Source organism: Gossypium hirsutum, chromosome A03 (genome assembly GCF_007990345.1).
Source record: "Gossypium hirsutum isolate 1008001.06 chromosome A03, Gossypium_hirsutum_v2.1, whole genome shotgun sequence".
Taxonomy (NCBI): Eukaryota; Viridiplantae; Streptophyta; class Magnoliopsida; order Malvales; family Malvaceae; genus Gossypium; species Gossypium hirsutum.
In genome coordinates, this window is record NC_053426.1 from 6,522,573 (window position 1) to 6,594,661 (window position 72,089).

At 31.7% G+C, this 72,089-nt stretch overlaps 6 protein-coding genes, 1 long non-coding RNA gene and 1 pseudogene across 13 annotated transcripts; 5 read left to right on the plus strand and 3 right to left on the minus strand.

Moving 5' to 3' along the window:
- Positions 1–15,097: 15,097 nt before the first annotated feature.
- Positions 15,098–18,079, minus strand: LOC107887978 (uncharacterized). The gene is made up of 2 exons (XR_001681227.2): positions 17,993–18,079; positions 15,098–15,328 (listed from the first exon to the last, which is right to left on the minus strand). It is a non-coding gene; the product is annotated as an uncharacterized lncRNA (long non-coding RNA).
- A 1,694-nt stretch (positions 18,080–19,773) lies between these two features.
- On the plus strand, positions 19,774–20,564 carry LOC107963874 (60S ribosomal protein L12-3). Its single transcript, XM_016900382.2, has one exon. The coding sequence runs from the start codon at positions 19,895–19,897 to the stop codon at positions 20,393–20,395; it is 501 nt and encodes a 166-aa protein (XP_016755871.2). The 5' UTR covers positions 19,774–19,894; the 3' UTR covers positions 20,396–20,564.
- A 4,823-nt stretch (positions 20,565–25,387) lies between these two features.
- LOC121202815 (probable aquaporin PIP2-2) lies at positions 25,388–27,008 on the plus strand (annotated as a pseudogene).
- A 5,614-nt stretch (positions 27,009–32,622) lies between these two features.
- On the plus strand, positions 32,623–33,335 carry LOC107963872 (uncharacterized). Its single transcript, XM_016900380.2, has one exon. The coding sequence runs from the start codon at positions 32,755–32,757 to the stop codon at positions 33,133–33,135; it is 381 nt and encodes a 126-aa protein (XP_016755869.2). The 5' UTR covers positions 32,623–32,754; the 3' UTR covers positions 33,136–33,335.
- Positions 33,336–35,619: 2,284 nt separating this feature from the next.
- LOC107963871 (signal peptidase complex subunit 3B) lies at positions 35,620–38,238 on the minus strand. 3 transcript variants are annotated; one of them, XM_016900379.2, is made up of 7 exons: positions 38,103–38,223; positions 37,535–37,760; positions 37,363–37,410; positions 37,100–37,162; positions 36,749–36,802; positions 36,503–36,589; positions 35,620–35,884 (listed from the first exon to the last, which is right to left on the minus strand). In XM_016900379.2, exons 2-7 carry the CDS (start codon positions 37,658–37,660, stop codon positions 35,861–35,863), a joined length of 402 nt encoding a protein of 133 aa, XP_016755868.2. In that variant the 5' UTR covers positions 37,661–37,760; positions 38,103–38,223; the 3' UTR covers positions 35,620–35,860. The 3 variants fall into 3 exon arrangements, with proteins under 3 accessions (XP_016755868.2, XP_016755866.2, XP_016755867.2); XM_016900377.2 differs by lacking the exon at positions 35,620–35,884 and adding an exon at positions 36,192–36,393 and having other exon boundaries at positions 38,103–38,238; XM_016900378.2 differs by lacking the exon at positions 35,620–35,884 and adding an exon at positions 36,192–36,333.
- A 7,484-nt stretch (positions 38,239–45,722) lies between these two features.
- LOC121224193 (protein disulfide isomerase-like 1-4) lies at positions 45,723–49,517 on the plus strand. Its single transcript, XM_041107003.1, has 12 exons — positions 45,723–46,377; positions 46,515–46,644; positions 46,836–47,001; positions 47,089–47,207; positions 47,304–47,384; positions 47,549–47,635; positions 47,779–47,853; positions 47,995–48,063; positions 48,159–48,239; positions 48,318–48,452; positions 48,560–48,616; positions 49,147–49,517. Exons 1-12 carry the CDS (start codon positions 45,797–45,799, stop codon positions 49,336–49,338), a joined length of 1,773 nt encoding a protein of 590 aa, XP_040962937.1. The 5' UTR covers positions 45,723–45,796; the 3' UTR covers positions 49,339–49,517.
- Positions 49,518–53,305: 3,788 nt separating this feature from the next.
- LOC121217769 (classical arabinogalactan protein 6) lies at positions 53,306–53,791 on the plus strand. The gene has a single exon (XM_041093991.1). The coding sequence runs from the start codon at positions 53,306–53,308 to the stop codon at positions 53,789–53,791; it is 486 nt and encodes a 161-aa protein (XP_040949925.1).
- Positions 53,792–55,087: 1,296 nt separating this feature from the next.
- LOC107963868 (probable E3 ubiquitin-protein ligase MARCHF10) lies at positions 55,088–59,267 on the minus strand. 5 transcript variants are annotated; one of them, XM_016900371.2, is made up of 8 exons: positions 58,894–59,267; positions 57,697–58,185; positions 57,443–57,605; positions 57,007–57,286; positions 56,602–56,674; positions 56,430–56,520; positions 55,970–56,049; positions 55,088–55,727 (listed from the first exon to the last, which is right to left on the minus strand). In XM_016900371.2, exons 1-8 carry the CDS (start codon positions 58,948–58,950, stop codon positions 55,467–55,469), a joined length of 1,494 nt encoding a protein of 497 aa, XP_016755860.1. In that variant the 5' UTR covers positions 58,951–59,267; the 3' UTR covers positions 55,088–55,466. The 5 variants fall into 5 exon arrangements, with proteins under 5 accessions (XP_016755860.1, XP_016755859.1, XP_040962957.1 ...); XM_016900370.2 differs by having other exon boundaries at positions 57,007–57,301; positions 58,894–59,241; XM_041107023.1 differs by lacking the exon at positions 55,970–56,049 and having other exon boundaries at positions 58,894–59,249.
- Positions 59,268–72,089: the final 12,822 nt, after the last annotated feature.

Below are 72,089 nucleotides of genomic sequence, written 5' to 3' on the forward strand. Positions count from 1 at the left end.
CCACGTGAAGTGTTGCCACTCGGTCTCGGATTCTAAATATTATCTTTTTCAGCTAAATCTGAGCAATCTTTCATAAAATGATTTCGTGAGCCACAACTGTAACAAACTTGGTTATTACTCTTTCCCCAACACTCTCTAAAATGTCATCTTCTACATTGATCACACTCAGGTTTTTCATTCTTTGCATTATCAACACTGGCAATAGACGTAGCTGGAGCTTTAAAGCTCGATTCTGATCTAACACGATCTCTGTTCGAATGTCCAACACTAGCCTTTGAACGGCTATTATCATCTTGAAATTTCTTTGTTACAGGTTGAAATGACTTGCCCTATGATCTCTTTCGCACTTCTCTAGTTTCATAATCAGCTATTCTTTTCTTTTTCTCAAGATCTTCAGCTTTACATGCTCGTTCAACAAGCACAACAAATTCTTTAATCTCAAGAATCCCAACTAGCAAACGAATATCTTCGTTTAAGCCATCCTCGAATCTTTTGAACATTATTGCCTCGGAAGATACACATTCACAAACATACTAACTTAATCTTACGAATTCTCGTTCGTATTCTGTGACAGACATACGGCCTTGTTTAAGCTCAAGAAACTCTTTACGTTTCTGATCAATAAATCTCTGATTGATGTATTTCTTTTAAAATTCAGCTTGGAAGAAATACCAGGTGACTCGCTCACTCGGAACTACCGATATCAAAGTCTTCCACCAACGGTACGCCGTATCTCTTAGAAGGGAAATAACATATTTTATGCATTCTTCAGAATTTAATGATAATTTGTCAAACACTCTTCTTGTGTTCTCTAGCCAAAACTCAGCTTTTTCAGCATCATCGCTTATTGTAGTTCGGAACTCTTCAGCCCCATACTTTCTAATCTTATCTACTGGAGGCTTACTTATCTGTACCGGATTCACTGATGGCATAACAAGAGCTTGTGGCGAATTAATCGGGGGTGGAGGTTGTTGAACAGTCAAATTAGTTCTAAAATATTGGCTAAACCAATCGTTTATCATCTAATAGAAGGCTTGTCTAGCCTCACCATCATGGCTACTTGTAGCCGGTCTAAAATCAGATGGCGCCGTCCCTTGTGCGGGAACAGGTGCATTACTTTCGACATCGTCCGCTACGGCTCTATCGGGATCCATTTGCTATATAAGAGCACATTTCAATGTCAGGATTCATCACACTATCGCAATTCATAAATATGGCATGTATAGCTAGACTCACATACGCTATGGTAATCCAAAAATATACTAAACTATAGCTCTGATACCAATAAAATGTAACATCCCTAACCTGTATCCATCACCGGACTAGGGTTAAAGGCATTACTAGACAAATAAGAACATTAACATTCATTTCATAAGCATCGAAATATCAAAGATCAAATATCAATATGGAGTCCCTTATGTAGGTCATCGAAACCTTAAACATACATTAGGAATGAGTCGGGACTAAAACGAACACATACAAAATTTTTCCAGAACTTTAACATTTTTCAAACAAGTTCAGGTCACATGCCCGTGTGAACAAGCCATGTGCCTCACACGGCTTCAAACACGCCCGTGTGTCTAGACCGTGTTAAAACAGGGCATACATACTGACTTGTTCTCACAGCCATAAGACAAGCCCATATGTTTTGGCTGTGGTCGAATCTGACTTGGGCCACACGACTAGCCACACGCCCGTGTGCCTTGGCCGTGCTCAAGCCTAACTTACAATTGTAGGGTACCCCAGGGGACACACGGACGTGCAACATAGCCGTGTGTCCCACACGGCTGAGACACACGCTCGTGTCTCTGCCCGTGTGGACAAAATAGGTCATTTGAATAGCCAACTTGCCACCCCAATTGGGTCAAACCTACAAGCACCAAACCAAGCATATATATACAACAACTTCAGCCAATTTCTATACCAAACCATACATCATTCATGCTATAACAATATCAACCATTTACATGCTCATAAACTCAACTTAATTGTGCCAAAACATAAGATCAAATCATATCAAACATATGGTTTCATAATCTCTAAACCCATGACCAAATCTCATACCAAATCTTGCCAAACTTACCATTTCTCTTAGCCCTTCATGAACACATCAAATAGATCATTTTACATCACATTTCATATACCAAACTCAAAAACATAAACACAACCATATCAAGCCATATCACATAGCTAAATATAAACATTACAAAACCTATCCAAAGTACTTCTAGCGTATACATGTCATATTTTACTACATACAATTTCAAAAGGTGCCAAAATGAGATTCGATAGTGTGGTGACGATCCTCGACGATCTCTGAGCTCACAGCAGCTTCGATATCTATAAAAAAATGCAAACACACACAAAGTAAGCTTTCAAAAGCTTAGTAAGCCCGTACTAAATATCATCAACAACTTATAAAATATATAACATCAACACATAAACACTCATTAGTTCTCATTTCATCTATCAATTCTATGTAAACACAATTCATATGTTTATAACAATCCACGAACTTTATTTACATAATATCATCTACCACATAGGTATCGTACATACTTGAACCTTACCGTATTTATTCATTTTCATTCTCATCTCTCGTCCAGATATTTTGAAACTTTCCGAAGATTATTCATGCTTTAAGCATCCGCACACTTAGTGCTTTAAGATTTAGCCGAAGCTAGAATGATTCTGCATACTTAGTGCCATCTCAATGAACAAAAGCTATCTTGGTATCGCACACTTAGTGCCTCAAACAGTCGAAGCTATACCATTTCGCACACTTAGTGCTATTTATAGCCGAAGCTATTTTGAAACGCACACTTATTGCCAAATGCAGTTGATTTATCATCGTATTCAACCATAATAAAATATATACACAATTTATGTATAATCAAAGCATAAAACATATACTTGTAACATCATGTATCACGTACGAACTTACCTCGTACTCGGAATTGTCGATTTGAATCGTCTACTCGATTATCATCGACTTTCCACGGTCTAAATCCGAATTCCTCTTTTCTTGGTCTATATGTATTCAAAATTAACCCTTTTATTCACCAAGTCATTCAATTCAATCCATAAACATACATTTAGGGAATTTTGCAAACTAGCCCTCACATTTTCACATTTTGACACTTTAGTCCCTAATTCACAAAACCACAAAATACACATAATTTGCATATACTCATGCTTGGCCGAATTCTCCTAGTACTCATACTAGTCCACACATTTCATTTATTTGCCATATCCCAGATATAGTCTCATACGGAAGCACATAATCACATCTCACCGATGCCATAGCCCAGCTATGGTCTTATACAGAAGCACATATCACATCACACCGATTCCATAGTCTAGCTATGGTCTTATACGGAAACACATGTCACATATTGCCAAGGTCTAACCATGGTCTTTTTGCACTTTACTCAAATATTATTTCACAACTATCACGGTTTAATGACATTCATATACCATAATATACTATGACATGTATGAAATTTACCTAGCAAAATATTGAATTTAGCCACATGAACTTACCTGGGCTAATTTGCAAAAAGTCGTAGAAATTCAGAGAATATTCTTACAATTTCTCATTTCCACGATTCACTTCAATTTCTTGATCTATAATTATAAATCATTCCCTCATTAGCATCTATTTCAATTCTATTCTACTTCACAATTTATGCCTTTTAATTTTTGAAATTACACTTTTACCCTAAACTTTTTAATTTTTTACAATTTGGTCCTTACTCAATTTATTCATCAATTGAACTAATTCCTCTCAAATAACACTTTATCTAGACATTATAAACTTCACGACCTTTTAAATTCAAAGTTTCAACACAAAACTCTAATTATCACAACTTTCACAATTAGGTCCTAAAAATCAATTCCTATTAAAATCTCTTAATAAAATCATCATATAACAAAATTAAAACCCCGATTCCATGCTAAATCATCATCAACATTCAGCACTTATTCATAGAAATTTTCAAAATTACCTATGAAATCAAAAACTAATAAATTAAACAAGTGGACCTAGTTGTAAAAGTCTCAAAAGCACAATAATTACAAGAAATAATCAAGAATTGAGCTTACATATAGTAAAGTATGAAAAAGCAGCTTAAAAAACCCTTCAATGGTGTTTTGGGTGAAGAGGATGAAGAAAAATGAAGAGAATTCTAGATATTCAAATTTTAATCTAATTTTTAACTATTTAATTTCAACTTAATTACCATTTTGCCCTTAGTTCACACCATTTTTCAGCCAATCACTTACCTAACCATCCAGCCCATTTTATTTTGGGTCAATTTGCTTTTTAAGTCCCTCTTATATTTAAGCTATTTAATCACTTCCCACAGTTTTACATCTTATTCAATTTAGTCTTTTTCATTCAATTGACTACCGAAATGTTAAAATTTGCTAACGAAAATTTAATACAAACTTACTAACACCCTATAAATATTTCTAAAAATATTTATGGCTCGGTTTATACTTTCAAGGTCTTAATACCTCGTTTTTATCTCAATTTACATAATAATTTCCTTTAATTCACAAAATTCACTAATTTAAAATATTTCTAAAACCACACCTAACTTTTATTTATTAATTTCGAAACTCACATGTCGGATTTAATGATCTCGAACCACTATTCCAATACCACTGAAATTTGGGCCGTTACAATGTCCTACATGTTCATCACTCTGATTCTATCTATACATGTCATGACATATTGCATGGGATTGAGATGATGTGAAAGAAGGAAGTTTTGGGCAGTTTAATGATCTGCATTATTTGGTGGTTTATCCACAATTCTGTCTGTCAGCTTGTCTACAATTCTGGTGGCACTGTCCACAATTATCTGTTGGTGTGATTTGGTTGTATGAGTTCTGGAGACTCTATTTTTTTGTGTAGCGGTGTTGGCTAGGATGTTTTCTAAATAAAAATCTGCAATCTGGTTATTTGAAAAACACCGCATTGGCATAATTATACATTCTCCATTCAGTTTATACGATCGATAGGAAAATCTCTGTGATACTCTGATTTGTTCTGCTCTGGTTTTATAATTTTTATGAAATTCTCGGCGTTACTCTGACTTGTATATTGTGGTTAATTTAATCTCTGTTGAGTTTTGTTATACATTGAGCTTTATAGCTCGCCTATCTGTTATATTTTTTTTCTGTTCAGGTAAAATCTCTAACTTAGAACTGGAGGACGTATGGGAGCTCAGATTATTTTTTCACTTGATGCATATATGTGAATTTCGTAATATGTTTCTGAACTCGTTTTGGGTTTTGTTTAATTTGTGAGTAATTGATATTTTCTATCGTGAAATGGAAATATCACTTAAGTCAAAAAAATGGATTTCGATTTTCAAAACTAAAACTCTAAAAAAGGTTTTTCGCTGATAATTAAGTAATTTCTTAAGTGTTTTCTGAAAGCAAACAAATGGTTTTCTAACGACTGTTTGCGAAAGTCGTATTTGCTAAATACTTACTGGAACAACATTTTCAAACGAGTCAATGTAATTTCTTCATATTCAGTCGTAACTTCTAGGTAGTGTTTGGGGTGTTACAGAAGATTTGGTGACCATAAAAAATATTTGGAAGTATTGCCTAGAAGAAAGGAGTTCAAATGGTTTCAAGCTAGATGATGTTAGGCGAGGCATAAATATAGATGGGCAAAAAAATCCTAGCATTGTGGAGCAAAAGATGACTTGGGGTTGATTATATTGAGAGTTGCTGAGCCAAAAAACAATTCCTTACAATTACTATAAATTAGGCATAAGTGAAAGCCAACACAAAAAATATTCATGTAAAGATAATTTGATGAGCACTAATGATTCTAGTAAATGTGTTAACATTGTTGTTGTTGCTGGTGTAGGCATTGTTGAAGCTCGTAGTGAAGTAGAGGAAGTTGGTGAAGGTCATATTCCCTTTTTATCATTATGACAAGCTACACAAACAACCCTATGATAGATTTAATTGGCTTGGATGACTATGATGTACTGGATATAGCTCATTTAAATGTTTTATTATGGCGAGACTATGGGATACCATTGACTCTGAACTTATAATTCTAGTGTGTGCCAGGATTTAATGGCTCACAAACCTTATTTCACAAAACTAATGTTGTTTATATTCTTCTTCTTCTTCTTCTTCTTCTTTTGCAAGAAGTTCAAGTTTATCCTTAAATTTTTCCTTATGATCTTCATCTATTAGAGACCCACTAGAAGACCCAATGGTCATTCTTTCTTTGGCCAAGTACATCGATGGGGATAAAAATAGCAATGAACCTAGAAGGGATACTAATCCTCATGCTAAAAAACAAAAAAAATGCTACTAATTAGGCTCATGGCCACGAGGAGACATGTTCTAAACTTTAGGGTCCTCTTGGAAAATAAGCGAGTCTCAACAAAGTAAAGAAAAAACTCATATGGCACGGAAAAAGTCTCGCTAAAAGAAAATGAAGGACCCTTATTCATCAATAAAGAGAAGAATTTCGTGGGGACAAGGTGTGTAACACCCCTAACCCTTATCCGTCGTCGGAACAGGGTTACGAGGTATTACTAGACAGTTCAGAACAAAAACAAGCAATCACATATATGCTTAACATATACATCATAATTTAATCACAATGTTCCTTTAATGAGCTCTCGAAGCCCAAAACACGTGTTCGAAACTAATCGAGATTTAATCAAAACCTTAGAGAATTTTTCACGTAATTTAAAAAAAATTTCTAGGTGCATTGCTCACATGCCCGTGTGGTTCAGGGACACGACCATGTGACCCTAAACACGTCCGTGCTTCAGACCGTGTCCTACCCCGTGTAACTCTTTGACTTAGGCCACATGGCCAGCCACACGCCCGTGTGCAGAGCCCGTGTGCCTAACATGGCCGAGACACATGCCTGTGTCTCTGCCCGTGTGTAATTTCCTGAGCATTCTGTTTTGCATTTTTAAGGTGCAGGGGACACACGGCCTATCCACACGTCCATATGTAAGCCGTGTGCTAGGCCATGTGGACTCAAAATGAGCTTTTTGTGTCAAGTATACCAGCCCTGCAAATTTTACACGACAAGCAATTCAATACCTAATTTTTCAACCAATTCAAACTACATTCAAATACCTCCATAACATGTCCAAAATGATAGAGCTAATGACTTAAACAATGTATTCACATAGTTATTCTCAAATTTAAATCAAAACAATCCAATATAACATCATTTAAGCCATTTCAATCTTTATACCAAAATATACCATTTATAATTTCAACAAAACTCATAAACTTATACATATAACCAACTAATATCATTTGTATCATTATATACAACTATTTCTCAACATGACTTACATATGACAACCTAGGTACATGCCATTTACCAAAAAGATAATGTACTTCACCACTTGAGTTCGGGATCGGTTCTGGATGCTGATTCAATGTTAGAGCTTTAACCTAACTTGCGACGGAAACAAACTGTACATTGAGTTTAACACTCAGTGGTATTTCTATAATCCGAATAAATTTATAATATTTAAACATATAATTACACATAACAAAAACTATTCAACAACAATCAAATTCCATAATTATATTGTTCAATACACTTCCAATTATCATTTCTTTTATTTCAATCATTTAATTGCTATTTAATAGCAATTCATAATAAGATATTCAATGCAATTTCAATATCAATATCCATTTCATGAACCCATGGTTCATACAATTCCATGCATTTCAATTACATATTCCATTTCAATGCTCATTCCAATTCATAATCAATATCTTTCAATATCAATCAATTGATCAATTTATTCACAAACCCCTATTAACGTAACTCGGACTCGGATGGATACACGAATCCAACCAGAACACACCAGTACGGCACTCAGTGCCTCATCGGCTATGCCGAAGTATAAATAATACGGTTCTCAGTACCTCATCAGAATTATCCAAAGTAATAATACGACACACACAGTGCCTCACTGATTTGAGGTCGAAGAATCCCTTACCCAATCAATCCTATGGCACGCCAATTATGTCCGACTTATCCCGACATAGTTAATAGTGTTTTCAATTCACATTTCAATTACCAAATAATATCAATTTCAATCAATTCCATTTCAATAAACATTTCAATCATTCTCATGTTTCAGAAGACAATTCAATTCAATATCAATATAATAGCAAATAATATACAATCAATTCAATTTCACTTAACTTACCTATGAAATGACAAATACAATAAATAATTATTAAAATTTAGATTATAGAAATACAAACCGTATTTTTTTGAGTCACTCCTTGTTAACTTTCTCTTTCCCCTTCTTAGCCGATGTCTCTGGCTCAACGTTAGCTACGGAAATTAAAAAAATTAAATTTTTTCAATACATTATAATTTCATATTAAATATTTCAATTTATACAAACTTTTACCTAAATTTCAATTTAGTCCTAAAATTTAACTAACTTCTTTTCTTACAAAACCAATTTCATATCTCAATTTAATTTCTACTTTAATCAAATTTCGACACCCTAATTTCACCATAAAACTCAAAATTTGAATTTCTTTCAATTTAATCCCTACTACTTAAAACTTATGATTTGTTTTACAATTCAACCCTTTTCTCAATTCTAACATGAAATTCTATCAATTCAAACCCTAATTCATCAATTAATTCAACATAAACCACATCTAAAAATCAACTAACTTTCAAATTTTCCACTTATATCAAGTAGTATTTTATTCTAGAATTCCAAAAACATCAAAATTACAAGAAAACGGACTAAATTGACTTACCATTTAAGCTTGAAACCTCAAAACCCTAATTTCTCATTCTTTTTCTTTCCCTTTTTCTTTCTTTCCTTCCTTCCTCTGTTTCGTTTTTGCTATTCTGTTTCTTTTGTTTCTTTTTATGTTTTATTTTATTTTATGTTTTATTATATTAATATTAACTTAATAAATATTATTTCTTAATTAATAAGTAAATACATATATGTATTACAAATGCATGTATAATATTTATTACACATGTATTTTATTTTTACCACACAATTGTTATGATTTGGTTTATTTATTTATTCAGTCCTTTAATTTTTCTTGATTCTATAATTAAGCTTTCACACTTAATTCAATTTAATCCTTATACCTACTTAACCTTAATTCAAACTAATTCACCTAATTAAAATCTAATTAACTACACAACTAACTTCGTAAATATTTTTAATAAATATTTACGAATTCGTTTTACGAAAACGGAGACTCGAAAATGCACTTTTTTGATAACCGTAAATTTTGGGTCGTTACAAGGTGACTGAAAAGTCCGCTATCCACTATCAGTTTAAACACATTTCAAGGTACTCTGGTGACCATTGACAACAATCTTTCTATTGTGCCTAACATTTTTGTGTTTTCAGTAGTGATCTTGATAGTGCTCCTCCACCTAGAGGTTCTTGAAGTTTGTGGGCAACCCTTTATAAAGCTTTTATGCTTAGAGGAATAAAACTCTTTTAGGTGAATTCTCATTTTCTCCTGCTAATGTGATCGCTAACTAAAAAAGGAGTCTATCTCGAGCTTCAACAGAGCTTGTTTATCCAAACCAAGCTTCAAGAAGCGAGGTTGCTTACCATACTGTAAATTAGCTGATGGGAGTTGCCGAAGTCTATGTGGTGGTCTAAGAAAAGAAAATGGAGCTGAGCTATATTAACGACAAAGGATAAAACTGAAAATACAAATAGTGTTTTGAATACTAAATATCAATTAAGACAAAGATACAGTAAAAACTAACTAACTACCAACTAGCAGAACTAAAACTTAGAAAATTTAAAAACTAAGCCCAAGAAAACTGAAGAAGAAAAAGATAACTAGTAAGTTAAAAAGATGGAAGATAACAACCTACTTTTTGTCTTAGCCAAAAGTGGCTTTTAACATTTAATTACAACCCAAAATTTAAGACCAAAATGCCCTTGAACGTTTTCTTATGATTGAGATTGGGGTTAGTGTTGGACAAAAACTACCCCTAGAGTAAATTTTCTCCCCATCAGGTAGCGGTATCGTGACACCTAAGCTTCAGTATCGTGATACCCATTCCTTGGTGTCGAGACATCACTAGAGTTGGCCTCAACCTTCACTAGACCTCTCTTACTATTTACTTTAGTTTCAATAAAAAATACAATATTGAGGATATGTTTCTTCAGTATAGACTAAAGTCTACGAACTAACCGTGAACTCCCAAACCTGAGGACATTTCAGCTTAAGATTTCTATTGTCATCGGCTGGTCTACTCTAATAGACCTACTGATATAATAGAATGGTCCATTACAATCATGCCCTTTGAAATCTCAATAGCATTCTTCAAAACCAAACCTTTAGTGTCATATAAAGTCATTTGTGGTCACTTATTCCCAAACAACAACCTCCAACTGACAGTCCTCCCCTTCCAGCCCAATATTCTCTTTACTCATAACCTTCAACTCGCTCATCTACTGCTTTGCACTCGATGCGTAACTAGCCCTACCTTCTAAATTAAGTCCCAAATGAATCTCTTGATTAAGCAAACTCCTTACATCAGTCTCCTTATTTAGCTATGAATTCAAAATATTTGAAATGTCATCATCTTTTTCTTTTAACCAACAACTATTCACCGTCGAGGCATTTTGGAGAGTCGCCGAGAAAGAAATATCCAAACCATCTCTAGTATCATCTTTCCCTAAACAATCCTAATGGGAAAAAATTATCACTATGAACCAAATGGTCACAGAGAAAACATAAGAGAGTCAAGTTCTCATATCGAAATCAAACATAAACTTTATCCTTTTAAAACAATCTAATCTCTTCCTCCTTTTCAATGGATTTTGAACATCCACCTTAACACTCACACACATTTAACCCCTCCCACTGTGACTGATCAATTTAGAGTCATAATTGGCAAATTTATCAAGGAAATCGCCAAATTGTCATGCCATCGCCTTAATCATCAGACCACTTGGTAGATCATGGATTTACACACAAAAATTCGTAAACACTAGAGGCACACTTAGTGGATCTTCAGTATCCATCAAATTATGGAGCAAGAGAAGATGGTTGTTAAAAGTCTAAGGGGATCTATCTAAGACTCTCTCCATATATATCTCATAGTAAAATCAAAACAGAAATCGCTTTTCCCCAAGATCTTTTATCGTAACACTTCCTAATGAATGCTAATAGTTTTTCATGTATCACCTGGAAATGTACAACACTTATCATTAAAAAACATCCAACCAGATCAAACACTTTAAGCTGGCTCTTGCTCTCTATTTGTCAGAATTTGCTAGACTTCTTCATTGCCATCCGATATACTCAAATCTGCAATCTGATTCGCTATTAAAATAAAATGAAAAAACAAACTCAACATTAACCGCTTACACCACACACCGCACAACAAATTGAAAAACCCTAAAAACGTCCTACAGAAGTAAATTTACATAGAAAAAAATGTGAGGGAGATTTCTAGATGTAAGAAATATAAAAACTAAATCTAGATCTTAACCTTTATTATTATTTTTTATTTTTTAAGAAAATAAATATTTAGATATATTTTATTGTGGTAGTGAAAAATGTCCATAAAGGGCAATTAAAGCTAGCTTCCGTATAAGATAAGTAGGTATTGACATAAAGTTCCAATTTCCAATAATAATAAAAAGTTTAATGTGATAGCTGCCATAGGCATTCATGGGCCATACCACCTATTATTGCCTTCAACGAGTGGGGGCCCAACCCAAACATCAATGATAATTACGTTTTCGGTACTTTAAAATCAACCCAAGAATATGCTTATCGGAATACAAGCTTTCATTTAATAATGAAATGTTAATAATTTAAATTTTAAAATATTTTAAATTTGAAATTATTTAATTAAATAAATTAAATAATTCGAGTTAAAATCAACGGACTCAACATAGAAAAAATTACTAATAATTATAATTTAAATTAAATCAAATTTAAAATAATTTAAACTTAAAATAACCAAAATCTAAAATAATTAAAATTTAAAGCTAACACAAATTTAAAATTTTTAAAATTCAAATTAATCAAATACAAAATAATTCAATCCATCTAATTAAAAAAAATCAAAGTAACGGTTGTATGTAATTAAACAAATCATTTGGTTCTTGAAAATGAAATTTTCATTTGATGGTTTTGCAAACTAATTTAGATAAAGAATATTTAATCATGAGTTCAAGTCTGACTCTGATGACTGTTTGAGAGTGTAGCCGTCCAAGGCCTAAAGTTAGAAGAGGCCCAAAAAAAATTTCAGCCTTTTATGTGGAAAAATATTTTCAGACTTAAATAAATTAATTAAATTATTAGGGTTTTTAATTTTTCACCATAAATGCTTTATCTCCTAGGGCTCCAAAAGCTTTTCAACTTTTATTGTATTATATTTTATAATTTCTTTTTAAAAGGATCTAATTTATTATTTCGCTTAGGGCCCAAAAATGTTTAGAATGGGCATGCACGAATTGGAAAAATTCCACCTAATTTAAATTAAATAATTTTTAAAAGTATTTTTATTTATTCTTCATTTAAAAAATATATAAATGTTATATTTTTAATATATGTTAAATTAGGGAAAACTATACATATGGTCACTCAACTATGTTCACGTTTCTATTTTTGTTACCCAACTTTAAAAAAAATTCAATTTAGGCACTGACGTTTAAATTCGTTCCTGTTTTGGTCATCCACGGTTAAATTGATAATGGAAAATATTTCTTTAACTGATTTAATAACACATTTAGTCTTCAACACTTAGATATATTCTATCAATTTGATTCTAATTCTAAATAATTCAATAAATTTAACCTTTCATATTTGCAAATTCTAGCAATTTGATCCTCAAACTTACCAACCAAAGCTTTCAACTTTTAAAATAAAAGCATTCCACATCTATTAATTGTTTTATTTATGACTAAAATTATCCAATTCAACACATAACCCTCTTTGTTTATATTTTTAATAAGTTAGTGTTAGAAATCAACTAAACCCTATTAAAAATAATAGAAAAATACAAAATTTTGAAAATATAAGTTACAATAAAATTATATAAATAATTTAATATTTGTAAAAATATTTTTTCACTCTAGTAGCATAATTTTTGTTTTTAATCAAATTAGTAATAATTTGAGACTAAATCATATAATTAGTGATACGTATTGCTTATTATTGATTTAAAAATTAAAAATCAATTGAGTACTTAATGATCTCTTAATCAGTTTATAAATTAAAAAAAAAATCATTATCAATGTAACAAAAGGAAATTTAATTAATTCTTTCACTTTTTTTCTTATGAAAAATTAAATGTTCATAATTTTTCTTATATAATTATTGATTGAACAATTAGATTTTTCAAAACCATATTTGTTAGCTCTAGATTAAATCTCCAATTTCAAGGACCTACTTCCAAGACTATTTATATGTACTTTTAAAGAAATCTTATATTGTTAACAACAAGAGTAAATCTAAAGTGTTATTTTTTAAGGTTTTTCCATTTTAATTACCCAAAAATGTATCAATCAAAGGGATATACAATATTCTATTTAGAAGAAAACTAATGAAAAAAGAAATGATAATTGGCTCGGAAAACGGGGCGTTAGTTGAGAGAAAATTTTTTTGGGGGTTTTTACAAATTTATAGATGTGGAATGTTTTTTAAAAGTTGAAAGCTTTGGTTAACAAGTTTAAGGATAGAGTATGTAAATATTGAGGACTAAATGTGCTATTATACTAGTTAAAAAAAGGCTTTATGTTATCAATTTAAGGATAGGTGACCAAAATAGAAACGAGCTCAAACATTAATGCCTAAATTAAAAAAGTTTAAAGTTGAATAACCAAAACAAAAATACGAACTTGGTTGAATGATCATTTATATAGTTTAGAAAATAAATTATATATACAAATTAAACTAAGTCAAGATCATAGTTAGACTCTTAACTTAAAATTATTTATTCTTTCTGTAACGAGACCTAACATGAATCATAAACACACGTATCTATATACTTTGGATATACAATGTTCAAAATTGGAACAAATCCTATTCATTCACAATCTCCGTCAAAGCTGGATTCTAGTGAAGACCAAGCTATTACTTCAACATTGCGAATTTTGGCACCATGAAAATTACGTTTTGGGTGCTTCAAAATGATCCAAGGATATGCTTATCCCCAAATTCCAAAATTCCATTGTTTAATTCTAATTCTAATTTATTTTAATATAAAAAATTGATAATATTAATTTAAAAATAACTTTTATTCGAAATCATTCAAATGAATAATTTTAAATAACTTAAATTAAAATGATTTAACATGATATTGTTGGTAATATAAGGTGAGTAATCCCATATTGGTTGAGAAAATGTTATTAAGAGGATTTAAATATAGTCTTGCCTCTCACTCTTATTGAGTAGTACACCTATGTTTATTTGTACAAATATTAAAATATTGTGTTAACCTTAGAAAGTCAACATGATCATGATGGATTTATTTCTAAGGTAGCGATTCTTTCACGACATAGTAATTATTTTATTTATTTATGCTCAGTTTATTTTTCCTAATAAATACTAATGAATTCAAGGAAAATTTGAATTTAAAACTCTATTTATCTAGTAAAATTTTGTATATTATGGAGAGGTAGTTGCTATATAGCTATCTATAATATATATATTTATAATAATTCTATTTGTCCGTTAAAATTTTATATGTTATGTTGTTATACATCAATTTATACTATATATATATAAGCATGAATTTGGAGAAATTTTTAAACCGACAAGTATACTATTTATTTTTCATCATATTACTAAATTAACTTTTATAATGTAATTTAGAATTATTAGATAAAATAATTTCACTAGTTTTAAAATAGAGTTATTCATTCAATAGAATTATAAACATAAAATATATAAAATTTTGTGATAGTTAGAATTATAAATATAATTTACAATTAAAAATTTTACTATTTTTTTAATAGTGCTAATTTTATTGATGTCAAATAGAGTTATTGTTTGAATAGAACTCTAAGCATCTTAATTATTGCTTAATTAATATTATAGTTATATACCAATTAAAATTTAAGCTTGACATTATAAATAACATTTAATAGTTAGACAAATTTGACCAAGTAGCATCTAAAAAAAATTATCGGTAAAAAAATGGATGTTACATCTTATTGCCAATTTTCTTCATCCAAGAAAACCTATTGGTGGCTGGTGGAGTTTTAGCAAACGACAGGCACCGTTATTTGTCCATCACAACTTGTAAAAACAACAAAGATACCCAAAAAATAGACCTGCAAATTGAAAATATAGAAGACGCGTGTAGTGAATGAAAATAATAAAAAAAGAAATAGTTGATGGGAGAGGAAAAATGCAAGCGATAACCAGCCTAGAGACGGACACTGTCGTTGAGTAAAACTTTTAATCATTATTTTAAATGTGTTTATAAGTTAGTTTAAATAAAATTTCTATTTATCATGAATTATTATTATAATTATTGCATGTTGTTTTACCTTCTTCTTTTTTTCAAATTAACATTATAGTTTACTTTCTCATATAGTTCTAAAATTTTATATTATTTAAAAATTAAGAAAATTTATCATATTAATGATAGATAACAATAATTAAAAATAAATAATTTGAAAATTAAATTTGTAAAATCACATACGTTGCATTAGATGTAACACCCCTTACCCGTATCCAACACCGGAATAGGGTACGAGGCATTACCAAAACACATACACTTGTAAACGTATTTAACCGAGTTATAAAATTTCATCAAAATTAAAACTTTCAAAATAATTAACATGTTTCTATAACTTTTCACAATATATCCTCAAAATATTATAATCATAATAATTAGGGCCTGCGAGACCCGATACATACTCATGCAATTTAATGCTTCATTTCCATTTCATTCAATTCGCAATTTCTCATGCTCATAATTTAAATCATATCACTAGCAATTTCCATTTAATTCACGTGCAATTCAATGACATCAAATTCAAAACTAATACGTATTTACCATTTAACTCAATGTTTATTGATTATACCATTCAATAACACATTTATGAAATTCTCAATTTAGCAATGAAAATATCACTTTAGTTTGAATGACAACATCGTCCTGATATAAATACACTACCACTTATCCATTTACTTTAATTCTTTTGGGCCCATTTGTCACTTACCATCCTTAATCAAATTAGGGAACGGTCACGGAAAATTGAGTACTTCACTTTCACTTTGCCATAGTATAACTATGGTCTTACGTATGATCACTTATCACTTGTCCCTGATCAGATAAGTGTAGCCACCTATCACTTTGTTTCTTGATCAGATAAGTGTAGCCACTTATCACTTTGTCTCTTGATCAGATAAGTGTAGCTAAAGCTATCACTTATCACTTTGTCTCTTGATCAGATAAGTATAGCCGAAGCTATCACTTATCACTTTTCACTTGTCACTTGATCAGATAAGTGTAGCCGAAGCTATCACTTATCACTTTGTCACTTGATCAGATAAGTATAGCCGAAGCTATTACTTATCACTTTCCACTTGTCACTTGATCAGATAAGTGTAGCTAAAGCTACCACTTATCACTTTGTCACTTGATCAGAAGTACTCAAATCCGGCGTTCCGCTCAATTTGATCATTTATTCATATATCAGGCTTACCAACATGTGTTAATTCATAAACCATTCATGGTATTATTTCATGCCAAATCATATACTGAATATACCATACACACATACTATGAAACTTTATTTTCACACATGAGCTTAAACCATGACCAATAATGCACAAAAATAAGCATCATTCATATTTCATCGTTTATGAGTTATAATCAAACATATGACCATTTATACACGAATCATTCATATATTTCCCAATTTTCCTCCTCCTCCTCTCCATTTCACATCCTTAATGTGTATAACACACTTAAACAACATTAACCATAATTTCAATATTCACTAACATGTATATTCAAAGCTGTTTATCCGAGTCAGAGTCACTAAATTATTTTTATCCGGAGCTACAGAGCTCCAAATTAAGATCCGTTAATTTTCCCTGAAACTAGACTCACATATCTTCATACCATAAAATTTTCATAATTTTTGGTTCAGCCAAATAGTACAGTTTATTCTTTAAAGTTTCCCCTGTTTCGCTGTCTGACAGTTCCGACCACTCTTCACTAAAAATTAATTATCTCATTGTACAGAATTCGGATGATGTTTTAGCTTGTTTCTTCTAAAAATAGACTCATTAAGGATTCTAACCATATAAACTATAACTCATAATCATTTTTGTACAATTCTTAATGATTTTCCAAAGTCAGAACAGGGGAACCCGAATTCATTCTGACCTTGTCTCACAAAATCTATTATATCTCATGATTTACAATTCCATTGCTCACATCATTTCTTTTATAAGAAACTAGACTCAATCAGCTTTAGTTTCATATTTTATTCATCCTCTAATTCAATCTCTACAATTTTTGGTGATTTTTCAAAGTTACACTACTGCTGCTGTCCAAAACTGCTTTAGTGCAAAATGTTGATTTCCATTTTGCCCCAAATTTCACAGTTTATACAATTCGGTCCTTTCTCAATTAACCCCTCAATTAATCTAATTTTCTCAATTAGTACTTTACTAGACATTATAAGTTGTTACACAACTATTGAAATTCAGAATTTCCACATATAACTCTATCTTCAAACTCTTTTACTATTAGGTCCCAAACATTCACTTTCTATTCAATTCTTTCAATAAAATCAGCATATGAACAATTTAAAGCTCTAATTTCATGCTAAATCATCATATACTTCCAGCACATATTCATATCAACTTTCAACTTCTTTCATAAAATCAAAAACTAATGGATTTAACAAGTGGGCCTAGTTGTAAAAGTCATAAAAATACAAAAATTTCAAGAAATAGTCAAGAATTGAACTTACTTGTAATAAAAATATGAAGAACCAGCTTGAAGAAGCCCTTCCATGGTGTTTTAGCTGATGAGAATTCAGAAAAATGAAGAGAAATCTAGATAATTCCACTTGGGTCCTAACTTTATTAAGCAAATTTTACAATTTTCCAATTTTGCCCTTAATTCTCCTTACTTTCTTGCTGATTTCATGCCTCTGCCGTCCAGCCCAAATAGACCTTGGGTCTATTCGCCTTTAAAGCCCTCTTCCTTTTATCATTTAAGCTATTTAATCATTTCCCAAAATTTTGCATTTGTTACAATTTAGTCCTTTTTGTTCAATTAATTATCGGAACTTTAAAATTTCTTAACGAAACTTTAATACTAACTTTTTAACACTCCATGAATATTTATAAAAATATTTATGGCTCAGTTTAAAATCCCCGAGGTCTTGATACCTCATTTCGATTCTAATTATTTTAATATTTATTTCTAGTGCACTATTCACTATTTCAAAAATTTTCCTAACTTCATATTTAACTTATACTTACTAAATTAATAATATTTTCTACCCATTTGTCGAATTTAGTGATCTCGAATCACCGTTCCGACACCTCTGAAAATTCAAGCCATTACATTTTTTTTTCGTCGGATTTGTGGTCCCGAAACCACTGTTCCGACTAAGCCTAAAATCGAGCTATTACATTAGAAGCTAGTAAGAAACAAATCTCTAAGACACTTACAACGATATTTAAGATTCAGATCATAATAGAGGTTTTTTTTTCTTTTTATAAATTTTCAAATTAAAAAACTGTAATTATGTTAAAAAATATTTATTGTTGAGATTTAGATGGTATTTTTAATAAAATTTACAAATGAAATTTCATTTACTAAAAATTGTTTTCATTTAATAATATATTATTAATATATTTTTATATAAATTTTAAACATTTTAATGAAAAGTATATTAATTAAAAATTACTATTATTATTTATTTCACTTAGGAATAGAACTAATTTTACACATGATGTGCTTGGACACCACAGAGTAATTAGATGAATGTGTAATTATTTAGGTAATAAATACACCCTATTGTAATTATAAAGAATTTGGGGTGTTTCAATTGCACTCAATTACAATGATTATTTAAACTACTAAATGACTTTCTAAACGCATCATTAAATTTTAGATAAGGGGGTGTTATAAAGAACAAATTTAGTAAATAGTGCACTTCGTATTTTTATGGTTGTTATTATGTGTGAAAATTTGTTATAAAGGGCAAGCATAAAACATAAAAATAAAAAAAAGTATTTTATAAAAAAATTGATTGTTATAATTAAATGAGCATGACAGTTATAACGAGGACTGACTCTGCATTTTTACCAATAATATATTTGTGGTTTGTTCTTAAGTAGAGTGATTTTTCTTTATCATAATAATATAAATCTAGATTAAACCAGATCAATCGAGTTAGTTGATTAAAAAGGAATATGTTGGTCTAACAATTCAATAAATAAAACTTTCCTAACATAAATTGGTAGAGTAGTGTAATCAAAGAAACCTCGTTAACGTGGGTGTTTACAAAACGTAAGCTTAGTGATAAAACTTATACAAAATATTTTTTGACGAAGCACTAGAGAATATGTATAAGAAAAATATGAAAAAAATAAGGATATATGAATTGTAGTTTATAGAAGCCCAAAAATCTACCAATTTTAATTTTTCAAAACAAGCCCAAATATCAAAACTTGCTCAGCCCAATGCAGTCTCTGAAAATAGTAAATGACGGAAACATCCCTCGTACGCGCCTATTGTTCCCCACCTCGTAAAAGGTTAGATCGGGTATTAAACAAGAAAAACCCTAGCTATATTATATCATCTCTTTACACTCTTTCAGTTTTACGAAAACCCTAGCCACCTTCTTTCCTACGCCAAAATGCCGCCAAAATTTGATCCAAGCCAAGTCGTCGACGTCTTCGTCCGCGTCACCGGCGGTGAAGTCGGAGCAGCTAGTTCACTCGCTCCGAAGATCGGTCCTCTCGGTCTCTCTCCCAAGAAGATCGGAGAAGATATCGCTAAAGAGACCGCCAAGGAATGGAAGGGTCTCCGCGTAACCGTCAAGCTCACTGTCCAGAACCGCCAGGCGAAGGTCATGGTGGTACCGTCGGCGGCAGCGCTGGTAATCAAGGCATTGAAGGAACCGGAGAGGGATAGGAAGAAGACCAAGAACATCAAGCATAACGGGAACATCGGACTCGATGACGTCATAGAGATCGCTAAAGTAATGAGGCCGAGGTCCATGGCTAAGGATTTGAGAGGGACGGTGAAGGAGATTCTGGGCACCTGTGTTTCCGTTGGGTGTACCGTCGATGGTAAAGACCCTAAAGATTTGCAGCAGGAGATTGATGATGGTGATGTTGATGTTCCTCTCGAGTGAGTAAACTTCCTTTATTACTTTTAAGATCATATCTTGTTTAATTTTGTTTATCTGTATGGTTTTGGAGAATTTACGGATATTTTCTATCAGAGATTGTTTTTGAGGTTAATTTTAGATGATGTTAACATTTGTGGGTCATCTTTATGGCTATATATGTGATGTTTAGTTATATCCTCTGTTTGTCCTTTATATTGTATTTTTTTTCGTAATGCAAGTCTTGGTGTTTTGCTTAAGCTTGGTAATTTGGAAATGAATTGAAAATGTGAGTCTTTTGACCATGCTTCAGCTTAGTAAGTGAGAAATTAATGGAAAATGTTGCATTTTAGTATAGTTTTTAAGTTATTCAATGTGATTTAGGAACTTGATTGCATTGATCTACTGGTTCTCTATGAGTAATGTTATTGAGATTGTATTTTTAAGATTGATATATCTTTGAATGTTGTTGCTAAAGAATCTGAATGCACATACTATTAGAATACTTTGTTATCACAACAGGATTATGTGCATTGTTAGTTGTAGCTGTTCAGGCTTAGATTATTTTCAAAAGTTTGAGAGTCCTATTCTTGCAGTTGTCAGCTAGACCTGTGAATTTTGCTCCGAAACCCTAAACCGGCTTGAACCCAAAATGATTGAACTTGTATTGACCCGGTCTAAAAAAACCTCAGCCTCCCAAACCTTAAATGAAGACCTGGAGCAGAAATAATCCGAAAATTTTAAAACCGATCCATTCAATTTACAGGTTTATTGGTCTAACCATTTTTACATGCTTAACATCATTTGTCTGTTTAGCTGGTTTAGCTTCATTGCTAAATGTTTGACTTATCAGTGATTTATTTGATTCATTATTGCATCCTGAATAAATGTATTATTGTGTTGTGGGCTATCAGAAAGCTTAGCATCTGTGTAAATTTCGGTCTTCCCTCTAGTATTCTCAAATTCTCAATTTTGTCCTTGGTACTTAAATTTGGTCTCTCTAGTTTGATTATGGTATTAGTTATACCAAATAGCTAACACTTTATGCTGATATGGATTTTTTTGTTGTTGTTGGAAAGGGTGTTTTTAGCTATATTACCTATTTGGATTAATTAATGACAGTATAAAGGTAGGAAAAAAATAAATTATGTCAAAGTACATTAAAACTCAAATGAGTATAATTGAGGGACCAAAATCATAATTAAACCTATGGATGGAGGGACCAAAATTCTTAATTGAGTATAATTGTGTTGTGAGGCATGTTAGTAAGGTTATGGGTTTAGGGGTTAGGAATGAAGAATACTCATGATCAATCGTCATGTAGGCCTGGAACAACTTGTTTAACCATTTCAAACCATACGCTTCAGCGTTAATAGTAAACCTTGGCTGACATTAGAAGGGACCTCAACCTTATTCCAAAGCTGCTCACCGTATAAGCAGTCAGGCAATGGCATAAGTTATCCTGATTCAATGCCTTGCAAACCAGTTCTAGTTCCACTTTGCATGCATTACTTCATATATTGATTTTTGCTACTAGCTCAATGTTTAGTTTTAATTTCATTCTTTCTTTTATGATAATTTAAAATTGTCTTTTTATTTTAAATTTTGATTTTTTTTTTGACTTTCTGAGAATAAAAAATTAGTTCAATTGAGTACTATTGTTAATCTTTTTTATATTAAATCATTGACTAAAAATTAACAAATTCAACAATTTTGATGCACACCAAATGTTGAGGTTTAGGTTTGAGTCTCGTTATATACAAATCATTTGTGGGCTTTTTATATATATATTCAAGTTAATGCTTCCAAGTTTTAATGATTAACTTATAATAATTGACCTTGATTAGAATATTGATGTACTTGTAACTTTAAAAAGAAAAAGAAACAATTTATATGAACAAACTTAGCAATTCTACCAATTAAAATAAAAGAGTTAATTTTTCATTGTTAGAAAAATTCTAAAAAGAGCTTTCGATGAAAATATTAACTGGAAGTTAAAATATTTTTTTGAACATTAATTTCGTTATTGATTCTTATTATATTTATTTTTTTATATAATGTTTAAAATTACTCAGAAATTTTTAATTTTTAAATAGGAGGATAATGATTATTTTACATTGGTAATATTGTTAATGTTAATATAGTTACGATTCAATAAGTTAAAAATTAAAATATTATATTATTGAAATGTTATATATTTTGTGTTATTGAAGAGTATTTGGTGTGGTAGCATAAAAAATAAAGAGTACAGTTTTTTAGTTCTTTTTGTATAGATGAATGAGAGGAGTTGTTTAATAAACTAATCTGAGAAAATTTTGTTTAAACATTATAGATTGCAATGTGATTAATTTAGCAAGTCTCCAACCTTTGTGGAGTGGGATAAGTGATCCTTCCTTGGTAGGGTAAAGTATTAAGGATTAGATGATGATATCACTCTTACTAAAAGTCTTATTAGAAAAACATTTGCCTGAAATTTCCTCCTCACCGTCCAGCCAATGGGGCACTACAAATCAAGAGAATTTGATTTCATACTTACCGGACACGTGGTGTCTTTCTAGCCATAACTTTCATTCAAGAAAGACTGATAGCTGTTCCAAATGGAATGGAATTATTGAGTTTGAATTATGAATTAGTAGAATTATATATTTATTAAGTCTTTTAAAAAAAAATTGAATTTGAGTTTTATGAATAAAAAATTTCATTCAAAGAATAACGATAGAAGCAGAAAAAAAAATAGAGGAAAATTGGACTATAAATTTTTGAGAGGTTAAAATATAATTTAATCATTATATTAATTTATGATTTTTAGTCTTTCGAAAATAATTTATTTTGAGGTTAAAACTTTCTTAAATTAATCTCTTATTATTTAAAAATTAAATTTTAAATTTAGTTAAGATTTAATATGATTATCAAACACTAAAGAGTATCAAAGTCGTGTAATTTTTTATAAATGTAGAAATTATATAGAAATGGAACTCAAACATGAAATTAATGTCATTAGTACATAAATTTTTTTATCACGCGACTAATGATTGAATTAATAAACGGACGAAGTTATCATATAATTATTTATATGCTACGATGATGGAGTTATGAGGGTAACGTTTCGAGATTTTTATATGTAAAATTGAGTTGGAATGGTGGGTACATTTTTACATTAATGTCAACAATTTGCAAAACATTATACAAATATTATTTGTCAGCATTATTGTTAGTCTAAATGGTCGGTCTCCTTTAATTTTTTTTAGAAAATTTTATACAAAATTTATACTTCTCCTAAAAGAATTAATTTTCCAATCAACAAAGTTTACATAATAATAAAATGTTAACCATATAAATTTGTTCAATATCTGAAAATAATTTAAACTTAAAATAATTTAAATCTCAATTAATTTAAATTCGAGATGCATATCAATTTAGAATGATTTGAAAATTTAAAAATTTGATTTATTCCAATTTAAAATATCCAATTTTGATGGAGAAATTCGATGGTGAATATATGAAATTGACATCCTAGATGTTTATCATTTAGGATGTTTAATTTTATTTAAGCAACTAAATTTGTTTGGCTGCCAAGAAAATGATTAAGGATCCCTCTGGATACCATTTCACCCATGATGAGATAGAATTAGGGTATACGCCTTATAAACGGTGAAGCAACTTTCACTTTACACTTGTGGTGAAGTGTAGTGGGTTAGTTGAATTGCACCATAGCCCTCAATTTTAGCTGGTGCTTTACGCTTTAATAGGAGTAAATTTACTTTGGTGGAGAATTGTTTTACAAAAATATTCTTTTTTGAGTTATTTTAATTAAAGTTTATTATTGTCTTTAATAGGTAATTTCTATTCCCACCTCACAGTTATAATTGAGTTTAAATCCAAACACAAATTTACTCTTATTTTTAATTTCACTGCTACAAACTTTTAACTTACCACTATATTAATTAAACTCACTGAGACCTTTCTTTTAAACTCATTAGAAATAAATAGATTGGTGATTCAAATTAACCCTAAATCAACAAGGGAAAAAAAATAAAAGAAACGAAGAAAATTGAAATAGGTGGTTGAAAATCAAAACCATGCACATGTCAATGATTAAACAATAACAACAAAACATGAACCACATATTCATATTTTCTTGCAAAAATTAAATTTGGCTTTTAGGTATATATTCAGAGTCATAAGTTTATCTGGCAAAGTCCTCACCAGCCCACCATACGACAGCAGTTTTGCTTTATTTAAATAATAATTCATTTAATAATTAAGGAATCTGACCTTTTTATTTATTTATTTATACTAAAAGATAATGTTGTTTTTTTTATTTTTAATATTATTGAATTTACTTTATTTATTTAGGGTTTTGCTTTTTAGTAGTTGTATGTTTAATTTGTATTTTCTCATCAAACAAGTTTGGTGGATTATAGAAGAGCATCATCCATTAAATGTAAAAAGGGATTAATTGTGATTCTAGTCTATCTAAAATTCTAAAATTTGATATTTAATCTATAATAATATTAGCATGTTTAAATTGACACAGTTTGACTAGCTATTGTTAAAACGATCATGTGAAATTTTTTTAAAAAACATCCTAAGTGTTTAATTGAACATGGTTAACTGAATTTTGAGATGGCTTTGATTGTGTAATAGAATAAGAAATTTTTAAAAAAAATTCATACCATCACTATAATTATAACAACAAACTGTGTTATCAAGTTTGAATTATTAATAACATTTATAAAAGTAATGAGATTAAATTTTAAATTTCAAGGGGTTAAAAATGAGAATTAGCCCTAAATGCAAGTAAGACAGTTGAAAACTTTAAAAAAATTATAGTGAAATTAGAAAAAGAAAAACAAATGTATAGTTAAGGGTGGGACCATGCAAATGAAGATAATCTAAAGTTGGACGGCTTAGAATAAATGTTAAAAATAATCACATCATAATCAATCACATTAATCACTATCATCATCATGATGTCGCCTCCTCTATGTTTGCCCCTTATATACACTCCCTCTCCCTCTCCCTCTCCCTCTCCCTCTCCCTCTCACCACTCTTCACCCATAGCTTAAACGAACATTTTCACAGCTTAAAACACAATATGACTAAAGATATTGAGACCACGGCGGAGCAAGGCGGCGGAGCGGAGTTCTCAGCGAAGGACTACCATGACCCACCACCGGCACCGTTGATTGACATGGAAGAACTCACCAAATGGTCGCTTTATAGGGCGGCGATCGCTGAGTTCATTGCCACCCTTCTTTTCTTGTATGTCACGGTGTTGACTGTGATCGGGTATAAAGTCCAAACCGACCCGGTAAAGAATACTATTGACCCGGATTGTGGTGGTGTTGGTATACTTGGTATTGCTTGGGCTTTTGGTGGCATGATCTTTATCCTTGTTTACTGCACTGCTGGTATCTCTGGTGAGTGTATAATTAAATGCAAACTTTTAGTATAACCTTGGGTGAGGAAAACACTGTTGAAACCTGTGAACCCAACAGGAGGACACATCAACCCGGCGGTGACGTTTGGACTGTTCGTGGGGCGGAAGGTGTCACTGATCCGAGCCCTGTTGTACATGGTGGCTCAGTGCTTGGGTGCAATCTGTGGGTGTGGGTTGGTGAAGGCTTTCCAAAAGACTTACTACAATAGCTATGGAGGTGGTGCCAACGAGCTCCAAGATGGGTTCAACAAGGGCACCGGCTTGGGTGCTGAGATCATTGGCACCTTCGTTCTTGTCTACACTGTCTTCTCAGCCACTGATCCCAAGAGGAGTGCAAGGGATTCCCATGTTCCTGTATGTTCCCTTCTCTCTTCTATAAATGAATCAATATTTATATTTGAGTCAAATTAAGAAATTGAAAGAAAATTAGGGGATCAATTAGGATACTACTTTTGTAGATTGTCCATATGTAGATTTTGTTATACACAATCAATTTTTCACTAATTTCCTTAGTAGGAACTTTCATGGTTAGGCATATAGGAGGGTTGCCAACTTGCCATATAAGTCCCTCTTATTATTAATTTTTTTTCTCAATTTTGAAATTATAAACATTATGAGTAATTATTTTCTTTGTTTGCAAAAATATATATATATTTAAGGTGTTGGCACCACTTCCCATTGGATTTGCCGTGTTCATGGTTCACCTTGCCACAATCCCTATCACTGGCACTGGCATCAACCCAGCAAGGAGCTTTGGAGCTGCTGTGATTTACAACCAAGAAAAAGCTTGGGATGATCAAGTAAATTTCCTTTTTTTTTTATACTTTTACTAAATATATAAAATTTACATTTCCATTGAAAAAAAATTTTAAATGAAATTCATGTGGTGTTATTTCAGTGGATATTCTGGGTTGGACCCTTCATTGGTGCTTTCGTTGCAGCCTTTTACCACCAATACATCCTAAGAGCAGCAGCCATTAAAGCCCTTGGATCTTTCAGGAGCAATGCTTAAAAACATTTCACCTTTATTACAATAAGAAAACAATGATGTAATAACAAATGAGGAATGAGTGCAAGTTTATGTCTTGTGGGAGGGGTTCCCTTGTGCAGTTTATTTTCTATACCATTGACAAGGGGGGCCATTGAAATGTAAATAATAAAAGAAAACAAGAATTATGGATAAGGGTGTCTTTTCAATCCCTGTTTGTTTCTAAATTTTTGTTGCTTTTTAAATGTATTTTTATATAAGTGTTGTCATCTTTTTATCATCTCCATTTCTTTTAATCTTGTTGTATTTTGTAAGTATAATACTATTGTTTTGAGTCTTAACCACTTTCTTTAAATTATTTTTTATTTTATCTATTCGCAACTCAAATTAAGCATGCTTTCAAGATTTTCATCCTGAAAAAAATGAAATCTAAATGTAAATCTAATAAAATTTTTGGTGTGGCATTAAGCTATTGAAAATAAATTCTTAATAAGATATTAGTTTATCCAACTGCATCTTTTCAAACTGAAATTACTTAATCTTCCTAAACTTTTGATTAATTATGACTTACAATGTGGTCAAATTACAGTTCTAGTCCATTTACCGTTAATGTTATTAAACCCGTCATGCTGACATTGATTTTGTGTATGTGTGAAAGGGGTATTTTTTTAAAAAAATATTCATATCAACATTTTAATTCGAATAATTAACAATTCAAACTAATTAATAACATTATAAAAAATATATATTCTAATTTTTTTTTAAAAAAAAAACTAAATTCTAAATTTGAAACCAAAACTTGAAGCACCAATAAATTTATTTAACAGTTTGCCATTATTTCTATAGGTATCTAAAGTTAATTCGTAATTATCGTATTTTATTTGAAATAAGATAAAATTGATAGTTCAAGTATCACTTTTGAAACAAAAAAAAACTTTAAATATATAAATGGAAAAACGGTATAATTTAAAGGCCAATTTTTTAATTAAACCTTAATATAGGATTAATACAATCTTTTTGAGGTTGGTGCTGTACCATTACGCCAAGCATTTGATGGTTATAGATATTTACTTTCAATGATACTTTTATTAAGAATATGCTTTTATTTATTCTCTCAACACTGGTGGGTATTAATCAAAGAGATAAAATATTAAAATTTTGCTAAATTGATTAAGCTAAGACTAAAACTAGTACAATTAGTACTTGAGGATGACATGTTTAAAGAGATTAGATGAGTGAAATAAGATGATGTATTTGATTCTGTATTGATGTTAACTAATAAATTATTATATAATTTGTTGCTAAGAAGCAAAATTTGTTATAAAATAAAAAATAAATGTGTTAGGTCATATAAAATTTAGAGTTATTATACATTATCTTTGTCCTTATTTTATGGCCCTTTAGTCAATTTCTAGGGCAAAGTAGGTGGGTGTTAAGCTCTTTGATTATCAACAATTTGGCTTTAAATTACAAAAAATTAGATGAGATTTTGCTGTTTTGAAAGCTGCATATGAAAGTGAAATTAATATTATTTGATGTAACTATTATTGGAGTTATGAAATAACCAAAACTTGAGGGTTTTTATTAATTTTATTTCTATAAAAATTATTGGAATTTTTGTTGGTAGATAAAAGAATAAAGCTTTAAGATAAGATTATAGTAGAATTAATCGCCATCAAACAATGGGTATGTAGCGCACTGGTTGTCATAATCTAATAAATCCCTCAGACTCTCCGGTAGTTCTTCATGAATAATCAAGTGCTCCATTTTGCCTTGGACTTCTTTTGTAATGCAATCTGCCACCCTATTACTCTTTCTTAGTATCGGTTGAAACTTCACTTCTCAATCCTTAAGAAACCGGCCTTGAATGAGTCTAACTTCACTGTAGATATTATTTACTGCTAGCCCATTTTGAATAATGGTTACCAACCCAAAATTATCACTCTCGATCTCCACTCTACAGCACCTCTTTGCACAAGCAAATTTTAAGCCTTCAAGTAATGCTCGAGCTTCAATCTGAAAGATATCCGATAAACCCACCACCATTTCAAAACCCCCCATCCAGTTACCATTCATCTCTCTCACCACTCCACCTATGGCTGCTCTTGATTTAAAAGTCGACACTAAACCATCAACGTTCACCTTTACCGATCCCTGGTTCGAAACTTGCCAATGACCCTTTATCATGGAGTTACACATCCAATTTCCAGCCACTCTTTTAAGAAATATAGACCTCGTCCAAGCTCTAGTAGAATTTATGAGCGCATAGTTGTTATTACTCACTTGATTAAAATAGATTCATTTCGATTCTTCCAAAGAAACCAAGTCGTGATAGAGAAGAAAGTGGGCCATTCACTATATTGGGATTCAATACTATCTTCATTTCCAATGTTCCAAATAATTCATCGCTTAAGCAGTAATCTAAAAGACACATCCCATTTGCTTCTTGGGACAATAAATTTCCAAACCAAGCTCTCGAGATAAATTTTTGAAATGGGTAAATGCTTTATATGGATATTTATAAAGACTTTTTCATATAGTAAAAGGATTATATTTTATATTCAATAGACATATTAATTGAGATGGAGCGAGTTGATTTTGGGTCAGATTAATCTAGATCAGGTGAATTTCAGTTTTAAAATTTAAAATCATTTTGGTTTAAGTCATATAGCCTTGGAGTATTTTGAGTTCGGATTTTAGGTTTAAATTATTTTAAGTACAATTATTTTAATTCCAGGTCCATTCAGATCAATTTAGATTTGAATTATTCATTTTTATGCTCAAATTAAATTAAATCTATTTAAATTTTAATTTTAAATCAAAATTAATATATCTAATTTTAAATTGAAATATGTGTAGGACATAAATTTTATACTTAAATAATTGGCTACTTAGAATATTCCACAATAACCCAAGATTTCATTAGAGCAAAATCTCAACCAGCAAAATTAGAATAAATTTTATCACAGCTTAATTAATCAAATTCACCGTCGAGAAAGAATCGTCAATGCAGTACTAGAATACATGCATACAAATTTGCAACTGTGGTTAATATTATTACTATTATTTAATTACAATAGGGGACAAAACCCTATCAATAACACGATTAACGCAGCTTGAATTCAAGTCATACTTGGTAGTGGTGAGCATTCGATCGAGTTGAGCCGAATCAAGTCAAAATTTTTTCAAGTTTAGTCGAGTTGACGAATTCTATTTTACAAACTAAACTCAATTTAAATTTTTTTTCAAATCAAATCGAATGGAGTAAAAAAATTTCAAGTCAAGTTAATGAATCCTATTACTTATACTCAATATTGTGTTTACATGGATTGATTATTTAACTAGTAGACGAAGTACAAGATTATTTAACTACATAAACAATATAATGGTTTTGTTTTTAACTTAATGAGTAAACATTTATCAAAACGAAATCGTTTTACATTTTCTTATTCGGATTTTCGAATAACTCAAATTATAATTTATATTCAAGTTAAACCGAAAATTTTGATTTTTTATTTGAGTTGATCCAAATAACTCAATTAACTTGAACTATTTAATTTGAAATTTGAAATTTAAAATTTTTATCGAGTTTTTCGAATCAAATCGGATTTTGCTCATCCCCTAACACTTAGAACGATAAATACCTTAATCATTAGATCGACACATAGGGTTAACTGTGGTTATTTTATATATATATATGATCAGTGTAGGACTTTTAATTTGTTTGGTAAGCTACACATCTTAATCAATAGAAATCATAAATTAACTAGCCAACCACCAAACAAAGTTAAACACTCATATAAAAGAAAGTTAAATTATGTTTTAAGTTTATCTAGTTTTTGTCTTTTTACAATTTAGTCATTATATTTTTATTTCCTAGATTTTAAAATTTAAATTCAATTGTTAACATTGTTAAAATTCTTATATTAAATTCACTAGTGTACATTTTAAAATAAAAAAGATTATCACTTAATTGTAATGTAATAAAAAAAACATTGCAATTAACCCGAATTTAAGAAAATAATTTATTAAAAATTATTATTCTTTTTAAAAAAAATTTATAAATTTATATCAATTCTAATAATTTTTAATAATTTTAATTTTTAATAATATTTTATGATTTTTATAATTTTTTTCTAATTTTAATTCTAATCATTTTATGAGAAAATATTAAATTAAACTAGAAGTTGTCACGTGTCACTATTTAATTAGTTCGTCAATTATTTTAGTGTTCAACTAATTAATAATAAAAATCATTAATAAACGGTCTTAATTATTTTTTTAATATTTTAGGTATTTTTTTAACATATAAGCAATAAGTAAATTAACATACCTTGAACATGTACATGGACCTAAAGGGGTGCAAATACAAGGGGCTTTTAGGTTTAGCCTCTTTGACTAAGCCAACTTTGAGATAAAAATGTACCCCATGTGAGGAATTAGCCTATTTAACTACTAAATCCACCTTTTCATATTAAATCATCAAAGGGTTAGTATTTATATATCCAATGTACTACCAAATATGTTACATTTGAAGAGAGCTGCCTATATAAAATTTTATCATTGTTCCCTTGAAGATTCAAATCCGAGTGAGTTTTATAAATGAATAGCTCTTAACCGCTAAATCAATTGAATTCTCATTTTAAATACTATCATATGATAATATTTATGTCCATTTAATTACAAATTCAATTTTTACAGTTCTAAATAAAATGATCATATCAGATTGATTTTAACCTCAAACTTTTACAAATTCTAATTTATTAAATTTAAATTATTTTAGAAACCAATTTTTTGACTTTTTAAATTAACTCCAATTCGAATTTTTTGTTTTACATCTCTACATATATAGGAATAAAATCTCCAAAACATGCCATCTCATGTGATGTGTGATGTGTGATGTGAGGATGCACATGAATGGCTAAAACATGTGAAGCCCTAAAGGTCCCCATCGGCTGAGAAAACCATGAATCTTGTGGAAATGTCAGAATGAGAAGTTACATCTCCTTCATATGTATATATGTTTTCCTTCTATTAAATTTGTAAATATAAAAATTTAACATTTTTTTTAATATTTACATTATAGTATTATAAGTTTAATTTTTCATATAATATAAATTACATAATTTATAAATAAAAACATTAACATATTATAAAATTAAAAAAAGGGTCCGTCCTAATTTTAAACAAGACTAATTCTTTTTATTCGGATTCATTTCTAAAACAAACTGTTCTAACCAAATCTTCTAACATCTAGTTTGGATAAATAACATTACTCATATGTGTTTAGGCCCTTTGCTGATCCTTCAAGCTAAGTAAAACCCTCTTATCATTACTTTTTATTTCATGTATTCATATTGTTTGTGTAGAGAAAATCATTCAGAACATTGATTCAAGAAATGATGAGATTAGGGTATGATTTCTTTTCATTTGAATAGCACTGTGAGTGGGATGATAAAATTACAACTGAGTCCACTAAAGGTGTTTGAGAAGGCACTCAATCATATAGAAGCTTGGCTTTGAGAGAAAGTAAATAGAGATTAGAGGTCTAATTCTGCCCCTAATCCTTGAATTTCTTCGAGTTTTGAAATTTAGCCTTGAAACTAAAATCCAATTGATACCAATTTGATTGACTTCTATTAAATTTGAATATGTGCCATCGAATGGACTTTAATTTTTAAATTAGAGCTTTAAATATTAAAATGTTACGTGTTCAAGTTTTATGAGAGTTCATTAATGATATCATCAATTCGATTTTAATTTTTAAATAAGAAAAGAATAAAGACTAAATTTCAAAAACTCGAAGAATATAGAGATAATAAGAAGTATGATTAAATCGAGAATAAAAACAAAATCAAAGGGACCAAAATTAAATGCCAAGTAACAACGACGCCTTATAAAAGCGAATTTAAAAGGTAACCGAATTTTTTAACCCATCAAAGAGTCAGAAAAAACATGAGTTCATTTGCTTCTTTCTTGCTTATCTTATCTTCTCTAGCTTTAGTTTCCATTGGCAGAGGTGAAGAAAGAGCTCCCCATGGCATTGCATACGAGAACCCCATGGCCTTTTCCCCCTCAGCATATGACTTTTTTCATCCCAAAACCCCTTGTGTAGCTTCCACGTGCTCACCATTGCCTGTTGCAGCTCAAGTTGATGGTTCAAAAGCACTTGCAAGCAAGGTGTCATCAGGGCAGGGAGTGGGTGCTGGTGGAGTTGCTGCTGGCATTGTTTTTGGTTTGGCATTTGCAGTGCTTTTGGCAATGGGTGTTTACTATGTGCTCAACACCCGTCGTGTTAATGCGAATCGAGCCAACTCGGTTCAACCTGATGCCTAAATCATTTGCTCTTCAAACATCCAATCCTCAATGTACAATGTAGGCCAAGGCTTGATGGTGATGATGATGATGATGTAGGAGTTAGAATTAAGCATTTATGCTATCTTTTTTTTCCTCTGATCTTTGGATTTTTCTGCCATGCTTTAGTTCTATTTTATGTTTGAAGTTGTAATACATAATTGTATGATAGTGTTTCACAAGTGTTTGATATGATGTTAATCATAGAATGCCTTAACCAACAACTCAAACCTAACCATTTAAGCCCATCCACTCCACCCCAATGCTATAGAAAGATGTAAACACATTTCATGATCACTAGCCGAGTGCCATCACTGTCAGCTCAAGAGGTGTGACAAAATTACTCGATTCACAGTTAAAGCCTATGCCCCATGGTAGTTGTAGCCAGCTAGTTTTTGTTTCCATTCTCAACCCATGCAATTTTTTTTTTACCCCAATTATCTTTTCAAGTTTTTACTTCTTTTTTCTTAAAGAGTAGAGAAAATGAATTAGTCAAGGTTTAAATTCGGAATAGTGTCAACACAAACCTGAGCAATATAAATTATTTAAAAAATCAATTGATATTTTTATTTGACAAAATAAAAAATTTAACTCTCAACAGTTATATATATATTATAAATTTGACACGAAATTACTAATTAAAATATTAAATTTTTAATAATATTCTACAGATTATCTTTCCATTCATTTTTTTTATTTTAAAAATTTCATGATCCCTTCCAGAACCAAACATGAACCTTTCGATTCATTTGGCTCTCACGCTCAATTATTTCTTATTTATTGAGAATTAATTCTCAATATCTTTTTTTTCTAACGTAATGAGCTTACACTTCCCTCTCGTCTCTATTTATATTCCAAAATATTAAAACTGATTACTAATCCAAAACCAGAATATTCGGAGGATTCTTCTTACCAAAATAACAAATATATAAAAAAACTAAAAAGTATAATAAATAAATAATTTACATATAATTTGGAATTTCCAATTGTACTTAGAATTGTATAATTTATAATTGTAATTTGTCAGCAAAGTTGTTTCTTTTTTTTTCTTCAAATTCAAATAATTCTTCTCCCTTTATTCATAGGTGATCAATTCAACATGGAAAAAGGGGCTCAAATTGTTTTATCGACATGAGTGTTTTATATCGAAAAAACATTTTTTTTTTGAAAATGTTCTTGTATTTAGTAACATAGTAGTAGAAAGAGTATCTTGCTGCATCTGAACTTCAAACAAGTTATCACGAAATGCTATAGTTCTATAATATGATTTTAAAAATTTATTCAAAAATAATTCATGACATTATTTGACTTATATGCCACACCTCAACAAATAATTCAAAAAAAATTAAAGTTAATAAAAATTCAAAAAAGAAACCATGAAATATATACAAGCTACCATGTTTAAAAAATTATTTTTTATCAATATTTTCGTTAAAAAGATCTATTTGACTCTTTTAAAAAGATTTATGATCAAATTTCTAACTCTTTTTAAAAGAATCAAGGGTCAAATAGAACTTCAAAAAAATGACTAAATAGACAAAAATGCAAACGTTTAGGACTAAATTTTTCATATTTTATGATGTAAACAATAATGCACTTGTGATTAGATTTAGATGTTGGATCCCAACTAAACCAACTAGGGATTTACAATTTGATAATAAGAGAAACGCCATGTTATTTGGAAACATGAATTTGGATAATTTCTTCATAAATATATAATGATATTTTACATTCTACTTTTAAAAAAAATAAAAATAGAAAAAAAAAACTTAAATCAATTAACCAATCAACTTAAATCTTAATCAAACTTAAACCTTAACTGATTTAACCCAACTAAATTTACATCATTCATAAAATACTAATAGAAGAGACTTTGGATTTTACATAAAATATAAGTTTAAAAAATTAAGAAGAACATATATTAGAGATGGGTTAATCATAACCGACCAAACTTTTTTTTCTGCTCACCCTATGCAAATGCCAGCGGCTTTTAACTAAGGAAAATGGTCCCTGCCTCATTGCCTGCTCATTACAACCATGTGCCCAAATTCACCCCACCCCCCGTCCTTGATTGGGACTTATCATCAAAATCCCAGAGGGCAACATTAAATTACCATAGTTATAACCAGTTTAACTGTAAACTGTAGGGTACCCTATCCTTCCAACAGGATAAGTTTCGAAACATCTTTCCCATTGTTCCTCCTACAGACAACAGACAAAACGTGCTCTGTAGTCTAACTCAGACGAACTTGGAAGTGAAAATGTGGTTATTTCACTTACATGTAACTATCGACCAGTTCCATGGGAAAAGCCAAGAACAGCTGTTGTTTTTGCCCCATAGGAACACCCCGGTCCTACTTAAGAACAATTTATGTAGAGCCGGTTGATTTCGTTCAAGTCTATAAATGACTGCTACACAACCTGTAATTATTATATATAGGGGAGGATCATAGTACTTTAATGAACTAATCAATAAAACATCCAAGATTATATAGATCATAACCATCAATCAAACCCTAGAAACAACCTTTCTTAGCATCTAAGAAACTATTTTCAATGGCAGATGTCAAGATTATGTTTGTCTGAGTGCAATGCTTGCAGGTTCTAGCATATGATTATATCCCTAATGGAAATGCAGGAAACCACCCATACGGTAAACATTAGATTCCTCGAAATTGGTGTCCAAGGATCAGCTTACACATCATCTTCAGCCATTGACTGCTTTCTTGACCTAGAGCATGTAAATCAATCCCTCTTTGAAACCCATTGCTTACTTAGATCAAATAGGGTAAAAGAAAAAGCATACTTATGTCTAAAATCTAATTCATGAAGGTTATATTCATCAAAGAAGTTTTCAGTGCAAACCGCGAAGCAATGTGTATGGCCTTTTTTTAACACTTCGAAAGATTCTTTCTTGTTTCAATCTAAAAGTTAAATTCATTTCCTCATTTTCTCAAGCATAAGTGTCAATGTTTCAAACTTTCTAATTCAACTTAATTTCCCCACTAAGAGGACGCTAGATTTCAAGTTCTCTGATTCAGCCGGGCTGTAATGTCCGCATATCAAGAAGGCTAAAGTTACAGCAGCCTCAGAAACATAATAGTGAAGAAAACCTTATCTATATTCCTCTGGCAAGCTATAACCGGTCAGGACTATTTTGTCAGCAAACATCTTTCCGGTCTTAGGCATGACATGCCAGTGCAATGTTAAGTTGAATTTTTTGCCACGGAGATTGTTTCCATAGATAATGAAAGATCCAAGAAAAGAGAAAATTATCCTCCATTGCAAGAAAGCCCTAATCAATTTAGGTAAATATGATGAACAAGCTACTTCATCTGAACAAGCATACCTGATCAACAAAGCGATACTTGTTTGAGGTGTGGATCCAAAACTTAGCATGTTCTTTGGCAGGTATAATGGCATCCCAAAGTGAGACCTGTACAACACCATGTCAAAAAAAATCAACTAGTGAACATATTTTCTGCTAAGATCAACATAAACAAAGAATTTTATATGCTAATGACGGTAAGCAGGCCAGAGGATTGACTGACAAGTCAGATACTTAGGGTATTTAACCAGGGAAATTAACCTTTACCTGATTCAAGGAATTCTTTCGGGTTTCGTACTCAGCTGCTACAAAAATGAATACCTGTGATATAGTATTTTAAACCAGCTTAAAAAATGATGATGATGATTACAACAAAGAGCAACTGATTACAAAAGGGAAGCCTAATCAAATCATCACCCCATCAAAATTAGAATTGCTGGGTGACAAATATGAGTTATAGAAATACATGAGCGCAAGAAGGAAAAAGAAGCATCAGAATAGAACCAGAATGAAAATTTTCTTCTATCTCATGTACTGATAATATCCTACTATAATTGAAAGAAGCAAATGCCATAGAGTTCTAACAGAAGAACCCATAAAGATCTAGAAATAGCAAACCTGTTTTGTGTTCCAAGTAAACAATGACTGCAAATCAGCTGATACATTCATCGTTAGGCTGACCTACATAAGTCAAAAGCTTTTACTTAGAATTTACCAACAACAAACAGCAATCAAGTGTTCAGTGGCGTACGGCTGCAAATAAGATAATAATAACTAAAGGAACATATTACCAAGAAGGGTGGTAGTGGGAAGAGATGCACATGATCAAGTAGTTCTCTATCAAACACAATTCAAAAGCCCATGACCGAAAACAACATTACCTCATCATGCCCCTGTGGCTGCTTCTGGAACCAATTAATGTTCATAATCTACAATCACGCCAAGCAAAACAAAATAAGAGATTAAAATAAAACACGAAACAGTCCAAAAAGCAATTGCAAAATTTTCGATCTAAAAAGATATCCAATTATGAATATAAGAGTAGAGATGGACCTTGATCTCTGCAGAGGGAGAGGGAGTGTTGAAGTTGTCCGAGAGAGATGTGATGGCGCACATTAGCGCTAGAATAGTCACGGCAAACGTTAGCAAACCATTTAATCTGTACCCAAAAGAATGCATCTTTTCCTCTTCCTTTGCTTTGTTTTAATCCTACTGCTGCTCAAATTTAAGTTCAGTTACTCTGTTACTAGGATCTAAAGTACAACGATCCAGAGTCAACCTAATAACAAAATTCAGAAAAAGTCAACACCAAAGGCATAAACCCAACATCAAATCGACTAGGTTTCCATATGAGAGTAAAGTCACCCAAGATCAAAATCAACCAAAAAGAAAGACCAATAAATAAACAGATATAAGAAATTAAAAAACCAACTAAAACAATAAATTTTAGAAGAAAAAAAATTATCTAAAAGACAATCACGAGAACGATATTATTGCAATCAAAGCAAAATTTGAAAACTAAAGACGGTAAATAAGAGCATAAAATTATAAATCTGAGCTCTGATTGAACATAATGCAAATTAATCAAACAAAATGATCGAAGGAGATAATAAAATTTTACCTAGAAGTGAAGGGAGAGGAGAGGGAAGATGCAAAGAAAATTAAAACCAGATACGGAAGAATTAAGAAAAGAAGTGGGAAGGGGGTTTCGAAACGGGTTTTACTTTTATTATGCTTAGCTGATTTTTACTTCCAAAATAAATTTTGCAGTTATAAATAGTAAGCTATAGGAATAATAGTAATTTTAATCCTCGATATTTATAAATTGTATCAATTTAATTTTAATTTTAAAAATTTTAACCTTTAATACTTACACATTTTGTAATTTAGCTTTTTTATAATTTTACTTTTCTTTATGACCCTTTCAATTAAAAAGCTAAAAAAATAAATTTGATTGAAAATATACAAAAAATAAAAACACCCAAAAATCAAAGATAATTATTTTTCATCTTTTCTCGTTCTTTTAAAATTAACACCCTCAATGTAAAAAAAAGCAAAACCGCAAAAGAAGACGATTTACACAAAGTGTGAATGTTGACAGTAAATTTTTTTTAGAACCAAGACTAAATTAACATAATTTATAAATATTAAAGGTAAAAGTAGCTATTATACCAATTTTAAAAGTTATAACAGTTAGCTAACTAATGACTAAAGAATAAATTTACAAATAATTAGGTGACAATTTTGTAACTTTTATAGTTAGATAACCAAAAAAAATTATAAATCCAATCGAAAAAAAAGAGAATTTGAACATGTGAACTTATATAACCCTCTTCACCTTAACTTCTCTTACTATTTCAAAATTTTAATTCCTTTGCACCAAGAAATTTATAATTATAAATGTATGTTTTCTCGTGTTTTTTTATTGAGTTATGCTATGCTTGATATTTGGATGAATAAAAATTTAATGATTAAATTCTTAATTATTTAATATACTTAAAATTTGAAATTTGAATTTTTAATGTACGTGAAACTTTCTTATATTGAGTTAAAAGTTTAAATCGTGATATTAAAATTTGACTAGTAAAGAAAATAATATAAAAGTTGTTGTCACATGCCAGATTGAGGACCTAGTAAGCTAGATACAAAAATCTGAGTAAAGTCCTACTAACCACTGGAGATAGGTGGATTAGTCACCTATCACTTAAAGTCTCAAAACTAATCCTAAAATAGACCTAAGGAATAAATTTTAAATTTATGGTTCAACCCCGTTACCAAATATGAATACTCCTATTAACTCTTTAGTAAAGTATTTATTAATCACACGCTAACCACATGACCTATTAAATATTTAATTAAAAAAAACAAAATGTAAAGTCAAGTAGTAGAACACAAATAATTTAACTAAATTTGATGCTTCTATATAAATCTCCCGAAAAAATAATTGCTTCAATTATAAAAACTTTGATCATCACTTTATTAGGAATCACACATTGCCCTTCCTTGATGTCACCTCTTTGGCATCAAAACATTTTGTATAACCTCTATTTGCCATGTTGGAAGTTGACTAATTTGTTTAGAAATAATAATCACATTTTTTTCGTTAAAACTCTCAAATGAGTGTAGGTTTGAATCAACAAATGTTGAGTTTAATTGTAAGGTACGTTACATTTTTAAAATGAAAATTTATATTCAAATATTAGAAATGATATTGTGGGGAGTAACTATGAACCTTAAAAAGAATAGTCTTTATGGCCGTAAAATAAATATGGAAAAACATTGATTGCACCAAAAATTATAGGTTTGAAAGATTAAAGTTTCAATTGATCTCTAAGTCATGTGGTGGCTCTAATAACCCAAACTTGCTAGATTTTATTGTATGATGTGCACCCTTAGGAAATCGTTCTTTCCACAATTATACTAGCACTAATTCCCCCTTATTTGAATTCTTTAAGCTGCCTATGCTAATTGGTTCTAGCATATGCCACGTTGTTAAATAGAATAGCTACTACACCTCCTCCTGGACCTTTTAGATATGATTCGTAAAAGCTTATCTGCTCTTTGTGGTAATGGAACAAAATCAAGCACATGTTGTGGTTTAAGGCCATATGCCAAGCTTAATGGGAGTTATATTTATAGGTATGTAAGCAAATTCATCTGTTGGTATAATTGAATCCTAACTCAAAAAATTTCCCAAAGTTTGATTAACTACTTTACTCTATACACTGGCTTGTTGATGGCATGTGGAAAAATACTTTAAATTCAATCCCTACTTTGTGCCACAAAATTTTCAAAAAGTGCCCTAAAACTTGACAATTTAAGTTTGAACACCATATAGCCATATTAGAGAGTGCTGCTTTTTATACACTATTAACTATAAAAAAAATAAAATCATCCATCAAATGTTCTAAAAAGACCCAACACAAAATCCATACTCAAGTGATACCATCGTTGTACATATATGGCCAAAAATAACAACCCATCACCATTGCCATTGTTTTGTCCTTGCCAAAATGCCTTCCAAGACTATTCTCATGAAGTTCTCGTATAATTTGCTCACAAATTACTCTTTTATAATACACAATTAACTATTTTAGAAAAAGGGTAATTTTTTTTACAACTTGTGACCATTGAAACTCCCTAATCAGCCTAGCAAAATTGGGTCTACCTAATTCTTAACTATTTGAATCCAACAACTTGATAACTCATCATAATTAAAATCATTGACCATCTACTCAAAGCATTTACGATCACATTTGTCTTTCCTAATTTATTTTTTAAAATAATGCATTTGGACTGCCATTTTAAGCTAAAGTTATTTAATTTGAGTTTTAAAACAAAAAAGGAAAAAAAAACTAATTTAGGCTTTTAAACCCAAAAACATACTCTTATTATATGTCCAGACTTCTCACATACATAGCACCCCCATCATATCTTTTATTAATCTCTTGAAGGAGATGCTTGGTTTTTTTTTTTCTCTTATTAAGCTGACCTTTAAGTTGTTTGTAATAAGACTTATTTTTATTAATTTTCTTTTTTTTTATTTCAATTTTGTATCATTATAAATACTAGACATGTTCTTCTTTGAAGAGAGACAAGATTTACCTTTGAATTACTTGCACCATTGAAGTCAAGTAGATTGTCTTGGTTTTTGCGCTCTTCTTCTGCTCTCAAGCGCACAATAAGAGATTCAATGGATAGTTCCTTTTGTATGTGGTGTAAGACCTTCCCAAACAATTTCCAAAAGTCAACAATTTGTAAATAATGGTGTAAGACCTTCACGTCGAACACTACATGGAAGCATCTAGAGATTTATGGGCTTGTTCTCTCATAGATTTATTTTTGGGATCTAGATTTTTCTGTGTCATACTTTTGTTGTAATGCCTTCTAACTTTCTTTACTAAAGTATGCATTTGATCATAATCATCATACAAATTATCAGAAAGCCAATTGAATAAATAATTTTTGTAATGGTCATGATCTTTCTCTCATTTCTCCACATATTCTTTTCATACTCTGATTTTTTTTTCGGTCATAGTTTTAGTATCTTTTTCTCGACTCTTTTTCATTAAAATGTACGAGACATTCAAAAGTGTCAAGTGGTAAATTGTCTTTTGCTTTCATCTTTTATAATTTGCACCACAAAAGAGGAAAGGGAGAATTAGATGACAGCCTTGAGTAGTTTTGGGCAATATAAAAGAGGAAAGGGACAACATTCTCTATAAGTGTTCATCTCAAATTGCTAGAAAATGTTGGACAATATATCTTATGGATAGGAGTATAGAATTAATTTATTGTTGCTAAACTATCACAACTCTAATAGTTAAAATAGAGCGACAGATATTGAGGCACGATCCAAGTCGCTCTCTTGAGATGACATGCACCCCCTTGCTAATAATAACCGGTGTAAAGAAATTTTATTATACCTTATCTCTCGAGATACAATAAGCTAGTCACGCACTATACATTTTGCTAACCTATACAAGTTATAAATTAGAACTCTTTAAAGGATTTAAGAAGACTTATTTTTATTTCTCTTAAAAATAGATGTTTTTCTTATGAATGTCTGATTCCTATTTATAAGATAAGACTTAAGAAAAAAGTTAACGGAACATTAAATATTTTCTTTTTGAACAAACACAATATATAGAACTATTCATGGTCCATTCTCAACTCATAAATAAGAGGATAATGCATTTCAGCACACCCAAACTCACGCCCTCCTATATTAACAACAATACCCATATTAATCGAGCTAAAACTCGATATGCAAACATTAAAAAAATTTAAATCTAAATTGAAGGCATTCAATGAAGAACTTACATCATTAAAATTTCATACTAAAATTTTACCAATTTTTTTTAAAAAAAATTCATATAAACTTTTTTTTAAAAGTAAAATGCTTATAAAATATAGAACGTTTTGTCTTTTATTAAAATATCCCAATAGAAATCTTTCTACTCGAACTTTTCAACTTCCTATCTTTAAAGGCATCTGTAGAACACAGAGTTCGATGTTGGATCTTAATTCTAATCCAATTCTATAAATCAAAAAAATAAAAAATTCTATTATAAAAATAAAATAAAATAAATTTAATAATATAATGAAAAATAAAAAGTAATTTTATGTTTTCAAAAAAATCAAACTCATATTTATATATAATTATATTAATAATATATATAAGATTTTTTATTTTGTAAAAAAAAATTAATCATTTTTCTACTTAATTAATATTTGATTGGCTCGTAACATTAATTATCTCAAACAGTCAAATATTGATTAAGTATAGATAAAATAAAGTTCTAAAAATTAACACTAACCCAACCAAATATTTAAATATAAAATAATTTTGTTAACTGAACCAAATTGATCAATATTCAAAATCTATGTCGATTTTAGTGACTCTATTATGTTGAAATTTTAGATTTAATCCCTTTATTTTAATTTGACATGATTTGATTCTCTTATTTTTATAATATCATTAGTTAGTTCAAATAGTTTTAGTCGTTGCAATATAACGGTTGATTCTGAGTTTTGGTGACCGTCTCAACAACATTCAAATTTGGGATTTTTAGTTTTGATGCCTCTGCTATGTTCAAATTTGTGATCTAGTACATATACTTTAATTTGACATAAATCGATACTTTTACTTTTATAATGTCATTAATTTATCTAAATAATTTTGATTAGTAACTATTCTAGTTAGAATGCTAACATGATTTTTTTCTTAAAACACCATTCTAACACACACAAGAAAATATATTTCATCGATTGAGTCTTAACTCGATTAGCGTGGACATTATTGCCAATGCAATAGGACGTGAGTTCAAGTAAAAATCCGAACATATAATGAGATTGTTCAATATATATATTTCAAAATGATGAGTTAGAATTTGTGTTCTTAAGGGAAAAAAAAGGCCCACGTAAGTATTTTAATCGAAAAAGTTACAATGCAGAGAAATCAAATTATATTAAATTAAAATATAATGATTAAATAGAAAACAATTTAAACCTAAAGTAAAAATCCGAGATGTGGTTTTATTTATATAAATATATATTGTCATTAAATGTATAATAAAAAGTTAAATATTCGACAATGTTTAATTTATTAATTTAATAATTTATATATTACATATTCGGATATTAAATTTATTATTTTATATTAATTAAAAGTTGACATGAATTTAAATTAAAGAATGTTTATTATTTTATTTCCTCTCACTTTTCTTTCCAATCAAACATGCTTAGAATTTATTTTTCTTCCACTTTTCCACCCAACCGAGCATACCCATAAACTATACTTAGTACAAAACATAGAAAATTAGAAATATGAAAAATTAAAAGGGTGAAAAACTTGAAGGGTGGAAAATATAAATTTTCTTTCTATCAATATGCCCGATGGGTAAGATGGAAAAAAAAAAAGAAAAAACAACTTTTTTTTTCTCAATTGTTCGGTAGAGTTGAAAAGTGAAGGAAATAAAATAAAACAATTGAAAAATACATAATTTAAAATAAGATGCACTTCTTTTGAAATGATTGGTTTTTATGCAAAATCATCTCCCCTCTTATTTTCTTTTCTCTCACTTTTCTTTTCAACCAAACATACTAAAAATTTATTTCTTTTTACTTTTTCACTCTCTCCTTCCATCCCTCTATTTTTCCACTCAACCAAACACATCCTTAATGTTTTATTTTAGTATTAATTATTTATTATTTTAAATTATTTTTTTAGAAAATTGTCGAGCATGCTAATTCATGGGCTAAATTAGCCATGTATTGGCTAATTCACATGCCAAAAAAAATTTATTGGCTAAATAGGCCGATTCTTTTTGAAAATTTAGAGAAATAGACTGTTTTTTTGAGAGAGTGTAGGAAAACACGTCCAGTTTTAAGTTGCTTTTTTAAAATTTTTTAATATAATTCGTTTCTTTGGTTAAATGTTATTAATTTTGTCATTAAGTCTTAGGTTCAATTTCTCTCTCACTCACATACACGTCCAGTTTTAAGTTGCTTTTTTAAAATTTTTTAATATAATTCGTTTCTTTGGTTAAATGTTATTAATTTTGTCATTAAGTCTTAGGTTCAATTTCTCTCTCACTCACATTTATATTTTTTGTTTTAATTTTTTTATATTTTCAATTAATCTTTTTAACATGTTAACTCTTTTGGTTAAATAGTTAAATAATAATTTCATCTTTGAGACCCAGGTTCAATTCCCCTATTCTAAACACATTTGTAATTTTTATTTCATGTTGATTCAAGATTTTTTTTATTTTTAATTAATAAAATAAATATATCATTTTCAATTTTTTTTATTTTTAATTAATCTTTTTAATTAATAACTCTTTTATTCATAAAATCAAATAATAAATATGTAATTATATAATAAAAATATATATTTTACATATATCATTATGTTAAAAATATTTGAAATTAATAACTCCTTTATATATAATATAAACATTAACTTTTTTTTGATATATTTTTCTTTATATATAATATTTATATGTCAAATATTTATTTTCTCCACATAGATTATGGGTATGGTGATTTTTAATATTATAAAATGAAATAATTATTTCAAATATTATTATACTTATATGTGAAATATTTTAAATACGCACACAAAAATATATAATATTAAAATTTACTGCATTCATGATATGAATTGAAAAATAAATGTTACACATATAAAAATTATATTTACTAATAATAATATTTTTAATAATCATTTGATTTTACAAATAAAAGAGTTATTAATTAAAAAATTAAAAATAATATATTTATTAATAGAAAAGCTTAAAAAACATAAAATACAAATACAAATGTATTTAGAAAAGGAGCATTATAACTTAACGATATGAAATTATTATTATTTAATTATTTAACTAAATGAGTTAATATATTAAAAATATTAATTAAAAATATAAAAAGTTTAAAACAAAACAAAATAGAATATATAAATTTAAGTGAGGAAAAAATTGAGCTTGAGACTCAAAGAAAAATGTATTTAATGTTTTTTCTCTCCCTCTAAAAAAGGACTTATTTTTATAAATTTTCAAAAAAATCCAAAAATTTAGCCAATAATTTTTTTTACAGTTAATTTAGCTACTAATTAGCAATGGAAAATGATGAATTAAATTAATCATGTCCGAATCCCGACTGAAAGACGAAAACGACGTCGTTGGACTGAGTTGTTGACCTTCTTGCTCAGTTTGACTTCCATCTTTTATTTCCTTCCACACTATAAACCCTACCCAGATCAGAGATCTCGTCATCCTCAGTTTTCTCTACCATCTCCGATCTCTTCTCGAAATGGCGTCGTTTCGGTTCTTAATAGCTATCTCCCTCGTTTCTCTCATCCTCATTTCAACGCTCACTCCTTCAATCTCCAAGACCGCCAAAAACGACGACGTCGAGCTAGACGACGACGAGGATCTCCGTTTTCTCGAAGAAACGGAGGGAAAAAAAGACGCCGCTCCTTCTCATTCCCACTACAAAGAAGAAGACGGCGGCGACGACGAGTACCCCGACCTGGACGACGAGGACTTCGGGAACTATCACGATTTCGATGACTCCGATTCGGATCCGTACAAGGAACCCGAAGTCGACGACAAGGACGTCGTCGTTTTGAAGGAAGGGAACTTCAGTGATTTCATTGAGAAAAACAAGTTCGTGATGGTTGAGTTCTACGCGCCGTGGTGTGGCCATTGCCAGGCGTTGGCTCCGGAGTACGCTGCGGCGGCGACGGAATTGAAGGGAGAAGAAGTGGTGTTGGCCAAGGTGGACGCCACGGAGGAGAATGAACTGGCGCAAGAGTATGACGTGCAGGGTTTCCCTACTGTTTACTTCTTTGTTGATGGAAAGCATAAACCTTACCCTGGTGCTAGAAATAAGTAAGTTTTGATTAGGATCATGGGTTTTCGATTATCTATTGAATTCACGATTTGATTTTAGCCAAATCATAGTAAAAATGTAGAAACTAGAATGTACCGTCTTTGTTTAATTGAAGATTTAATCATTGACAATTCAGGGAGGCCATAGTGACCTGGATCAAGAAGAAGATAGGGCCTGGTATTTCCAACATTACCACCATCGACGAGGCTGAACGCATATTGACTTCAGAATCTAAAGTTGCTTTGGGTTACTTGAACTCTTTGGTGGTATGATTTACCTTTCTCTGGTTATATTTCTGTAGTCAGCTATAGTTACTTGTTAGATTGGGGTGGCTGTTGTTCAATCAACATATTTGGAATTGTCATTAGGGGTGGCTTGATGCTCGATCTCCATTTATTAATATACCCCTTTCCCAAATGATGTTGTAATTCGATTCAGCTTGTTCTAATGATGACAGGGTCCTGAGAGTGAGGAGATTGCTGCCGCATCACGACTCCAAGATGATGTCAGCTTCTATCAAACTGTGAATCCCGATGTTGCGAAGCTTTTCCACCTAGATCCTCAAGTTAAACGCCCTGCATTGGTCTTAGTTAAAAAGGAGGCTGAAAAAATAAGCTACTTTGGTTAGTTTCTAGACAGATGCAATATTGATTGGAATCTTGATCCAACTTCATAGGGGAAGTTTTATACCCAATTGCTTTGTCTTGCAGATGGCCAGTTTGTTAAGACTGTGATATCCGAGTTTGTATTTTCCAACAAGCTTCCTTTGATTACAATTTTTACTAGGGAAAGTGCTCCTTCAATTTTTGAAAGCGATATTAAGAAACAGGTATTCGAGTTATAACATTTTCTCCTATTTATGAACTTTTGATTTATACATGCCTTGGATTTAGTTTATTTGACACTTAAAACGTTCTTCTTGAAGATTTTGATGTTTGCTGCATCAAACATTTCTGAGAAGTATTTACCATCATTCCAAGAAGCAGCGAAATCTTTCAAGGGAAAGGTAACATTAAATCATCTAAGTTAAATAAAAGTACTCTTCAGTATTTGTTTGTGTTGATTTTAATAAACTATTGGCACGTGCGATTTCCATAAACTTCATTTCTCTCTAGTCCTGTAGATGGTAGTTACATCTTACTAATTTGTGTCTTGTATGTCTATTTGCAGCTTATCTTTGTTTATGTGCAAGTCGATAATGAAGATTTTGGAAGACCTGTTGCAGATTATTTTGGTGTCAGTGGAGACGGTCCCAAAGTATGTCTTCCTTACCCTTTATGTTCTTTTACCCCTAGAAAGTTCAATTTTTTGGATGGAAGATGTGAGAATGGGTGAAATTTTGTTGTATACTCCATTTGCAATGAGTTTGATGTTCACTATGGTGTTATTTTATCACACAGCTCCTTGCATACACTGGAAATGACGATGCTAGGAAGTTCGTCTTTGATGGAGAAGTGACGTTGGATAAAATTAAGGTGGTCTTTCTCTCCATGTCTTACCATATTTAGATTTATCCTACTCTCCTTAATGTGATTGGTTGCCAATACTTACTCTTCCAATCAACTTGTAAGCAGTAATAGTTTGACTTCAATTTAGAGGGTTCTACCTTTGTGTAGGCTTTTGGGGAAGATTTTTTAGAAGACAGGCTTAAACCTTTCTACAAGTCGGATCCAATTCCTGAAACAGTAAGTAACTTCTTTCACTTTGTTGAGTTTCTCATCGTTGATTGTAATCTAACTTCCATTTTTCCTTTCCCCCCCTGAATTTCTATTTGACACAGAACGATGGGGATGTGAAAGTAGTGGTTGGCAATAACTTTGATGAAATCGTATTAGATGAGTCAAAGGATGTCCTTCTTGAGGTATTGCTGTAAGAAACAAAAAGCTTAATTATATCTTTCTTTAAATGCACTCATTCTGTTAATTGCACTGAATACCAGATCTATGCACCTTGGTGTGGCCATTGCCAAGCACTTGAGCTGACATACAACAAGCTTGCCAAACATCTCCGCGGCATTGACTCTTTGGTTATTGCTAAAATGGATGGTACAACAAATGAACATCCTAGGGCAAAGGTAAAAATTAACTCAAATCCGTGCTTCAATTCGTCGTTAAGCTCATGATCCTATTCAATTCCTATTTTGCACTTGGGCTTGAGTGAACTTCTCTTATTTTTTGGCAGTCCGATGGGTTCCCGACAATTCTGTTCTTCCCGGCAGGAAACAAGAGTTTTGATCCCGTAAGTACTATATGATATTCTGCTTACAACATCCTTCCTATGAAATATTTTTGGACAAATTATGGTTTTGGTCTCTCTACTATGCTTAAATTTGGAACTTAATCCTTAGCACTTTAATTTGGTATAATTTGGTCACTCTACTTAATGTCATTAGTAGTCAAAGTAGCTAACATCATTAACTATTCTGATAAAAACCCTACATAGCAAATTGAGACTTAGCTTGATCGGCATGTGCATTGTTGCCAATGTAAGAGGACTTGAGTTCGAGTGTGTTGAAGTGCATTATCCTCCTATTTATGGGTAACTCTAGATATTGTGTTAAAAAAGAGCTGATATAATTAGAACCTATATATGTATTTTTTAATTTCAGTCAGTATTTGAAGGTTATCAGCTATTTGAGCTAACTAATAACATTATTAATGGAGATGGATTAAATTATCCCAAATTAAAGTATAGTTTGAGTATATTCATCTGTTTCTCTTTGTAAAAAGATTGAATGAGAAAATGTGTGAAATACTGGGCATTGACAGATAACTGTGGACACTGATCGAACTGTGGTGGCATTTTATAAGTTCCTAAAGAAACATGCATCAATCCCATTCAAGCTCCAAAAACCAGTGTCAGCACCCAAAGCTGAAGCAGCATCAACCCCAGAAGCAAAGGGTGAGGAGTCGAAGGAGAGTGATAAGAGCAGCAATGGTGGTTTGAAGGATGAGTTGTGATCTCACAGTGAGGTTATATTATATGAATAGATAGAGTAAAGAATAGTGAGTAGGAAAGAGGAATCCGAAAATTGTGAGGGTTCCTAGTGTTTGGTGTATGAGTTTTTTTTTTTTTTTTCTTAAAGGACAGCAATTGGCTTTTTAGACATTGAAGAATAAATGGCCCATTGTTCTCTTGCTATCATGCCACCTCATCTAAACATCTTTCCTTCCCTTTTACCTATTAATTTTGATTCCATATTGCTTTCGGGGGCACAATTACTTTTCAATACCGTAAGTAATGTAATGCTAAATACTTCACTTTTGATTGTGAAATTTAAATTAATTTTATTGTTTTCAACTAATTAATGACTCTTTCAATAAAAAAATAAATTTTTTTATCATAAGAAAATAATGTATTAAACATATTTTCATTATTGAAAACAATTTTTGTTTTAATTTATCAAATGTGTTTTTTAATTTTTAAAAAATAAAAAATCAAATCAAAATTTTAAAATGAGAATAGATAATATTTTCCAAAGTCAAACGAAATTTAAGATTTAAGTTTGTTTTACTTTTGAAATGATATTATCGAAATGCAGCTATTTATATTATTTAAAATTTTAAATTAATTTATATTGTTGCATTAAATTATTTGGTGCATTACCATTTATTTTAAAAATAATTTATATTTATTATTTAAAATATATGTTTTATTTATCATTATATTAAATAATTTAAAATTTAAATATTTTTTTAATTTTTAATATCATATCTAAAATTAACCTTGTAATTTTTAACCGCAACGCTAAAACTTGAAATTACAAATCAATACTTTTTCACTTACATTTTTAAGGCATTCTTAAATCAGTAATTTTCAATTGTAATAACAACTCCAAATTAACTCTTAAATAAAAAATAATTTAAACTCAATGCTAGTAATGAATTTAAATTCAAAATTATTCAAATTTCAAATAACTCGAACAAATAAATTATAATAACTCAAATTAAGTGTGAAATTTGAATGATAAAATTCAAAATAGTCTCAAATTAAAAATATTTCAATTCAGACAAATTTAAACACAAAACAATATAAACCTAAATTAATTTGAACTCAAAACAATTTAAACCCAAATCATCAAACTTAAAATAATAAATGAATTTTTTAAATATAAATTAATCCAACTTAAAATCAACTTCATTCCTCCCATTATTTGTATCAGTTCACCTTTACAAGCAATACAAGCAATGAGAAATGGGATATTTGGTGGGGAGGCTGAAGAGCATGTGAAATCATGTGCCTTGGTCCATGAGACTCGGAGTTCACCGAAGATCGTGTTCCCTATTACCCGCCGCTGCAATTTGACCTTAATAAATTGAGTCGGTGGGGGTCTAAATGTAATCCTCTATAGGTCCAACAAGTTCAAGTATTAATTCATTCACCAGTTGCCCAATGAAATTTTGAGTTTTATTAGGCGTAAATATTAGGTCTGAATTCTCTTTTTAATTATTTTGAATTTAAATCTGATTATTTATGATTTTCTTTTTTAAATTTATTTCAATTTTCAATTTATTATGCTTTAGATTAAGTTGTCTCTAATTTTAATTAATCTAACATATATTATTTATGATTTGAGTCGAGATTTAAAAAAAATTACAACAGTTTTATTTATTTTCCTAGTTTGCTATTGGTGTTTCCTCTCACCAATAAATTAATACTCTTTTTTTAACTTTTTTTAATTTGTTATTAGTGTTTGTGGAGTGTCCAATCCATTAAAAATAAAAAATCTAGAACTAAAATAAAATTAAATCTCATTCGATTAGGGAAATAGGATCAATCTTACATAAATTGATCATTTTATGAATAATTTTGTGCCCACGACCTTTACAGCCTTCTAGAAAATAAAAAGGGAAAATTAAATCAAAATACAGATACAACTTTAAGCAAAAGCATGAAAACTCTAGTCTCTAACACGACTTTAATTTCGGTTTTGATTTTATCGCAGATAATAGATCTGATCACGGATTATGCATCCTATAAATCGGTTATAACGATCTAGGAATATCCTTAAACTTCTTCGTAGTGATCAATTAACTACCTCAAACGTCTTCCTAGTGGAAGATCCCGACAATTAGCTCTTGCTCCCACAATTCAATTATTCGACAAGAATAAAAAAATTCGACTTAAATCAACAATCTCAATTATGTGAATAATTTAAACTAAATCACTAATTTCCTTAACATTATTTAAATACATCTAATTAAATCACGCAAATTTATTTTTTAGTAAAATAAATATCAATTACTATCTATTACTCTCAGGCTTGTTCCTAATTCACTTTGATAAAATTAAATATTTATTTAACTAAATAAAAATAAAAGATACGAGTATAATGTATTTTTAATGTGTGAAAATTATAAGTTAAATCTGCTACTAATTTTTGTATTATGTATAAGAATGTGGATTTAGTTTTTATATTTTTTAATTTTTTAAATTTTAATCTTAATCCAATCAGTACCAATAAAATCGATTAGGTCAGATTCTACTATTAATTTTGTACTATTTGTAAATTGTGGATTTAGTTTTGTTCTCCAATTTGATTAGTTTTTAATCTCTACATTTTTTGAATTTTACTATTAATCATGACTAATACAATAGTAGTTAAATCTATTAACAATATAACGTGGTATTTTCATGAGTATTATGTGAAAGTAACAAGCTAATACAACATTACACATATGATAATATATTACTTGTATAAAATTTTGGAAATAACATAATTTAACTTAATGAATTTAACGGCTACTCTTTGGGTTATTATTGAAATTTCAAAATTCTAAAAGTACAATAACTAAAAATGATCTACTTAGAATACAAGGATTAAATCTGCAACTTAAACACAGTACAAAGATTAATAGCGGAATTTATCAAAATTATATAAATTTATATTACTCCTAACTCATAAAAATAACACAAACACAAACATGGCACGAAAAATAAAACAAATATATAAATTATAGATTGTGTCATACTCATTACGTGGGTGGAAGAAAGACTTAATAATAAATTATATTTATAAAAAAAATATTTAACAATTGAATCATAAGTGTCTATTGAGTTTTAGCTCAATTGACATCGATATTATTACTAGTGTAGGAAGACGTCGGTTTGAGCATGCTGAAATGCGTTTTATCTTTTTATTTAAGGATTGAGGAGAGGTTATGGATAATAAACCTCTTTTAAGCTCTATTTCAATCTTTAAACATTTTTTTAAATTGTTTAATTTAAATATTTTATATAAAAATAAATTATTTTATTGAATTGGTATCGAGCTAACTCGCACATTATATATTTTATAGATATAAAACAAGAACACAACAAAACTATGCTAACCATGAGATAACTTGAGACATGACATAAGAATTTAAAATAATTTAAACAAATAATTTCGTGAAAAATCACATAAACACGATATTTTAAATACATGAAAAAAAAATAAAAAAACACATAATTAACTTCCTATATATTTATGATTTCATTTTTAGGCCATCTTAGACGTTATCTTAGCCAACCTTTACAGTTTTATGAAAATAAAGATATCAAATTAAGCTAGACTAAATTGAAGAGAATAAATCTTAGATTTCAACATAAAGGGATTAAATCACAATTAAACCAAATGATACTTGTTTTGTCTGTCTTTAATCTCTCATTAATTGCCCATATGCCCCCTTTACTTAATCATTAAGTCCCTTAAATCTCTCATCAAAGCCGTCTCTTTTAATTGTTTGGCTCCGTTCGTTCGCTCTCAACTTTCCGTTCAACGTGTATTCAAATTTTCACATTGTTTCATTTTCGCCCCCCTAAACTCCCGTTCCACTATATCTACCCCGTTTTCGTCCCATTTTTTCCTTAAATTCTCCCCATCTTCAAATTCTCTCTAATATTCAACTGCTTCTTCTTTTTTTTTTCCTTTTTCAGATTGGTGAAATGGCTAAAGTCGGATTTTGTCTTACCTTTGTTTTGTTCATTGTTGCTGAACTCACTTCTGCTGCTGAACCGCCGGCGCCTGCGCCTGCGCCGTCACTCGGTGCAGACTTACCGCAACTCGCTCCTACTCTGGTGACTGGATCTCCCGACTCCGCGCCATATATCTCACCGGTAATGGATGCTTCGCCACCGGCACCAATGGGGCCATCTCCATCAGATCTGGCGCCAGGAAACTCGCCCGCGAGTTCTCCCGCTCCTTCACCGGTCGATGCCAGCGATATCAACCACAGCGACATCAATGCAGAAGGAAGCGAAGAGAAGAGCCGCGGCGATGGAGGAATGAGCGGCGGAAAAAAGGCGGGAATCGTGTTTGGCGTAGTGGCGGCAGCGTGTTTGGTTGGCTTCGGTGGATTGGTTTACAAGAAGAGACAAGAGAATATCAGGAGATCTCAGTACGGATACGCCGTCAGGAGCGAATTTCTGTGAAGAAGATGATGAACAGTACAAAGGTTTATCATTCAAATGTATTACTAGCATTTGATTTTGATTTGATATTTATTTTTTATTCTTTATAAAGAGATTTAAACTATTTTTGTATGAGATTAAAGATTATCGTAGCAGAAATTTTCAGTGAGTCCCGTACTGTTGTATTTCCATTACAATTATCATCTCTCAACGATGTCCGTTTGTTTTACCACTATAATCTATAGTTATTAATATAATTAAATTTTTGAAAAAAAAACCGAACAGTTATTAAATTACGTTTTCAAAGGTTTTTTTTCTTTTATAATTTAAATTATTTTTAGCTATTGTTTTCTAAAAATAATTTAAATTATAAAAGAAAGAAAACCTTTGAAAACGTTGTTTCACAATTTTAATTATGTAAGTAATTTAATTAAATTAGAGAAAGTTATTAGATTGATTGAGTTTATAATAATTTTTGAATGTATTTAAAAATTGAGGATGTCATGTTATTTTATTGGTGCTTAAAAATTATAGATTTTATGATTTCTTTTTATCTTTATATTAAATTATGATTAGAGGTGATCATGAGTCGGACTAGACTTTAGTATAATATTAAGTTTGTTTTCTAGGCTTAGGCTTTGCCCAAAAATGAGCTTAAAAATTTACCTAAATTTGGTTCGAATAAAAATGTTAAAACTTAAGTCCGGTCTGGTTCGTGGGATTAATTTTTTTTAATATTAATATTTTTATATAAAATAAATTTAAAAAATATAATACATCAGATACATTAAAAACACTAAAATAAATTCCCAACAAATTAAAAATAAATAAATATTTAATATTTATGCTTAAATAACACTAATATATATGCAATTTAACAATTAAATGCCTCTAAAATAGTAATAAATTTAATAATAAAACAAGAATTATACAATATCTAAATAATAATAAATTATTAACAATATAATAACAAAATAAATACAAAAGGATGATAAAACAACACCAAAATAGTGGAAACAGCAGCAAGGTTTTTTTTTTTTGGCTTCAGCCAATGTGGAAGGTGTTAATGTGTTAACAGCAGTCTCAAAGGAAATTCTTGAAGTCCTTAATAGTGATAAGGCCAGTGATTTTATTGATATTGTTGTATATTTGTATAGACAGTTTAAAGTTTTTTAGTCTTTTCATCACACAAAAAAAAAACAGTTCTAAAACAAACTAGGTTATTATAGTGAAATATAGAGAGTGGCTTTTATAGATAGGACCGACTGTATAAGTATTAAAATTTATCAAATTACAAAACATAGATTAATAAGATAATTTAAGGTTTAATTTTTTATATTACAATTTTCATTTTTTTATTTTAAAAATTAAATTTTTAATTAGTAAATAATATCTCACACAAATCCTATCTTACCTCCCAATATATTTAGGGAAAAAACTTATCTAAACCCAAATTAGACATTCTAGGCCGAGCAAATTTCTCGACCATTAAACTAAGTTTACTTCAACCCTAATTTTTCCTTTGCTTCTTCACTACCTAAACTCTAAAAAAAAAGCATTTTACAGCTTTGGGAAACAAGAAACCGCAGTAAAACAATGCAAAATTGCAACCATGTATTTCATTATATACCCCTTTCCATTTTGGCCTAAATGAAATCTGGATAAATTTCATAATGTAGTGTTGGAGAACCTGCAATTAATTCAGCTCCCACCGAACAGTTTCTGTATTTTGCTGGTTTAAGTTATTAGGATCCGTCCGAGGCGAATTAACAGCTCTAGGGGATTGGACCGGAGCTCGAGTTATCACTTGTGAACTATGCTGTTGCTGCTCTAACCTAGCCCGCTGCCATCTTCTGCTACATCGTTGGATCTCAACGATGATGGAACTCCCACTCATTGTGACACCAAACCCGGAAAACGTTGCGAGGAGAATTGATAGTATTGCTTGTACCTTCACCTGCATGCCGCAGAACATTATGAATGAAACGGCTTTACGAATCCACCATGTCTAGAATGTCCCATTTTGGGTGCAAGAAGGAAGCTATAGAGTCAAGAGTATGTGGTCTAATCACCATTGCATTGAACCCGAAGCTTAACTCATTTCATTCATGCAGCCACCCATAAAAGGTGACATTCCGGAAACCATTTCATTGATATTCCGGAAAGAGGAATGTCCTTTAATACAAGATAGACACTTACCTGCGAATAAAATATATGAGCAAAGATGACCACCAAAACAAATTGAATCGATGCGTAAATCCAGACAAATCTTCGTGTAGCTGAATACAAAGATTCGAGTAGTTTTAAGTCAGAGAACCTTAAGAGAACAGTGTGCCGTAATTTCTTATCAACTTTTTGAACTTCCTATAAAATTCAGAGTTTTGACAGTCAATTCTATACCCACGTTTCCCAGCCTAGTCTACTATGGCTTCCTGATTGACATCAAGTGTCAGCATTGTGTGCAAGCATGTATGTGTTAAAGTTAGAATATAACTTCTAACCTACAAAATACATCGGTGAAACATGAAACGAGAGTTATAAACAAAAACTTAGACCAATTGGCGACGATCATATTCTGTTTCGGGTGGATGGACACAAAAACATGTTAACCGGACATTGGCAATAGTAACTTATAGCTCAGGTAAGTTTGCGAGCCTACCCATTGTTGATGAAGTCATGGATGAAAGGAGGCCTATCACACAGGCGAATGGAAGAGATATAGCAATTGCACCTATGCCCATTTTAACAATCTGCAGGCGAACGAATAATATGTCGACAGTATAAAGTAGTGAAACTGGGGAAATATACAAATGAGAAACTACTTATCCTACCAGAAGCTGCTCAAGGAAACAAAAATATGAAAGCATGCTGAGGAAAACAAGAATAGGGACCTCATGCCAAACCCTGCAAACATCTAACTGAAATTGTTACTTTCCTCTTGGTCACTTATTGAGCTTACGATAAAGAAGAATAAGAAAATATAGAAATACACTGCAACAATGAAACAGGCGAGGGATGAAACAAGTTCGTAAAACACCCTTCCTCGAAAAAGTGCATAACATACTAGATGTGATATTATTCATGTGTATTGCATCTCTTTACCAACACCGAAAATAACTTCCAACGAATGATCTAATCAATGTTCGAGACATATATACTAGAGTCTAGAGGTATATGTATATAAGGCCATCGATGAGGAGAAAAGCTAATGAGTCGGTAACAAATTGATTATTTACCTGTATCCTGGAACACCAGCTCCAACATTTTGAGGTCGAGTACTTTGGATTCGTAGAAGAGTGACGGGTAGGTTCTGGACCTCTTGGTTACACACATCACAGTTCTTGTTCCCTTTGATGGTAAACCATTTCACAGCACAGTCTTTGTGGGCCAAAGCGAGTTCGCCTCTGCAGCTGCATTCCATCTTAAGCGTTTCACCTCCTTCACATAGTTCAACCAGACAAATTCGGCAAACAGCCTCTTCTTCGGGTATGTCCTCACCATCATGATCACTGTTTTCTGAATAACGAGATGCTGTTAAGACATCAGCTGGTACGATATTTACGAGTAAATGTAAAACCTATGGTACTAATAAAATGATGACCGGAGGCAAGTTCGCAAACTTGAACTTATGCATACATATGTATAAATGCATAGACAAAGATGGAGAGATACCAGTATCAGGTCCCACCGAAGCATTCGAGTTTATTTCTCCATCCTTTACTCGTGAAGTTGAGGGAACCACACGAAAAAATGAATCCATTCTCCTTAAGTTTCCTTCTTTGCGGTTAAGAGGAAGTGAAAGTGAGCGAGAAAACTGCCACATGCTTCCCTTTCTCTGCAAGGAAAAGTTCTACTTCACATTAATACATACAGTTTCGTACGCTATTTATTCAAAATAAATCATGACAAAATATCACAAAACTTGCATTAGAAATACTTAGGCTTCCAGTGATTGCAGACTCCGAGTTCAAATGTGCAATACGAGTTACAGGCATCGAGGATGTCCTTTTCATCTGAGGAGTAAATATCTTTGTAAGCGACAATGTACTTGCAATGACGGGTTTCTCCCCTTGTGAACTAGAAGAAGATTCGGGGTCAAAGTTTGCGGCCTTTTCGATGTCTGAATTAGGATTTCTATGCTTAAAGCTTACTTTTGGTAAAAGACTCTTCAAGGACGACTTGCCTCTCGACGAGGAAGGACCCGAGGATCCCGTAATTCTCGCATCGGAGGGACTAGGTGTCAAGAAAAAATTCACTCTCCTGGGAGTCAAACTAGGTGTTGGGGGAATCTTTACTGCCACGGATTCTTGACAGGGTTCTTCCAAAGGTCTTGAGGGTATCTCTAGAACGAGACCACTTCTCCGTCTATTATGAACACAAGCTGTTTCCTCGGTTATTTCTAATGAATCTTCAACCTGAAAAACAGATCATCATTATGCAAGGAAACATAAAAAGGAGACTGCAGTTGATAGATACTTTAAGTAACTATAAGACCAGCTAACCTTATTTCTTTAAAGTGCATCAATCAAAAGAAATTTCTTACAAGAAAGAAGCTTTAATATGCATACACACACACACACACACACACACAAAAGTACAGCAGATTCTAATTCAAGCAGGGGTTTGAGGAATGCTCTGGCTGCAATTGACATATAGACTAGCTCTGAGTTTCGATCAGTTTCAGATCCGGGTTAGTCTCACATTCGGGTTGTTGACTTTTATGGTCAAATGTGTCAGGTTCAAATTCAGGTTCCTACACTCATATCCGACATACAGATATAGAAATATGAACTCCAAGAATTTCTGGAAAGAACTTAGAAAACTTCTATCATACACGTCGGACACATACACTTAAACCCGAGTCCAAGTAACATAAGTTGCATCAATGATCAACCACAAGAAGAAAATGAATTTCAAAAATGAAAACAAAAAAAGAAAAAAAAATCAAACCATAACTGAAGTTGGCCATGAAAATTTCTCTGCAAGGTCTCAAAAAAACCTTTGGAATGAAAGTATGAAACTAAATTCAGAAACAGTAGCAATCAACCAAAACATTAAAAAGGAAAATGGAACTTAGATTATAATAGAAGATTCAAAGGTGAAACAAAGAAGCTGGAAAATACCTGTTGAAGGCTATGTTCCTCCTCCATAGCTTTCTCTTCTGACCCCATTTTTTTCATCAACAAAATCAAAGAAATATCCCAGAGAGCTCAAAAGATATATAGAGAGGTGAGGGATCCACTTGAATAGTTATACACTGTATCATAATTTTTCTGCCATTAATATTTTAATAATTTTATTAAATTTATAAAAATAATTATATTTACCAGTTTCATAAATTTTTGAATTATTTTAATATTACATTTTTATAGAATACTTATCCATAATTAATCTTCCCTAAAAAACTTCGTTCACAAATATGCATGTGAAAGTGAAGAATAAAATATGGCATACTTATTGACACTCTTCTTGCCAAACTACGGTCCACAGCATCAGTAGGAGTTATAACTTATTCATTTTAGCTTTTTGTTATTCGTAACAATCCAAAAAGTTAAATTTTAGGTTAAAATTTATTGTTAGTCCCTGTGTTTTGATAAAGTTGAAATTTAGTCTCTACAATATAAAAAATAAAAAATTAATTTCTCTCACCTTTTTAATGTAAAAGTTTTAGTCGTTAATATTTTCTAGTTCATTAATATGGCATGTTGATTACGCCAACTTTATATGATATGGTGTGCGGTTGATAGAAAATTAACATACTAGATTGAAATATTTTGACAAACAAAAAATTAATAATGTTAATTATTGGATTAACTTTTTAAATTGAAAAGGTAAAAAGATTTTATTTAGAGACTAAATCTTAAAACAAACCAACTATAGGGACAGGTAGTACATTACAATTAAATCTTCAAACTAAAACATTATCCCAATCAAGTCCTATCAATTTATTCGTAAGCTTTGGTATTAAATGTCAATTTTATGTAAAAATATGTATTAATTTCTACAAAAAGGAATCATATTAGATTCAAGCTGATTGTATTTTAGTTCTAGGATTCGATTGAAGGGCTATAAAATTTAGAGGTTGATTTAGGATTGACTCAGAGTTTAAGGATATTTAATGTAATTAATCCTAAACCTAAGAATGAAAGTGGGAGGGAGTGATAATTTTAACTTGGAAAAAATAATTACTCATAATTGCAGTACTTATCCATGAAAGTGTGTCCTAACCAACAATTTAAAAAAAAAATCAGAGTCATCCGTCATCAAAGGGGGAGAAAAAAATATCACCATAGGTAACTGGAAATGCAAGAAGCAAGGCGATTGCACCTGTTGTTGGCATGAATACCTCTATTAAGAGACCATGCCACGATCACCCCCTCCCTTCACAAAAAAAAAAGTTGTCGGTCACCAAAAAAGCTAATCGATGAGCGGCGATGGAAAAGATCCACTGACCATGAAGTGGACTCGACTACCAAATAAAGGTGTGCGGTATGACGGAACCCAAAAACCAATGAAACTCTGGCCAATGAGAAAACCTAGTGGCAACATCCAATAAGGAGATCGGTGCCTTATCGGTGAGAAAACGAGCCTCGACAAGAAAATGAGCCTAAAAAAAGAAAAAGAAAAGGAAACTACCCCAATCTCGAAGACTGAAAGCTAAAAAAGGAAAGGGGTGAGATTGGTCGACCGCAACCAACCAATGTAAAAGTAAAACGCACTTCAACGTACTTGAACTCGTAGTCAAAGAAAAACACCTTTAGGCGAGACCAAAACAAAAAGTGTTGGCTTTTTTTAATGTTTATTTTCACTCATAATCCTCATTATCCCTTAAATCAGTAAAAAAAATGCTTAGGTTCGCTTGAATTCATGTCTTTCTCATTATTGCAATAACTATTATGTCGATTGAACTAAGTTCAATGAACATAATCATGATTATTTTTACTTATAAGAAATTGGTAACAAAAGATAAATCAAATATTGAAATCTTGATAAATTAAATTATGATTAAATCTATTCAAGTGCCTAGTGTAACACCCCTAACTCATATTCATCACCAGAACAGAGTTACGAGGCATTACCGGACTTATACACTAGCATTTATACAAAACAGAGTCATAAATTTCCATTATAAATCAAAACTTTTCAAATTTCACCATAAAGTCCTTAATATAGACCTACGGGACCCGTTACATGCTTTAGAAGTGAATTGGAACTAAAATGGTAACTTTGGAAAACTTTGAAAAATTTTCCTTGAAGTTAGGGGCACACGCCCGTGTGGCCAGCCCGTGTGGCTTCCACAGCCGTGTGGCCAGCCTGTGGGCAGTTCTGACTTGTAATTTTTTAAGTATCAGAGAGGCACACGGCTCGGGCACACGCCCATGTGGTTAGACCGTGTGATAATCTGATTTTTACCATTTTTAGGCCATTTTCACATGATTTTGACACACGACCGTGCTTGAAACCCGTGTTCTTCACACGACCAAGGCAAACGGTCGTGTCTTTTGCCTGTGTACTATCCTGACTTCATATTTAAGGATATTGGGGACACACGGTCTATCAACATGCCTGTGTGCAAGCCGTGTGTCTCACACGGTCTGATCACACGCCCGTGTGACATGCCGTGTGGACTCAAAATGAACCTTATTGTTCAAGTTTACCAACCCTGGAAACCTTGAATAATAAGTAATTTAAATACAATCTTTAAACCAGTCCAAAACATGATTAAACATATCTAATACTATAATAGTACAACAATCCAACATAAGTATATTATCAACCATTAAACAAAGCAACTTTAAATTTACACTTAAGAACCATTCAATTTAGTTTAAAATGGACTATGTTATATCATTCACTTTACATCTATGAGCTAGCTATTAACAATCTTCACTAACATCTCTTATGTTCAAAATAACATCAAAAACAACCTAGGTTCATGTCATTCCTCAAGATAAGATACATCACCAAGTATTTGAGTTCGGGAGTTGGCTTGGATGCTGAGACGTTAGTCACTTTGTACCTAACCTGCGCACTGAAACAAACCGTACGCTGAGTATACACTCAGTGGTATTTCTATAAACCAATACTTAATTTATGCATTTATACTTAAACCATATATTTCAATAAATAAACACATCATGAACATTTAATTAATTATCTTCATTTCATAATAACATTTATCATTAGAATTGAAACCAGTAAGATATACAATTTAGTCAATATCATTCAGTCTTCAGCGCAGTAATTTACCCGTATTAACATAACTCAGACCTAGATGGATACACAGACCCAACCTATACACCGAGATAATATACAGTGTTTCATCGGCTGAAACCGGAATACACCGTAATAGTAACAATAACAGTAACAGTAACAGTAACGATACACAGAGTACCTCATCGGAACAAATCTAGAACAGTAACAGTAACAGTAAGGAGACACTTATAGTGTCTCATCTACACAAAGTCGGAATATCCCTGAACACTTCCAATCCTATGGCATTCCAACTATATCTAACTAGCCCGACACTGTTAATAGGATTTTCATTTCACTTACAATTCATCATCAAAAATCAATATACATTTCAATTCAAATATTCATAAATCAACACAATACCACAATATCAATACTTACCTTAATTTCAATAGCCATACATAATATCAATAACATGTATCAAAATAACTATTAAGTTTGATTATAGAAATACAAACAGTAATTCTCGAGTTTATTCGTTATCTTCGCTCACTTTCTCTTTTCCCTTCTTTGATGACGTTTCCGGTGCTACGTTAACTATGGAAAAATTAACATTTAAAATCATCAATACATATCATTTAAAAACACACTCTTCTATTTTCCATGTAACTTTTACAAAAATTCTAATTTAGTCCTTCCATCATAACCATTCTTTTTCTTCAAATAAATCTCATATTTTCATTTAATACCTACTTTAAACAAGTTTCAGCTCTTCATATTCAATATAAAACATCAATTCTACAATTTAGACAATTTAGTCCCTACTATAACAAAACTTATATCTCTCTTTACAATTCAATCCTTCTCCTACTTTTAACTTGAATTTCTATCATTTTATCTCATAATTCATCTATTTATTCAACTTAATTAATATCTAAAAATTCACTAACTTCCTAAATTTCAACATAACTTTGTTCTAGGATTCCAAAAACATCAAAATTATAAGAAAATGGACTAAATTAACTTACCAATTAAGCATTAAACTTCAAAACCCTAATTTCCCCTTTTCTTTTTCATTTCCTTTCTTTCTTTCCTATTTCGTTTCATTCTCTGTTCTCTTTTTCTATTTTGTTTCTTTTATTTATTTTAACTATTATATTATATTATTATAATATTATATATATAAATATCTTATACTTAAAATATAAGTAAATACATATATATTTTACATTTGTATAAATACAATTATTACAAATGTATTAATTTATACCACACATTTGTCCCCTTTTTGGTTTATTTACTGTAGCGACGTAAAAATTTTAGCTTAGCTTGGTCGCTAATTGTGGCGATTTATTGAAATTTTTTTTGAAATTTGACGTTTGATTTTTGAAATAAATAAGGAGTCGCCACCGATCCTTTTTCCTAGGTGTGATCGGACACCTATTAGATCTTTTATTAAAACAAATAAAAGGCTGAGTTTAGGTCTACGTTAAAATCCAGAGAAAATTTAGGGTTCGGGAGTCGGTTACGCACGAGGAAAGTATTGGCACCCTCGCGACGCCCAAAATTGGTATCTTATTAAACACATGTTGTCTTGATTTTCAAAAATACGAATTCAATTTGACATTTAAGTGTGATCCGATTGAAGGAAATGAGAAGTTGCAAGTTTTTCTTTGTTTTTTAGAAGGACGTCCCGTTTTTAACACGAGCCGATTAATTTCACCCAACATAGCGATAAAATCGATGACTTAATGTTAAAATTGGTACATTGCCTTATTCTTAAAAATTAAAATGTAAAAAGTTTTTAAAATGATAGTAAAAAAAATCCAAGAATATTATTGTCAAAAAATGCGAACAATGATGGGAATAATAAAATATATAAAATATAAAATATTAAAATATCAAAATATTAGAATAATAATAATTAATATTGACAAATAAAAAATAAAATAGAAATAAAAAAATGTACATAATATATATTAGAAATAATAATGATATTAAAAAAATACTATTAATAATACTACATCAATATGTACATATATAAAAAATAAATACATGATAATATTAAAAATATGTACATAATATAGTGTTAAAAATACATACATAATATAGTTAAGATATATACATAAGATAACATGTAAAAAAAATATATATATAAATAATATAATATTAAAGATATATAAATAAAATAGTATAATATATATATACGTAATATAAAATTTAAAATATACCTAATATATTAAAAGAATATATATAATATAATATTAAGAAATATAATAATAACAAAAAAATAGAGGGAGAGGGTGGGTGATTTTCGGCCACAAGGCCGGCCATCGTCCGGTCGCCGGACCGCCCCCGGCGCCACCGTACACGGCAGCCGGACCTCAAAAAAACTTTTTCGGTAAAAATGGGTAAGCTTCCTCCTTTTATTTTTTACTTTCGTATAAAAGAAACAAAATAAGATTGAAAGGAAAACAATAAGTAAACAAAGAGCTTAAAATGAGAATAGACAAAGAAACCTCTTTTGCTTTGATTTTTGATTAATCTCCAAAAAAACTAGCTTCTCCAAAAACTAGCCTTCACAATAACTCTTCTCCTTGATTACTTTAAAAAGAAACCTCTCCAAAAATCCTTTACAATAACTTTCTCTCCCAAAAACTCTCCAAAAAAATCTCCCCCCCATATACAAAATATGAGAAGGCTTATATAGCCATTTACAAAATATTTTTTTATTGTTTATGTCTTCATTTGTAGGTACAAGTGGTGGTGGAGAAGGTGTGGCTAGTGGAGTTGGTGGTGGAAAAAGAGTGGCTAGTGGAGTTGGTGGTGGAAAAGGTGTGGCTAGTGGAGTTGGTGGTGGAAAAAGAGTGGTTAGTGGAGTTGGTGGTGGAAAAGGTGTGGCTAGTGGAGTTGGTGGTGGAAAATGTGTGCCTAGTGGAGTTGGTGGTGGAAAAGGAGTGGCTAGTTGAGAAAAGTTTAAGTTGTGGGCTAGGTTTTTTTATTTTGATTTGGGCTTAGGGTTTGGGCCATTGGGGTTTTGATGTAAATTTGGCTTTGGGTAGTTAAGATTTTGGGGTTTGGGTTTAATTTTAGTGGGTTAGGTAAGGCTAAATTGGGTTTTGATGTAAATGGGCTAAAATTGGCCTACAACAGCTGCCCCTCTTTGCTTATTATCGTGTAACGAGAATAGAGCAAAGATATAAAGAAAGGCCAATTTTGCCCGGTCTTGCTAAGTATGGACTTCTTTGGTGCTCTTCTCATCCAGGTAGTCTCTTTCCAGTCCATCGCATCTTGTAGCTTTGGTTCAATCCACTGCAAATTCGGAGATATGCCTTGTAGCTTCAATCTGTTCCAATGTAATTCAATATGCTCTTCTATCGCTTCAGTGAGATAAGGTTTTGGGTCTTCTCTTCTGCCACTTTAGAAGGCAATATCTGATATCCTCGATTAACTCCACTGCAACTTCAGAGAGACAAAATATGGTGTCTTCAATCAGCTCTAATATTGATTCTTTACTCGGCATGTGATCCTGAGCTCAACTCATTTCTCGCAATATGAATTGACTCTGTAAAACTAGACATTAAAAACAGAAATTGAAAATAGCTCAGCACGTGAGCCAAGGCTCAACTCACCTCTCGCAAAAGTAGATTTTGAAAATACCTCGACATGTGAACCCAAGGCTCAACTCACATCTCGCAATATGATTTGATTTTTGAAAAATATAAATTGAAAAAACAGAAATTGAAAAGTAGAAATTAAAAAGACCTCAGCATGTGAGCCGAGACTCAACTCACCTCTCGCAATATGAGTTAATTTTTGACAAACAGAAATTGAAATTACCTCAGCGTGTCCCGAGGCTCAACTCACCTTTCGCAATATGAGTTGATTTTTTTGAAAAACAGAAATTGAAGAACAGAAATTGAAAAGACCTCAGCATGTGAGCCGAGGCTCAACTCACCTCTCGCAATATGAGTTAATTTTTGACAAACAGAAATTGAAATTACCTCAGCGTGTCCCGAGGCTCAACTCACCTCTCGCAATATGAGTTGATTTTTGACAAACAGAAATTGAAATTACCTCAGCGTGTCTTAAGGCTCAACTCACCTCTCGCAATATGAGTTGATTTTTGACAAACAGAAATTGAAATTACCTCAGCGTGTTCTGAGGCTCAACTCACCTCTCGCAATATGAGTTGATTTTAAAAACAGAAATTAAAAACCAGAAATTGAAAATACCTCAGTGTGTGAGCCAAGGCTCAACTCACCTCTTGCAATATGAGATAATTTTTGATGAACATAAATTAAAACCACCTCAGCGTGTCCTGAGGCTCAACTCACCTCTCGCAATATGAGTTGACTTTTTTGAAAATCAGAAATAAAAACATCAAAATACCAAAAGATGTCATCTGGTGGAACTCAGGTGTCTTTTCCTTTGATTCAGTACAGCTATCATCGAAACCTCTTGTTCTGCTGAAATACATGTATATGTCATGCATGATGTTACCATGATATGAACATGTTTGCCTTAAATGCCTTTATGCCTACATGATCATGCTATGCGCCTTGGGCTTGCTTGTCATATGTCCCTTTCCGTCATGATTTTTGATGATCTGCGTTCATTGCTTTGACTCTTGATTTTCTCTTCAGGCCCTGTACCCATCCTCTAGCTTCACGACTAATCTGCATTTCTCAGATATCACTCTTTTGCCCCTGGTTGAACTTTGTCCTTGCTTTGAGGCTCTTGTACTTATCAAATTCTTATCCGGGTAATGCTTAGCACTTCTTTTGTTTAGAGTATATCATTTCACTATTTATCATGTAAATGAACCCATAATGAGATGCATGAAAAAGGTCAGATAGGGACAAAAATGATATTTCATATTCATCTATTTCAAATGTGGCAAACAAAGCAAGTTAAACAATGAGAGTAAAAAATGTCAAAAAGAAAGGAAGGATCGTATTCAATGGATACAAATGCTCTAGATATTCAACACATGAACTCTTCCTCGTTCCTCAATCAAAAATCTTTTCGAGCGCGGCTTCTTGCGTATAAGATTTCGAGCTTTCAGAAATGCTTCAAATACTGTAGCCTCACTGCTTGACCTATCGTTCGACCGCCAGGTTTGTTTCATTAGGACGCCCTCTCGGGTTTTCATTCTAATCTTTTTGTACTAATCAAGACGCCCTTTTCGGGTTTTCGCCTTGATCCTTTTTTTTTAAGATGCCCTTTTCGGGTTTTCATCTTAAGCATAATATTTCTTCACAACATCTGAGTTCACTGGATTCGACAACTCTTTCCCATCCATCTCGGTAAGGATCAAAGCTCCTCCTGAGAATGCCTTCTTTACGACATATGGTCCTTCCCAATTTGGTGCCCATTTTCCTCGCAGGTCTTTTTGTATTGGGAGAATTTTCCTCAGCACGAGTTCTCCTTCATGGAATTCTCTTGGCCGTACCTTCTTGTCATGGGCTGTGATCATTCTTTTCTGGTACATTTGTCCATGACAAATTGCCCTGAGACGTTTTTCTTCAATGAGGTTCAGTTGATCATATCGAGCTTTTACCCATTCTGCTTCTTCTAACTTTGATTCCATTAAGACTCGCAGAGAGGGGATCTCAACCTCAATAGGTAGCACAGCTTCCATTCCATAAACCAGAGAGAAAGGAGTTGCTCCTGTAGATGTTCGCACAGATGTGCGATATGCATACAAAGAAAATGGTAGTTTCTCGTGTCAATCTTTATATGTCTCAGTCATTTTCCCAATGATCCTCTTAATATTTTTGTTGGTTGCTTCCACAGCCCTGTTCATCTTTGGGCGATAGGGCGAGGAGTTATGATGCTTTATTTGGAATTGCTTGCACACTTCTTCCACCATCTTATTGTTTAGATTCATGGCATTATCTGAAATGATTCTTTCAGGCAAACCATATCGGCAAATGATTTCCTTTTTCAAAAACCTGCAAACTACAGTCTTCGTCACATTGGCAAACGAATCGGCTTCTATCCATTTTGTGAAGTAATCGATGACCACAAAAACGAATCGATATCCATTTGATGCTTTTGGAGAAATTGGCCCTATGACATCCATACCCCACATAGAAAAAGGCCACGGAAAAGTCATGACATGAAGGGGTGAAGGGGCTACATGGATTTTATCGTCGTAGATTTGACATTTATGGCATTTTCTGGAAAAATTGATGCAGTCATTTTCCATTGTCAGCCAAAAATAACCGAGTCTCATGATCTTTCTGGCCATATTGAAACCATTGGCATGCGTTCTGCAAATTCCCTGATGGATCTCTTCAAGTATTTTTCTGGCTTCAACATCATCCACACATCTCAAAAGCATCTGATCATTTCCTCTTTTATACAGGATATCCCCATCAAGAACAAATCCCGCTGCCATTCTTCTAATTGTTCTTTTATCGTTCTCATTCGCTTGTTCGGGATACCTTTAATTCTTGATATATTTTAAGATATCATGGAACCAAGGCCATCCGTCTACTTCTTTCTCAATGCTACAACAGTGTGCAAGGACCTCGTATATGCTCATTTTGAGGGGCATTATTTCTACTTCTCTATTTGCTTTGAACATTGAAGCCAAAGTGGCCAGGGCATCAGCCAGTTGGTTCTCTTCTCGTGGGAAGTAATGAAAAGTTATTTCTTTGAATTCCTTGATCAATCCGGCCACTAAATCACTGTACTTAATCAATTTTGAGTCCCTCACTTCCCACTCTCCACGGATTTGGTAAATCACTGGGCTGAGTCCCCGTACACCTCCAAGATCTTGATGTTTCGTTCAAAAAAAGCTGCACGAAGCCCCATGATACAGGCCTCATATTCTGCGATATTATTGGTACAGAAGAAGTTCAGTCTTGCGGTGAACGGATAGTGATTCCCGTCTGGTGATATCAGGATTGCTCCAATTCCATGCCCTAAAGCATTTGACGCACCATCAAAGCACATCTTCCATGACTTCTCTTTTGATGACTCGGATTCTACTTCTCTGATGCACATTAAGTTTTCGTCTGGGAAATCGAATCTTAAAGGCTCATATTCCTCTGTCGTTCGAGTTGCTAAGAAGTCAGTTATTGCGCTCCCTTTTATCGACTTCTGACTTAAATAGGCAATGTCATATTCCGAAAGGAGGATCTGCCATCGTGCCATTCTTCCTGATAGTGCCGGCGATTCCATCATGTATTTTATTGGGTCCAGCTTTGAAATTAGCCATGTCGTGTGATACAACATATATTGTCTGAGTCTCCGAGCTACCCAAACCAGAGCGCAACAATATTTCTCAATGGACGAATATTTTGCCTCATATTCAGAGAACTTTTTGCTGAGGTAGTAGATCGCTTTTTCTTTCTTTCCTGACTCATCGTGTTGCCTCAGTACGTAACCCGTTGAACTTTCGAACACAGTCAAATACAATATCAATGGTCTTCCAGGAGTTGGCGGTACTAGCACTGGAGGACTGGACAAATATTGTTTTATCTTATCAAAAGCCACCTGGCATTCCTCGTTCCATTCTCCCGGGTTATGTTTTCGAAGAAGCCGAAAGATTGGGTCGCATTGGTTGGTAAGTTGAACGATAAATCGGGCGATGTAGTTTAATCTCCCTAAAAATCCTCTAACTTCCTTTTGTGTGCGCGGATGTGGTAATTCTTGGATGGTTTTTATTTTATCTGGATCAACTTCGATACCTCTTTCACTGACAATGAAGCCTAGCAACTTTCCCGAGGTAGCCCCAAATGTACATTTGGCTGGATTAAGCTTTAGCTAAAACTTTCTCAGCCTTTCGAACAACTTCTTAAGGTTCACTACATGCTCTTCTTCCCCTCGGGATTTAGCAATCATGTCGTCGACGTAGACCTCTATTTCTTTATGCATCATGTCATGGAATAACGTTACCATAGCCCTCTGATATGTTGCCCCAGCATTCTTTAACCCGAATGGCATCACCTTGTAGCAGAACGTTCCCCACATTGTTATGAAGGTAGTTTTCTCCATATCCTCAAGGGCCATTTTGATCTGATTATACCCCGAGAATCCATCCATGAAAGAAAACAATGAATGTTTTGCTGTGTTGTCCACCAACGTGTTAATATGTGGCAAGGGAAAATTATCTTTTGGGCTTGCTCGATTCAGGTTACGGTAATCCACGTACATTCGTACTTTGCCATCTTTCTTTGGTACCGGGACTATGTTAGCCACCCATTCTGGATATTTGGAGGCTTGTAGGAAGCCAGCGTCAAATTGCTTCTTGACTTCCTCTTTTATTTTCAACAGCATTTCGGGCCTCATCCGTCTTAATTTTTGCTGGATGGGCTTGTATTCTGGCTTTAATGGGAGCTTATAGACCACTAAATCTTCATCTAGCCCTGGCATGTCCTGGTATGACCACGCGAAAACATCTTTGTATTCGCGGAGTAAAGTGATCAAACTATGCCTGGTACTTTCTGAAATAGAAGTCCCAATCTTCACTTCTTGTTTCCTCTCTTCAGTGCCCAAATTTATTGTTTCCACAGATTCTTCATGAGGCAGAACCTGTTTATCCTCTTGTTCCACCATTCTTAACAATTCAGGAGACGAGACATAATCTTCAGCATTTTCTTCGGCTTCAAATTCTCCTAAGCAAACAGCCTTCTCAAAATCAATTTCAAGATTCGTAACGGGCTTATTCATGTCGTCAATATCTGAGCACCTGAAAGTTGAATGGAAAAGGAAGCTATCGGGGGACATCCAAGTATTGGAAACAACAAACAAAATGTTATGTCATGGCAATGAAGCAAATGTAAGGATAGGCTATGAAATGAGAAAATGATTATGAAATTAGTGATAATGCGAAAAATCGTGACAAAATGCATCTTCATTGATATTCACTTAAATGATAAAGAGCGAATGCAAGCTCCTACAAAGAATTCTATTATATCTAAGGACACAATAGAATGTTAATGTTTGAGCATTACTCTGAAGACTTATAAACTACAAGAAGGTCCTCGGCAGTCCAATTGTTCAACATGAAACCAGGGGGACAAAGGCGTATCCTTGAGACATCTTTACTTGTGTCAGCTCCTTTGTCAATGACATTTATACTGATGTTCTGAAAACCCTTTTCGATCATTAACATTGTGCCTTGTGCATTGTCCTGCCTCGGGTATATCATTCCCGCAGACGTAAATGTTCTTGACAAAGGAGGGAATTCCATAGGCTCCCATTCTGGTTCTCGGCCTAAGGTTCTCGCGATCCTTCTTTCTTGATCTTTATTCCACTATCTTCTTCTTTGACGCAAGTCCGACTGGAACCCCAAACCGTATCGGGCCTTATGATGCACTGGTTTTAGAGCCCTGACTATTCCTTGCAGATATCTCCCTAAACCTCTTCTCACTCGAGCTCCCCTTCCTACAGTCAACTTAACACCCATTCTAGTATTTCTCGACAATTTAGGCACGGGAATTTTGTTTCCCTCAGTGAAGAATATGGCATTGACGAATTCAAGGGATCGGAAGGAGCATTCCACTACGTCCTTGCTCACTTCAAGGTATGGCGCATCAGCAGAGATAGATGCGACAATGTCTTCTTCTCCCTCGACAGTGACCAAACAGCCATCCATGATAAATTTCACCTTTTGATGGAGGGATGATGGGACCGCTCCAGCAGAATGGATCCAGGGTCTTCCCAAAAGGCAGTTATATGAGGATGTAATGTTCATGACTTGGAACTCGACATCATATATGTAGGGACCCACTTCCAGAGGGATCTCAATTTTTTCCATGACTTCACGCCTTGTCCTGTCGAATGCCCTTACCGTAGAATGACAGGGCCTTAAATGGGACAGATCCACCGAAATTCTGGAAAGCGTGGCCAAAGGCATAACGTTGAGTGCCGAACCATTATCGATGAGCACGTTCGGTATTATGTAGCCCTTACAACGGGTTGTGATATGCAATGCTTTCACTGAGCCTCTACCATTGGGCGGTATTTCATCATCACTAAAAGAAATGAAATTATCCGCATTCAAGTTGTTCATCCACCTATCCAGTTTTTCAACGGATACATTGTTTGCCACATAAGCTTGATTTAACACTTTCAGCAGAGCGTTTCAGTGTGGTTCTGAATTCAACAG

What these genes read in the sequence shown, in the direction of transcription:
- LOC121224193 (XM_041107003.1), top strand. Translation starts at nt 45,797, where the DNA reads ATGGCGTCGTTTCGGTTCTTAATAGCTATCTCCCTCGTTTCTCTCATC. An exon ending in CGAAATCTTTCAAGGGAAAG is followed by an intron (nt 47,385 to 47,548) that starts GTAACATTAAAT and finishes GTCTATTTGCAG; the next exon opens with CTTATCTTTGTTTATGTGCA. An exon ending in ATGAACATCCTAGGGCAAAG is followed by an intron (nt 48,453 to 48,559) that starts GTAAAAATTAAC and finishes ATTTTTTGGCAG; the next exon opens with TCCGATGGGTTCCCGACAAT.
- LOC107963874 (XM_016900382.2), top strand. Translation starts at nt 19,895, where the DNA reads ATGCCGCCAAAATTTGATCCAAGCCAAGTCGTCGACGTCTTCGTCCGC.
- LOC107963872 (XM_016900380.2), top strand. Translation starts at nt 32,755, where the DNA reads ATGAGTTCATTTGCTTCTTTCTTGCTTATCTTATCTTCTCTAGCTTTA.
- LOC121217769 (XM_041093991.1), top strand. Translation starts at nt 53,306, where the DNA reads ATGGCTAAAGTCGGATTTTGTCTTACCTTTGTTTTGTTCATTGTTGCT.
- LOC107963868 (XM_016900370.2), bottom strand. Translation starts at nt 58,950, where the DNA reads ATGAAAAAAATGGGGTCAGAAGAGAAAGCTATGGAGGAGGAACATAGC. An exon ending in TTCGGTGGGACCTGATACTG is followed by an intron (nt 57,302 to 57,442) that starts GTATCTCTCCAT and finishes ATGTCTTAACAG; the next exon opens with CATCTCGTTATTCAGAAAAC. An exon ending in GCTGGTGTTCCAGGATACAG is followed by an intron (nt 56,675 to 57,006) that starts GTAAATAATCAA and finishes AGATGTTTGCAG; the next exon opens with GGTTTGGCATGAGGTCCCTA.
- LOC107963871 (XM_016900377.2), bottom strand. Translation starts at nt 37,660, where the DNA reads ATGCATTCTTTTGGGTACAGATTAAATGGTTTGCTAACGTTTGCCGTG. An exon ending in CTCCCTCTGCAGAGATCAAG is followed by an intron (nt 37,411 to 37,534) that starts GTCCATCTCTAC and finishes GCGTGATTGTAG; the next exon opens with ATTATGAACATTAATTGGTT. An exon ending in AGCCACAGGGGCATGATGAG is followed by an intron (nt 37,163 to 37,362) that starts GTAATGTTGTTT and finishes TGACTTATGTAG; the next exon opens with GTCAGCCTAACGATGAATGT.